This window comes from Mustela erminea, chromosome 2, assembly GCF_009829155.1.
Source record: "Mustela erminea isolate mMusErm1 chromosome 2, mMusErm1.Pri, whole genome shotgun sequence".
Taxonomy (NCBI): domain Eukaryota; kingdom Metazoa; phylum Chordata; class Mammalia; order Carnivora; family Mustelidae; genus Mustela; species Mustela erminea.
The window spans coordinates 117,427,296-117,494,628 of NC_045615.1; the positions used below are offsets into that span (position 1 = coordinate 117,427,296).

The 67,333-nt window shown below is 38.1% G+C and overlaps 2 protein-coding genes across 6 annotated transcripts; both read left to right on the forward strand.

Moving 5' to 3' along the window:
• Positions 1 to 29,039: 29,039 nt before the first annotated feature.
• On the forward strand, positions 29,040 to 29,580 carry LOC116584943 (nucleoside diphosphate kinase A-like). Its single transcript, XM_032334010.1, has one exon. It carries the CDS (start codon positions 29,047 to 29,049, stop codon positions 29,440 to 29,442), a length of 396 nt encoding a protein of 131 aa, XP_032189901.1. The 5' UTR covers positions 29,040 to 29,046; the 3' UTR covers positions 29,443 to 29,580.
• A 460-nt stretch (positions 29,581 to 30,040) lies between these two features.
• Positions 30,041 to 60,189, forward strand: PI4K2B (phosphatidylinositol 4-kinase type 2 beta). Of its 5 annotated transcripts, none has more exons than XM_032334006.1 (12): positions 30,438 to 30,496; positions 32,775 to 32,869; positions 36,067 to 36,238; positions 40,240 to 40,376; positions 42,006 to 42,206; positions 42,815 to 42,946; positions 44,749 to 44,902; positions 46,641 to 46,702; positions 48,335 to 48,434; positions 52,216 to 52,349; positions 52,918 to 52,977; positions 57,744 to 60,189. In XM_032334006.1, exons 3-12 carry the CDS (start codon positions 36,103 to 36,105, stop codon positions 57,915 to 57,917), a joined length of 1,290 nt encoding a protein of 429 aa, XP_032189897.1. In that variant the 5' UTR covers positions 30,438 to 30,496; positions 32,775 to 32,869; positions 36,067 to 36,102; the 3' UTR covers positions 57,918 to 60,189. The 5 variants fall into 5 exon arrangements, with proteins under 5 accessions (XP_032189896.1, XP_032189900.1, XP_032189897.1 ...); XM_032334007.1 differs by lacking the exon at positions 30,438 to 30,496 and adding an exon at positions 30,570 to 31,318; XM_032334008.1 differs by lacking the exon at positions 32,775 to 32,869 and having other exon boundaries at positions 30,475 to 30,496.
• Positions 60,190 to 67,333: the final 7,144 nt, after the last annotated feature.

Below are 67,333 nucleotides of genomic sequence, written 5' to 3' on the forward strand. Positions count from 1 at the left end.
GTAATTATCAAATGGTTTTCCAGAGCAACTTTGTCACTTTATATCTCATCTACAATGTATGAGGATTTTGATTTCCCTAGGTCCACATCAACACCTATTATTATCTGTCTTTTACTATAGCTATACTAGCAGATGAAGTGAGCTATCTCATTGTGATTTTGATTTGCTGTTCCCTAATGATGAATGAAGTGCTCATGTACTCATCAGTCATTTGTATATCTTCTTTTAAAAAATCCCTATTCAGATCCTGTGTCCATTTATCAAACAGATAGAGTTAGGTGTTCCTTATATATTCTGAGAACTAATTCCTTATTAAATATATGACTTGAAAACATTTTTCCCATTCTATGTATTGTCTTTTCCCTTTCTCAATAGTGTTCTTTGAAGCACAAAAGTTTTAAATCTTAATGAAATGCAATTAATTTATGTTTTCTTTGTTTGCTCTGCTACAGGTTTCACATCTTAAGAAACCATTGCTCAGTCCAAGGACAAGAGCATCTATCCCATGGGTCTTATAGCTTAAACTCTTACATTTAGGTTTTTGATTCATTTTGGGTTGTTTTTGTATACAGTAGAAGGTAGGGATCTAACTTTATTCTTTTGCATGTGGATATCCAGTTATTTCAGTACTATTTGTTGAAAAGACTGATCTTTCACCCCACCAAATTGTTCTTGGCACCTTTGTCAAAAACGAATTGACCATAAATTGATTTATTTCTGAACTCTCAATTTTATTCTATTGATCTATATTCTATCCTATGACAGTACTATATAGTCTTAATTACAATAGTTTTGTAGTAATTTTTGAAATCAGAGTATGTCCTTCAGTTATTTTCTTTTTGTTTTTTAGGATTGTTTTGTATATTCTGGGTCCCTGGCATTTCCATATGTATTTTATTCCATTAATTTGTGAAGTTCTTTCTATGTCGATAGTAACCTTTTATTAAACATACTATTTTTTACTTGTTTATTTTTTTTCTTTTTAGTAATTTTAGTATTTAATTCATCTAATCTATTAACCTGTCACTCATTGTTTCAGGATTTGTCTATAGCTAACTTTTTGGAACATTACTAGTGTTTGCTCTGCTAAACATAAGCTAGCCCTTTAATCCTCCCATCCTTGATCACTATGAACTCAGACTCTACCTGAGTCATGATCTTGTTAGCTTCTTCTTATGTAAATAGTGCAAAAGATAAAAATGGCCAAAAATTATTTACCACTCCTCCCATCAAGAGATAGGGTCTACATGCCCTCGCCTTCAATTTAGGTGGGTTCTGTATCTGTTTTCATCAATAAAATATGGCAAAAGCTCACTCTGTAACTTGGTGTAGGCATTAAAAGACAGGAAGCATTTATTCCTCGTCCTTGGAACATTCTCTGAGAGCCTTAAGCCACCATATTAGAAATATGATTGCCCTGAGATCACCATGCTCTGTGTTTCGGAAGCCCCCAGCAGTGGGGGTGAGGGGGTGTCCCAGCCAGTCATCTTCCAAGAAACCAGATGAGTGAAGACTTTCAAATCAGTCATCCATAAGCTAAAGCCACCAGGTGACCCCAGCTGACCATCAGATATAGAAGAATCATCCAACTTAGCGTGCCTGAATTCATAACCCACATATTCATGACATATAATTAAATGGTAGTTGTTTTGAGTTTGTCAGTAATTTGTTACACAGCATAAAGGACCAGCAGTTAGCCCGAGGTATTATCCCCCCACATACTGGTAAGATAGATGGAGGGGAAAAAAAATGAAGCATGTAATCCTTTAAAGAAAACACTTCCCTTTTAAAAAGAGGAGGAAAAGTAATGGGTGCAAATCAAACATGGAAACTCCGTTAAGCTCTTGTCCTCTTTGCAGATTCTGAACAAGAGATTAAGCTATATGGGAGGTGGAGAGGTATAAAAAAGGTGAGGTTTTGAGGAAGTCAAATTAAGGTGGTGGATTCCTCCCTTCCTTTGGTTAATCTCCCTGAATACTCCTCCCCTAGATATAATCTAGGAAGAAGATGGTTTTTAATCTCCATATTTCTAGAAGTGAAGAGATCTTAGGAAGAGTAGACTTGGGCTAAATTCTATGCTTGCTTTCAAAGCAGAAACTACTCTAAAACTGCTTTGGCTGTTGGTGGAAATATAAAGATGTAGTTGCTATGGAAAACAGTATGGTGGGTCCTCAAAAAGTCAAGTGTGGAATTATTTTATGATGCAGCAATTCTACTTCTGAGTGTATATACCAAAGAAATGAAAGCAGGGTCTCAAGGAGGTATTTGTATACGCACACTCAGCAACTTTCTTCACAACAGTCAAAAGGTGGAAACAACCCAGGTGTCCACGGATAAACAAAATATGTTACATACACAGGATGGGAAATTATTCAGCTTTAAAAGGGAAGGAGACTCGGGCACATGCAACAACATGGATGAGCCTTAAGGCATTATGCTAAGTGAAATAAGTCTGTCACGAAAGACAAATTTCATTTAATTCCAATTATATGAGGTAGGTAGATTACCAAATTAATAGAAACAGAGAGAAAAATGGTGGTTTCCAGGAGCCAGGATGAGGGGTATATCGAGAATTATTGTTTAATGGGCACAAATATTCGGTTTTGCATAAAAAAAAAGTTCTGGAGATTGGTTACACAACAAGGAGTATATGTTTAACACTACTAAACTGAACACTTAAAAATGGTTAAAATGGCAGATTTTATGGGGCACCTGGGTGGCTCTGTCAGTTAAGCATCCGACTCTTGATTTCCCCTCAGGTCATGATCTCAGGGTAGTGAGACAGAGCCCCACACTGGGCTCTGCACTGAGCGTGGAGTCTGCTTGTGATTCTCTCTCACTCACTCCCTCTGCCCCTCCCCCCAACACACGTGGTCTCTCTAAAAAGAAAAAAAAGAAAAAGGCAAAGTATGTGGTATGTGTATTTTTCCCACAATTAAAAAAAAAAATGCTCCAGATTTTTTTCTAGGTGGAGGTTGGGGGCTATAGATTTTGGAAAAACAGCTGCTCTGTTGGGAAGGCTAAATTGTCAGCAATTCCAAAGATCAATTGTCTTCATTGTACAAAGAACTTAAAAGGGACTTGTTATTTATGGAATATCATTCAGAAATTATACATTTTTAGCTCCCAAGATTTAAATAATGGACACTAGTAGGAAGTTTTCTTGTAATTTAAAGCTGATCTGTAAGTATGCTTATGTTTCAAAAGTGTTTATGTTATAGCACTAATTTGTAGTAGCAAATATTAGTGTGGCCCTGTGCCATGCTACATCCATTAGGATGGGTTAGGTTACACTGTGACAACAACCAATCCTAAAATAAGTGCAATCTTACTTAAAATTAATTAGACTTTATTTCTCACTCATGCTACACAGGGTGGCTGGAGACTGTGTTTCAGCATATTTTCTTTATCCTAAGAGCCAGGCTGATAGAGCTGCCAATATCTGTAACATTGTCAGCATCCTATTTAAAAAATAATAATAATTTTTTAAAAAGCATATACCCAAAGGTAACCAAACTGAAAAATTGGAGGGCACAGTCCCCAAGATTGTCCTCACTTCTGACACCAACGGCAAGTTCAGAGTTTCCCACAAATACCTTCAGTTTCAATAATTCACTACAAGGACTCAGAGAAGTCACTGAAAGCTTTTATGCTCACAGTTACAGTTTGCTACGGGGAGAGGATACCGATAAAAATCAGCTAAGGGAAGAGACACATAGGATAGAAACTGGGAAGTTTCCAAACATAAAGCTCTGCTGTTCTCAGGATGCATTACCCTCCCGGCATCGATGTGTGACGATACACTCAGAATATTCCTGACCAAGGCAGCTCACCTGAGCTTCTGTTTCCAGAGTTGTTATTGAGGTTAGAGAGGCACAATTAACTGAATGATGTAATGATTGATTGAATCATTGACTGATAACATGTGACCCAAAGTCCCCACCCTAAATCACATGCTTGGTCTTTCTGGGATGGCCAACCCCTGCCCTCACCAAAGACACTCCTATCAAGTAGGACATTGAGCCCCTCCTCAAAGCTGAGGGCAAAGGCCAGTCCTTTATTCAGGAAAGGCTAAATTCTGTGTTATCCAGCATATGTCAAAACACACATGCCTTTAAAGCTTCCACTCAGAAGGAACACATGGCACTTCTTTCATGTTCTTTTGGCTAAATCAAATCACAAGACCAAGCCCACAACTTAAAAGGGGACAGGGAGATACATTCTTCCCCTAGATGATTAGATATAGGTGATTTGAGATCCAGTCTATCTGTATTTTTTTATTTTTATTTTTTTTTAATTTTCAAATTTTTTAAAAAAACATAAAATGTATTATTAGTCCCAGGGGTACAGGTCTGTGAATCGCCAGGTTTACACACTTCACAGCACTCACCATAGCACATGCCCTTCCCAATGTCCATAACCCCACCACCCTCTCTATAACCCCCTCCCCCCAGCAACCCTCAGTTTGTTTTGTGAGATTAAGAGTCTCTTATGGTTTGTCTCCCTCCCGATCCCATCTTATTTCATTTATTCTTTTCCGACCCCCCAAACCCCCCACATTGCATCTACACTTCCCCATATCAGGGAGATCATATGATAGTTGTCTTTCTCTGATTGATTTATTTCGCTAAGCATAATACCCTCTAGTTCCATTCACATTGTGGCAAATGGCAAGATTCCATTTCTTTTGATGGCTGCATAGTATTCCATTGTATATATACACACCACATCTTCTTTATCCATTCATCTGTTGATGGACATCTAGGTTCTTTCCATAGTTTGGCTATTGTGGACATTGCTGCTATAAACATTTGGGTGCACATGCCCCTTCGGATCACTACATTTGTATCTTTAGGGTAAATACCCAGTAGTGCAATTGCTGGGTTGTAAGGTAGCTCTATTTTCAACTTTTTGAGGAACCTCCATGCTCTTTTCCAGAGTGGTTTTACCAGCTTGCATTCCCACCAACACTGTAGGAGGGTTCCCCTTTCTCCGAATCCTCGCCAGCATCTGTCGTTTCCTGACTTGATAATTTTAGGCATTCTGACTGTTGTGAGGTGGTATCTCATTGTGGTTTTGATTTGTATTTCCCTGATGCCGAGTGATGTGGAGCACTTTTTCATGTGTCTGTTGGCCATCTGGATGTCTTCTTTACAGAAATGTCTGTCTATGTCCTCTGCCCATTTCTTGTTTGGATTATTTGTTCTTTGGGTGTTGAGTTTGATAAGCTCTTTATATCTGTAAGTATTTTTATGTGCATTATTCACTTAATTCTCTCAACAATTCCTATTATTACCTCCATTTTTCAAATAAAGAAACTGAGTCATTGTGAGATTAAGTGACATGTCCCAAATCACACAGCCAGAAGGCCTGGGCTAGAAATGTCTGGTTTTCAGCTCAAGCACTCCAGTTCCATAGCTCATGTTCTTTAAGAAAACAAAAAAAGAGGGAAGGAGAAAAGTTCATGTTTAAGAAATCAGAATCAAGAGGGATGCCTGGGTGGCTCAGTCAGTTAAGCATCTGCCTTCTGCTCAGGTCATGATCCCGGGATCCTGGGATCCACTCCTGCACTGGACTCCCTGCTCAGTGGGGAACATGCTTCTGCCTCTCCTCCCCAGCTCATGCTCTGTCTCACTATCTCTGTTGCACCTCCGTCTCTCTCAAGTAAATGAATAAAATATTTAAAACTAAAAATATTTAAGAAATGAGAATAAACCTGAGGAAGGCAAGTGAGGCTCACAGAGGATGATAGTAATGTCCCAGGCACCAACTGCCACCAAAATTATCATCACGTCTCATAGGCTGCAATTTTTAGAAAAGCATGAATAGCGACAGAAGGAGGAATTGGCCACCAGGAGCATGGAGAGATACCAGCATAATAACTATCTTATCTCTCTACTAAAAAGATTTAGTACTAGAAAGCTGAAGTGAAGTCTCATATCCTTAAAATTCATTACAGCCATAAAAAGCACCACCATATTTTCATGAGCTATTAAAACAAACAGTTAAAAAATAAAACCCAAAGAGAAAAAAAATAAAGCTCATTTGGTACCCAATAGCCTTCACAAGATCATATTTTTTCATGTATTTGTGAAGCAACAAAATTTGGCCAACTGTAATACATCTCCTTGTAACTGATTCTGCTTTCCACATTCTCTTTTGCATCCTAAAAAAAGAAGCTACAATTTCCCTAACCATATAATTTCCAAATTACACAGACTTGTATCACCACATGAAATGCATCCTCTTCCTTTCTCCTCTTCACCTCTCCCAACTGATCTTTCATTTTAACAATTCTTGATGAAATCCCCCACAAACATAGAGTAACCTAGGCATGGGCATAAGAACAGTATAAAGGGAGAGTATTAACATTTATTTTGGCACCTACTGTTTGCCCATCATATCACATGATCTTTTATTTCACTTAATAATGGCCTTAACTTTTAAAGGAGGTGTTATTGCCCCCATATTTCTGATAGGAAAGCCTCGGAGACATCAAGTCATTGACCCAAGGTTGAACAGCTGTACAATAGCTATAGCAGATATTGTTGATTGCTCATCAACCACTATTCCCCCCCCTTTTTTTTTGCACGTTGAACATGCTTCTCATTTAAAAAGTTGAAAATTCTGAATATACTTTATTTCAAACTTCTTTGCTTCTAGGGCATGAGTATATGACAATCTAGCCAATAGGGCCCGAAGGAGAGTCTGCTGGGGATTTGAGGAAAGTTTTTTCCCTGATTAAAAAGTAAAATTCAGGGGCACCTGGGTGGCTCAGTCATTAAGTGTCTATCTTTGGCTCAGGGCAGATCCTGGGATAGAGCCCTGCATTGGGCTCCCTGCTGGACGGGTAGCCTGTTTCTCCCTCTGCCACTCCCCTTGCTTGTGTCCCCTCTCTCGCTGTGTCTCTGTCTGTCAAATAAATAAATAAAATCTTTAAAAACAAAAAAAAATCATAAGTAAAATAAAATTCACAGAGATGCCTGGGTAGTTCAGTCTGTTAAATACCTGCCTTTGACTCAGGTCATGATATTGGGGTCCTGGAATGCAGCCCCATGTTGGGTTCCCTGCTCAGTGGGGAGTCTGCTTCTCTCTCTCCCCTACCCTCCACTCGTGCTCTCTCTTTCAAATAAATACATAAAATCTTTTTTAAAAAATAATAAAATTCACAAAAATAACAAATAATAAATAAAATAAAGTTCATACACACAAGAAGGACCCTCCTTCTCTCTACTCGTTGTTTATGGATGAGCACTTATAATGATGTGATACCTGAGCTACAGCAGCCTTCTTGAAACTGAAGGTATAAACCTGATGTTGAGTACTCTAAAACCCTCTAAGGATGGTGGAAAGGAAGAGTGGCTTTTAACGACATCTTTGAAGCTCTTATTTAACTAACCCTGGCACCTCTCTACCTTAGGATTTAGAACAGTGCCTGATGCCTATTAGGCATTTAATAAACCTCTATTGAATGAATAAATGAATGGTTTTAACTTCTCAAATTTGCCTTCAAAGAAGATAAAAGAAATATCCACCTGAACTAATCTTCATCTACCCTGTAACTCAGCAATTCTAGGTATATATCCAAAAGAAATGAGTGGTATATGTCTATAAAAGACATGTGGAAAAGTGTTCATAATACCTTCAAACTGGAAACAATTCAAATGTCTATCCACAGGAGAATGGGAAAGTAAATGTTGGAATATTCATTCTTTGGAATATTATACAACAATATAAAAGAAGAAGCTATTAATACAATAGCATGAATGAATCTCACAGACATAATATGGGGTAAGAGCCACTGTACACACAAGAGTACATACTACATGATTCCATTAAATAAAGTTCAAGTGAACCCATGGTGATAGAAGTCAGTGGTTACCTCTGGGAGGTAGGAATGGTTATTGAGCGGTGCAGAACATGAAAGAATCCTCTATGGTGATAGAAATTGTTCTACATCTTGATCCGAATTGTGATTACAGAAGTTTATACACATGTAAAACATCATCAAGCTGTCCGTTTCACAGGTGTGCCTCTTACTGTATATGCAATGCCTAAATTTTTCTTAAGGATAAAAATAGTTGTTTGTTTTTTTAAAGGAGGTATAGGACATTTTTAAAAAATATTTTATTTATTTATTTCAGACAGAGAAAGGGATGCCCAGCTAGCTCAGTCAGTAGAGCATGAGACTCTCATTTCAGACAGAGAGAGAGGGAGACAGAGCAAGCGCACAAGGAGAGGAGGGGTGGGAGTGGGGAGAGGCAGAGAGAGAAGCAGGCTCCTGGCTGAGTGGCGACCCCGATGTAGGGCTTAATCCCAGGACCCTGGGACCATGACCTGAGCTGAAGACAGATGCTTAACTGACTGAGGCACCTAGGTACCCATAGGAAACATTTTTTACTCAGTATTTGTTTAAGGATTTTATTACTTTAAATGCCTTACAAAATAACTTTCATAGTAACACTATCAAGTTAGCATTGCTATCTATATACTACAGATGCAGATATGAGACTCAGAGAACTTAAGTTACTTTCCAAGGTCACACAGCTAATTAGTGTCAAGGCTGGTATTTGAATACAAGTTCCCAAATCCTGTGATCCTTTCTCTGTGTTTACTATAAAATGTGCAGGCACCTGCATAGCCAACTTGCCAAGGTCATGGAAAGAATAATCGCTGTGACCCAGGAATACTCTTCCAGAATGTGGATTTTCCTATAGAAATTGCCTAAATAGAACAGAAAAGCCTTTATGTACAAAGATAGTCATTGCAGAATTTATAATAGTGCAAAACTGGAAACAACCTAATTATTCAACAGCATATAATTAAGCAAATGATAATACATATATGCAGTAGACTATTATGCAGCCATTAGAAATCATGCTCAAGAAAGCTTATGATGTAATTTTCAATGGGGTGAAATGGAATAGAAATTGAATTTGCTTTAAGAACACAACCATGAAAAGCAAAAAATTTTTCACTTACGCCTGTAGAAAGAAAAAACCTGAAAGTGTTTGCATTTAAAGAACATTAACAATGTCTGCCTCTGAAGAATGTGATTTGGCAAGTTGGTTGTAGGATTTGGGGTGGGCGGGGGGTTAGGAAGAGGACAGGGACTTTTTTTTTTTTTGCCTTATAAACTCTGCATTTGATTTTTTACAATGAATATGCAGAATTTTATGATAAAATTATGACTCATTCAAAACAGCTGGAAGGAAATTTGTAAAATATTAACAATGTTGTCTTTGGATAATGGGATTTGAGAGATGTTTAATGCCTTTTTTCACTTTTCTATACTTTATACAAGTCCTCTGATGAGCGTATGTTTGCTTATATCCTAAAAAAATAAATTTATTTCAATGAGATGATGCATTTGAAAGCACTCTGTAATCTGCAAAGCAATTCAATTATAGGTGATTTTATAACTACCATAAGGCCTATTAAATGCCGGCAATGCCTTTTGTAAGAGCGAAGGGCAGGTCCTCTATCCTACTGCCCAGGCATTCAAGCATTGCCGCAGCTGCCTCCTTCAGAAGGTGGAGGGAAGCTGAGCAAACCACCACTCTCCCACTCGGGACAGTTGTAATGCTCAAGAGTCATTCTGGCAAAACCGCAGGCTTTAGTTTGGAAGAACATTTCTTGGGGCTGCGCTTTCCACCCAGGCTGCATATTAGAATCACTTAGAGGTGATTTTTAATTGTTTTAAATGTCCTATCCCCAGGGGCTGCAATGCAATGGTTTGGGGTGAGAGACCCAGGTATAGGTATTTCTAAGATGTATTTCTGTTATGCCCCAATAATGGGTCCGTGATTAAAGGAGCGAGACTGATACAAAGCGAAGGTCAAGCAAAGCTTTATTTCGCGCCAAGCATCAAGAATCTAACCGAACGTTCGGGGCCGCACCTCTTACAAGAGAGGGCGACCCTTCTCTGTTTCACAGGCTAGCTTTTAAGGGCAAAGGCCATGCGGTCGGGCCTGGCCATGCATAGGTGGCCAATGACATTGTAACACACACAGGATGCTAGGTGACCAACTGAGTTACAATTTACCCTAGTAGACATTTGAACCAGCCTATTACACCTTGATTGGGATTGGCGCCAAAAGGGCTCCCAAAGGGCGGGGTCCATACTCCTTGGTAACCAGGGAGACAGCAAACATGCCCCCCAGTGATCGGATGTCTCCACCTGGCCTGACCCACCTTTGTATCTGGGCTTTGTTACCTGTAAATCCCCTGGGGGAAGGGGAGCAGGGACAGTTTCTAAATAGGTCCTTACAATTTCAGGTAATGCTAATAAGCAGAGGGGAGAGGGATGCCGTCCAGAAATGCTGTGGATACATTTCCTACCCAAGTGCAGAAAAGAGTTCTAAAACTCCTCTGGGAATGTTTAACTCTCTAACCAAAATACCAGAAAAGCATTGCTTTCTTCAAACCAACCTGAGTTTGATTTTTTTTTAAGTAATAATTTTAATCCCTACTACTACTTTGACAGTTTATAAAGGGCAATCAAAGAGTTAATCTCATTTGATGATCTCATTGAATTACAATAATGTATGTAAGCTGCTAACAGGTGTAAGTAACTGCCTCCACAATTCTAGGAGGTAAGAGAGGCAGAAGCCATTATTTACATTTTGTCCAGGAGGGAATGGAGCAGGAAGTGTTTAGAAGTTTCCCAAGTTCTAATAACAGATTTGGACTCACGTACCCCTTCCTCCAACTACAACACGCTGGTTTTGATCTGCCAGTGACATTACACTGGAACAAAAGATTGGAAAAAGCCTTGCCTGCCTCCTCTCTCACTGCATCCTTAGAACCTCGAAAGCAAAGTGAATGTATTGTGTGAGTGTATTTCTCGTGGGATTGTGACACCCAATAACAGTGGTGAGAACAGAACCTGGACACATGAGAAAGTGCATACTGAATGAAAGAATAAATGACTCTAACTTCCAAGATAACACTATGCCCATCTGTCTTAGTCCTTTCAGAATGCTATTGCAAAATACTGTGGACTGAGTGGCTTGTAAAGAGTAAGCATTTCTTTCTCACAATTCTGGAGGCTAGGAAGTCCAAGATCAAAGCTCTGGCAGATTCAGTGTCTGATGAAGGCTCACTTCCTGGTTCATAGATGGCAGTCTTCTTCATGTAGCTTCATATGGCAGAAGGGGTGACGGAGTTCTCTGGGGTCTCATTTATGAGGACACTGATCCTATTTATGAGGGCTCTACCCCCATGACTTAATCACCTCCCAAAGGCCCCACCTCTTAATACCATCACTTTGGTGGTTAGGACTCAACACATGTAGCTTGGAGGCACACAAACATTCAGTCTACAGCACCATTTTACAGAGGAGGTAACTTGAGACTCCAAGGGGAAAGGTAACATGCCTGAGGTATCAGGACTTAAATGAGACTGACATGGAAGGAAAGAGAACTAAGGACAGTCAATCTTGGACTCTTTTTTTTTTTTTTTTAAGATTTTATATATTTATTTGTTAGAGAGAGAGAGAGAGAACACAAACAGAGGGAAAGGCAGGCAGAGGGAGAAGCAGGCTCCCCACAGAGCAGGGAGCCCAATGAGGACTAGATCCCAGGACCCAGGGTTCATGACCTGTGCTGAAGGCAGATGCTTAACCCACTGAGCCACGCAGTCATCCGCCAACTTTGTTCTTTTACCCACTATACTCAATTACCAACTGGTTATAGTTTTAAACAACAAGCCCTAAGGATCACAGCATTAAAGATAATTTAATGGCAACTCTACTCCAGATATTATAAACAGATATTATAACAGGAGGAATATTAAACAGGAGTTGGCAGCAGTGATTTGCTATTATAGTGTTTTATTGAAAACAATTCATTTTACTTAAGATTTACCTCCAGAATCCTTAGTCTGACTAATGACAATATTCTGAAATGATTAAAAAAAAAGATTTTGCTTCCTGAAAAATTCACATAATATAGTATTTGACAGATCACCAGAGTCATATATTTATATCCACAATTACTAGATACGAATAAAAGAGCGCTGGAGAAAGGATTTCATATATGCTTTTAATCAGGAAAGAAAAAGACCTCTCTAATCAATGTCTTGCAAAACCTCCCTAATCAATGTCTTGCAAAATTAGCCAAAATCCTAAACTGAAGCTCAAAGAATTGAAAAATGAAATGATCCATCTACTCATGACAAGGAGACTGAAATCTTATAAAAAATGTTGAACGTATATATGGATGAAAAGGACTGACACTGCCATTTGGTAATTGGCTAAATAACAGTCATAAACAAATGGAAGAAATAAATAAGTTGAGAGCAGAAGTCACAATGTTCCCAATCATTGTCAAAAGGCCACAACACATTCATCCAGAATTTTGATGCAGCATAGAGCTGACAATGGTAAAAGGTTTTATAATTCATCCATCCATTGTCTGTCTAGCCATCCAATCATCCATCTAATAGGTTTAACCACATCAAGTTGCCATTATTTGATCTTTTTTTTTTGCTTAAAAAGAGACAATTTCATGTGGTTCAACATAAAATATTCAATTAATACTTGTTGAATATACTACTACTATATTCAATGCATTCTGCAATGTTTGGGGAGTAACGGTTGAATGAGAAATACACTCCATCCCTGCAAAACCCCAGTGGGAGAAATACATACCAACTACTATTCATAAGAGACTTATGAATGTACGAAGTACTATGAGATTATACTGATATATATGCGTAGGAAGAACATAGAGCAAATTGTCAGTAGGGACATGGTTGGTGGGAGTTTATAAAATTATTTTTCCATTTCCTTATTTCCATTTTAAAACTTTTTATGCAATGAACATGCATTATTTTGTTCATTGAAAGTTCTTGAAAATGTACCATGAAGGTTGCAGAATTGATGGCTATTAATAAATATGTAAAAACTAAAGGATTTAAAAGTTAAAACAAATGAAGCAACCCAAGTAAAACAAATGAATGAGAGACTGATTATATATAAACAACGACCAAACCATATATAAAAACAGACTCTGACCCACAACCTGCAGCAATCAGCCTGGGAAACCAACCTATTATCTGTAGTAACTAGGCCAGGAAGCTAACCTTCAGACCACTATTTTTATCAAGCAGCCATTAAACTAGACAATAATCTTTGTAACAATTGACCCCAAACAGCCAGGACTTGATTAGTAAGTGAACTTCTTTAATTTTTTAACTTTGGACCAGCCAAAGATAGCCCAATACATAGAATGCCCCTAACCAGTCACATAGAACACCCCCTTCTAGTCAGCCCACCTCCAGCTTCCCCAAGCCAACACCCTCTAATTAGGACACACCTGAAGCCTTCCCTTTGTTTCGCTATAAAACTTTCCTGCTCCTCTGCCTGCCTTTCGGTCTCTGCCAAAATGCAAGTGATGATGGCTGACTCCCTTGCTGTTGTAGGATCTAAATAAAGATACCTTGCCTGTTCTCATTTGGTTTGTCTTCATTTATTCTGCAGAATAAAAAGAAAAAATAAACTCAGGAATGAGCTTAGCACAAAATTCAAATGGCAAAGGTAACAAAAGCATATGCATGTATGAGAAATGAGCATTATAGTAAATCTTCATACCCCACTAATCATAGGGACTAGCTGGGTTCTGATTAAGCCCCAAGAACATGGAGACATTTTACTTCTTTATATTTCCTTCTTCATACCCTCTTCCAGCATGGTTTACCTCTAACCCCTTAACCTGGAAAGGAAAATCCAAAGCCACAAAATGTCGCTGCAATTGTTCGATCTTTGAAGGCTGAATCAGAATCAGAAAGACCTAGGAACCGAATTTAAACACTAAAATATCAACTCCATGAGGGAAGGGAACATGTCCATTCAGCTCAGTTGAACAACTGAAATAAACATGTGGATGCCACCAGAGCCTAAGCACCACAAGGAACCTGCAAGAAGACAACTCACATGACTAGGTCATTTCAAAAACCTATCTTACTTCCCTGAAGTCTCCAAACCAAGATATAGTCAGAGAAAACCAATGATCCAACACACCAAATGTAGCCCAAACCGACTAGCCACACAAGAACCAAAGATTGGGGTCATCACTCCCTAGTAATTTGTCCTATGATGCTCACTGCTTAGTTGGATACAGCTGCATTTCTAAACTCTATCTTTCTCTCATGCTCACTGGATAGTAAACATGAATCGCTATTAATAATAATTTTCCACTGCACGTCCGGAATAATCCATCCAGAGAAAATTGGAACTTCTTCTTTGCTGAGGTCCAGTCCCATCAATTTAAGGCTCATTTTATAGAAAGGCCATTGAGCAAAATTAATGTACCCAAACAAATAGAGTTTGTCCTTGTAACTGATTCAGAGTATGACAGGAAACAAAAGGGCTGCCTTAATGGCCTCCTCTGGGAAATTTATTTTCAGAACATTGAGTTATTTCCTTCTACTCTACCAGATTACATTAAAATCTTTATAAAAAAAGAAGAAGAAGAAGAAGAGGAAAGGAAGAAAAATAAAACGTAGTTGTCTGTTTTCATAGAAATCACTTTAAGATCTAGCTTCATTTATATTCACTTGTTATTGTCCAAGTCAAGTAATGTTATAATCTCAGGATTATTTTATTTCTTTCCATTTTCCATTTTTTTCTCATTTTCTTCACACTGCCCACAGATGTTTTACTCCCAGCCTCTTAACCCAAAAATGCATTTACCACCATGTTCCAGAAATGAGGGCAGCTGAGCCACTTTAAAATTCTACCATATTTTGCCATGAGGTAGTACTTTGGACCATTACCTGAAAACTCTGGTCATCTCTTTTCTGCTGTATTGGAAAGGTCAGTGAAGGTATCTGCCTTACTCTCGGTCACTGGGAAAGAAAAAAAAAAATGCCCCATTGTAGTCTCTGGAATGTTCTAAGCTATGTGATCTGTTTGCCTCCAGACTTCCTCCATTACAACCTACAGGACCTAAAAGCAGCCCATTCATGGGCTAACCTTTGAAGTGATGAAGCATGAAAACCTATCCAAACAGGAAAGATAGTAACAAAAGAAGCCAACCAGAGTGACCTGTTGGAAACTAGATTTAGAAAATACAAAGAGAGAGTTGGCTGGGTGGCAGGAAGAGACTCTGAAAACTTGCAAGGAGAAAGCATGAGTGAGCCCATTGTACTCATAAGCAGTGGCCATGAGGTCAGGAAAGCAGGACCAGATGAGCAGTCAGTGGTTAGCAGGAAAAGGACAGATGAGATGGGGCAGTACTGAATTAGAATGATGGCAGAGAATTGGTGACCCCTTGTTGCTGGGGGTTGTAGTTGGGGGGTAAGAGAGAGGCTACTTCCTGGCCAGGTTTCTCTCAAGTTCAGCTGGACGGTAGCTTCTGTCACATGAGCTTTCTAGTATCATGTGTAGACTTTTTTAAAATCCCACAAAACCCTATTGCAGAAACCTGAGTGAGTATGCATCTCTTTTTTAATACAAAAGGGCTGGACACACTCACTTCTGTAAATACAAAACTTTCACTTCTGTAAATATAAATACAAAACAGTACAATGGTAAAGTCACACATTGTGGACCTTAACCTCCCCACACAAAGAGGAGGAGAACATGCATGAAATTGTAGGCAGGCGGTCTAATCTAGCTCTGTTACTGATTGGTGGGGTAATCCTGAATAAGGTGTTTTTTACCTCTAAACTTATTATTTCAACCATAAAATGGAGTTGGACCAGATATTTTCCCTTGGTAGCTATTATTGAGCACCTGCTATGTGGCAAGTTCTGCACTAACTGATGGGGCAAGACAGTGAACTAAGCACAGTTTTTGTTCTTTAGGCCTATGTTCTAGTTAGTAAATAGATAAACAGCTTATTAGAAAATTGGTTAGTAGTGCTAATTAGAGAGTTTATTTGGATTGGGGAAGGAGGGCCCCAAAGAAGTTTTCCCAGGGAAATTGAGACCTGGAAGAGGGAGTGGGTATGTTTTAGCTAGATGGGAGGAGAAGAATGGTCATTGTGTCCACCTGGTTAGACTGTAGTGCCCAGTTATTTAATCAAGCACTAGTCTAGGCATGGCTGTGAAGGTATTTGGGAGATATGGTTCACATCTATAATCAGCTCATTTTAAATGAAAGAGATCACTCTCCATAATGTGGGTGAGTCTCATCCAATCAGTTGAAAGGAAATTCAAGACTACAGCATCATCAACTCCTCTCTGAGTTTCCAATATACTGGCCTGACCTACAAAATTTTGAACTTGCCAGCCTCCACAATCACATGAGCCAGTTCCTCAAAATAAATCTTTTGTATCCCATTGGTTCTGTTTCTTTGGAGAACCTTGACTGATACAATCCATGTGCAGCCATAGGCACAAGCCCTGAGAGAGGAAACCAGAAGGATGGATTACAGAAAGTAGGGAGGGGAAATGTCCAGAGCTTGCAAAGCTTTGTCAACTCAAACAAGGTTTTTGGATCACATTCTAAAGTATCTAATTACATTCCAAGTGAAGCCACTGAAGCTTTCTGCAGAGGAGGAACATAATTACAAATGCAAGTTGAGAAGATAACTCTGCCAGTTCTACAGAAGAGAGACATGGAGTGGAAGTCCTGGCGGACACTTTCTGCGGCTGATATCTTTTCCTCCCTTACCTCTTACCACCAGAATTATAATTTAGTCTGGTGTCCATCTCTTCAAGGTGACTCAGGAAAAGTGGAATCACATTCCCAACTCCAAGGTTAAATTGATTGTCCAAGTCAGTACAATGGTCTCATTCTCCTTGTCAGTGATTGGTTCCACTGTTGGCATGTGGACCAGTTCTCAGCAAGGAGTTTTGAGGGGAGGTCTATCACAGGAGACTTATGGGAAAGGTATTTTCACTTGTAAGATTGCACTAGGGGACAATCTCTTCCTGTAGATATGGCCATGTCTGTGTATGAACATGCCTACAACACTGTCTAGCCATGTTCACCCATAAGGGTAGCAGCCTGAGAGTAAAGCCAGCAAACTAAGCATGAGTTGAAATGGTAAAGAACCTGGGTCTCTGGTGACAGTGATGAGCCCCTGAGTCAACCAGCTCCCAAACTTGCTCACTTGCTGGCCTTCCTCCTTTGCAAGATAATGAATTTCTTTTAAACCAGTTTACTTTGGGATATCTGTTTTTGCTTTCCATGACACCTTAAATATTTTGGGGGTTAGAGCAGAAATAAGAGTCTAGTTAAGAAACTATTGGAGTGGTCAAGACAGAGATGATGATGCTTTGGATGGGGCTGGGAGTGACGAAAGGAAAGAAGTTGATGACTTAGGAGATATTCCAAAAGTAGAATCAATGGGGTGAAGAGTGGGTGGATGGAGGGATGGATAGATTAAATCCTTAGGAAAGGGCCGTCCATGTTAAGAATGACTGTCTTAGTCCATTTGGTGTGCTCTAACAGAAATATTACATGCTGGGTGGCTTATAAACAATAGAAATTTATTTCTCATATTTGAGGAGGCTGGGAAGTCCAATTAATGGCACCAGAAGATTTGGTGAGTGGTGAAAGCCTGCTTCCTGATTCATAGGCAGCCAACTTTTTGCTGGGTCCTCATGTGGTGAAAGGGGACACCAGAGCTTTGGGGGATTTTTTTTTAATAAGGATACTAAATCCTTTAATGAGAGCTCCAACCTCATGACCTAATTACCTCTCAAAGACTGCACCTCCAAATACCATCCCAATAGGAATTAGATATCACTGTATAAATTTTTGCAGGACACATTTAGCCTATGCTAATTTCTAAATAGCTTAATATGACATTTGAAAATTTTTTGTGGGCCAGAAATGATTGCACTTTAACTTCTGAGGTTCTCTTGCATCTACTTCATTGGCCAAAAATACTAACTCTGAGATAAAAGTTAAAAATAGTATCAGGACATACATTTCTTTGTTAATCTACGTCAGTGTCCAGAAGTCTAACTGGGAGTAGAAAGGACTGTGCAACCACTCTCAAGTGTTTCCTCAGAGCCAAGAGTGACCATTTCCAAAGAGCCAGAGTTTCTCGAACAAATAAACTTATCTTTTATTCTGAGGCCAACTTAAAGAGAAGCCTAGTAGAGGAGCTCCTTCTAGAAGTTGGTGGCTGGAGGTCATTTAGTGTAGGTGGGGCATCTTCATGGATGGCTTGGACAGGTTCGGGTATGTTTACAAGCATATGGATCCTGGCCCCTTCTTAGCCTTTGATTATATCTGGATCCTGGCAGGTGGGCCTGTCATATACTCAGTGAGGAGGGTACCACCTGAGGAAGCTCAGAGCACATTTGACATGTCCCCCAAAATGAATGGAACCACATTCAGCTTGTGGTGTTTCATAGGCAGGTTTTCTGGCAGGTTTCCTGCAACAAAACGTTTTCATTGTGAAGTTTAGAATAATGATCTTCTCATCTAAGGAAAAAAGAAAAAGCACAAATCTGGTCACAGGCAGGAAGCAGTTTTGTTTTGGCTCACTCTGTCTTGTGACTACTTTTTAGGTTGGTTAATGTTTTCCTTTTTTGTAAAGCTGTACTAATATACATACCAAGGCTTTGATGGGGGAACCTTCCATCTGATAAATAACAGGTGCAAGTTACTGTGATGGCATTTTACAGCGGAATGCATAGCTCCCTCGACCCTTTCACCCCCAAAATTTGTGTCCACTCAAAACCTCAGAATGCGACCTTATTTGGAAATAGGGTCTTTGCAGATAATAATTAGTTGAGATAAGGTCATACTGGATAGTCAAGGTTCTAAATCTAATGACTGGTGTTCTTTTAAGAGGAGAAGACACAGAGAGAAGGCTGAGTGACTTTGGAGCAAAAATTAGAGCAATGGGTATACAGGCCAAGGATGTTGGGAGTTACTGGAAGCTGGAGGAGGCAAGGAAGAGTCTTTAGAGGGAGTGTGGCCCTACCAAAGCCTTGATTTCCAAGTTTAGGCCCTCACTGTTAGAGAATGACTATTGTTTAAACCACCAAGTTTGGGAAAATTTGTAAAGACAGACCCAGGAAATGAATACAGGCTTCAAAGTCTGAGCCTCAGACTCTCTGGAGGCCTGCACCTGTCACTTATTTCTTTCTCTCTGTTCAGGACTTAAGGATTTGACCTATTTTCCTTTGCTTTCCGCACCTGTTGTCACCCACTCACCTGCTCTCCCCCAAGCCTAGCAGCAGGAGTGGGCGGGATACTCAGTTTGCCCAGCTCCCTATTTTCCTGCTGACAAGTTCATAGCCCTCTCCTTGTTTTCAGTGTTTTTAATTCTTTACTTCAGACAAACAGGCAACCACAGAATTAAAAATCCCGGGGAAATGACAATGTTTATAAAACTTGTTAAACCACAGCCCTGCTCTCTTGTTCCTGGATTTATCTAGCACCTGCAATTAAACTGGCATTTGGGGATTATAGCTTTCTATTTGAAATAAAGACAAAATTTGAGTTTTATACATCTATATAGTTGTCAAGTATTTTAAAATTTTCCTAATATAAGCTGCACAAACTGGAAATACCAGTTTAAACTGGAAGTTCATTTTAATGAACTACATGCATTTTTAACCACTACCACAGGTTTGCATCCCGTGAACCCATCCCCCTCCTTATCTCAAACCAGGATTTTGGAAAAGCAAATCTGACAACTCTTTTCTTTTCTTTTTTTTTAAGGATTTTATTTATTTATTTTACAGAGATCACAAGTAGGCAGAGAGACAGGCAGAGAGATAGGGGGAAGCAGGCTCCCCACTGAGCAGGGAGCCCGATGCAGGGCTTGATCCCAGGACCCTGAGATCCTGACCTGAGCCAAAGGGAGAGGGTTTAACCCACTGAGCCACCCAGGTGCCCCGCAAATCTGACAACTCTTTTCTTAACTGCCTTCTGAGTTAGTCTCTGAGGAAGTAGGCTTATGTCTTTTTTATTCATTCTGGAGCATGGGGCTGACCAACTCCCTCCCTCTTTTCTTGCTGAGATGTATCCTTCACTTCAGGAGCTCCTCTTCTCATTTGGCAGTTGTGATCATCACTGAAAAGGTCATGATGGCCCTTGGCTGACATCTGAGAACTTGATTTTAGGAGAGTTCCCACCATTCCTGGTAAAAGCGATTCACTGTATCCAAACTGCTTGCAGAAACAATATGGTTTATGCTGAACTCTTTCTTTGCTTTTAGGGATCTGGAGTTTTGATGGATGCTAGGCAGAAGTTACCTATATGAACAGCCCCAATAAAAACCCTGGGTCTGAGTCTCTCATGGGGTTTCCTCATAGATAATATTTCACGAATGTTGTCATGACTTATAGTTTAGAGAAGGTGTGAGGATCCTGTGTGATTCCACTGGGAGAGAGCTCTTGGAAGTGAGTGCCTGGTTTCCTCCACACTTCATCCCATGTACCTTTTTCCTTTCTTAATTCTGCTTTGTATCCTTTCACTATTATAAGTCACGATGAATATGATTATATACTGAGCCCTGTGAGTCCTTCTAGTGAATCATCAAACCGGGGGGTGCTCTTGGGAACCTCCAACACAAATTATCCTTGTGATATTTGGAGAGCAGATATCAGTGCCATCAAAGAGGAGTTGGGGGTGATGGCTTCTACTACAAAATCCATTTACAGAATTCTTTTCAATACAATTTTGCTCATTCATTCATTTGTTCATTAATTTCTGTAACTTTTGTCAAACACACTCTATGTTCTGGTCACTCTCCTAGTGGGAACTAGAGGAGGAGAGAGAGAACGATGGAGAAGAGAACAACACATTTCTCCTTGAAAGGGCTCACATCTTCATGGAACCTTCAAATAGGGAAATAACCCAACTTCAACAGGAGAGGATTCCATCAGAGTTCAGAGCAAGGGTTTGGGGAGAATGCAAGGCAGAGACATAATGATCTCTGTTTAGGAAACTAGGAATAGTATTCCAAAGGAATTGACATTAAACTAGAATTTAGATGCCAGGTAGATGTTAACCCAGTGAAGAAGAGGGTAAGGATATTCTGACAGCAAGGACAGACACAGAGACATGAAATATTCTAAATTCTAGAAAGAGGGAGAAGTTCAGGATGGCTCTAAGTGGGACGAGGTAAAAGATAAGGCTTAAGTCAGAGGCTAGAGCCCAGTCTTTGGGAGGAATTACATGCCATAGTAAATTATTAGTTTGTGTTTTGACAAGCAATGGGGATAGCATTAGAGATTAGTGACAATGATCAAAACTGTGATTCCAAAAGAACTTTCCATTGGTATCCCAAGTGAAGGGAGGCTGCGTAATAGAGTGGCTTAAGAAGATGAAGCCAGACCACCTGTCTTCGGTGTTAACTCTGCCACTTATGTGTGGGTGATGTGGGACAGAGTACTTAACCTTTATATGCCTTAGTTTTTCCATGGGCAGAGAGGGGATAATAAGAATCCTTGCCTCTGTAAGTTGCCGTGAGGGTGCATATGTTAATAAACTCAAAGTACCTGGAACAGCAGCTGACTTTCAGTAAACTGTAGCCTTCATTAATATTGCATTAAACCAGCATTTTATTTATACATAAGTTTTTGAGGACAGATTCTGCTTAAAGCAAGATCCAATATTAGTGTAAGATAAATTTTGAAAATGAAGGAAACTGGGAATTCAGTTTTCCTTAAATATACCTGTATTCTAATTACAACATGCACATGTAAATGTTGAAGTAGAGCAGAATACAAATCGAAGGGCTTATCTAGAAGATCTCTGTGTTTTCTCAATTTAACAATAGATTCCCCATGAAGCAGAAGTCCACTGCAGCTAGATCAACAAAGCCAAAAACAGATTATCAACCTGTGGCTATTATCAAATTGACTCCAACAGTAGTGTTCTCTGTTTTCTGCATTTACTGATTGCATAGCAGTTGAACCACAACCTTTAGAATCACATCTAATTAAAACTTTTGTCCTAGTCAAATAGTTCTTGTTTTTTTTTCCCCATTGCTGTAGAAACTTTGTATGCCCTAAAATCATTTTGAACCTAATTTTTTGGTTAAAAAAATTCAAATGGTGTGAAAGGTATACAGAAGTCGAAGCTCCAGAATTGCTTCTTTTTTTTTCCCCCCCCTCAAAATTTCCATATAGAAAGAATTAGTATATTTGGGAGATTCTCCCAAGAGCCTAATAGCTATCACTATCACGCTCAATTCTATCAAGATTCTTCTGGTGTGCTTGACTATTGTACTTGTTTCTTCTGGCTGTTGGCATTCCTTGGCTTCCCTGACTTGTGGCCACATCACTCCAGTCTGTGTCTCATCTTCACATCTGTTCCCTTTTGTCTTCTCTCTCAAACCTCCCTCTGTCTGTCATTGCATTTAAAGCCAACCAAGATAATCTAGGATAATCTAGGATAATCTCATCCCAAGATTCTTAACTTAATCACATTTGCAAAGACCTTTTTTTCAAATAAAATAATGTTCACAGGTTCCAGGGATTTGATGTGGGCATATCTTTTGGGGGAACCACCATTCAACCCACTAAAACTACCTTATTATGTAAGATAGCACATACCCATTCACACCACCATCATTCTGTATTCCTCACCCTGCATTGTCCTTTTTCCTTACATGTGTTATCATTTTATGTGCTAAATCCTCTTCATTATCTGTTATTGTTTATCTCCCCCATGAGAATGGAAGCTTCTTGAGAACAGAGATGTGTTCACTCCTCTCACTCTAGCACTAGGAGAACACCTGTCACATAGTAGGGGAGTAAGTTTTGTTGAATGAATGAATGGAGAAACTAGGACATTTTGAACTGTATTTGCTTAGTAAGTATGGTTTTCAACTGAGATTGGGGAGCCTTGAAGGAAAGAGGGTTGCTGATGGAGCCCAACCAGTAACAACAAGCCACTCATGGTCCTGACACTTGTATAGAGAGAAAAGTAGATCTCCTGCCCACCCCAATCTCTAATTTCTCATTCCTTTTCCAGAGGCAAACATGGTTATCACTTCTTTGTGTACATTTATAAAAACATTCAATGCATGTATGTATACATGCTTAAGATTAATCTTCAACAGTATTTTAGAGTTATGTATTCTGTTCACTTATTAGAAGAATCAAACTTCTGTTTAAAATCCTTTAAGCTATTCTTAAAATACCTTTAAGCAGGAGCCTGTGTGGCTCAGTTGGTTAAGCGACCTTTGGCTCAGGTCATGGTCCCAGGGTCCTGGGATCCAGGCCCGCATCACGCTCGCTGCTCATGGAGAGCCTGCTTCTCCCTTTGCTTGCCACTCTGCTTACTTATACTCTCTCTTTCTCTGTCAAATAAATTAATTAATTTAAAACATACCTTTAAGCAAAAGCTGTTATCCTTTTTGAGAGAGCTATGGACTCAATGAATTTCCAATTCAATCCAAGCTCTCCTCAGACCCACAAAGTCCAGCTTCATAAATGCCCTAAGTCTCTAATCTCATCTTTTGCTATTCTCCACCCTGGGTTCTAGCCAGAGAACGGAGGGGCAGTCAGAACCTTCAGCAAAAGGGTGAAAATCTCAGCATGAGATTTGTGATGAAAGGCAACACAATAAAGACCTAGACTACCTTTTGAACACAGTGTCTTATTTCTCTCTCTCACCACCACCACTCACTCTATTCTCTCTTTGGCACCTAAATCACAACAGGCACTCCTCAGCGTCTTTGCTCAAGTTGCCTCTTATGCCAGGATTTCTCTTTCCCTCATTCTTTTCATAAACAGCTATTTCTCAGCCTCCAAGTCTCCTTCTAAATGTCATTTGTCCTTGGGGCACCGAGATGGCTCAATCAGTTGAGCATCTGCTTTCAGCTCAGGTTGTGATCCTGGGATTGAGCATCACATAGAGCTCAGTGAAGATTCTGCTTCTTCCTCTGCCCCTCTCCCTCACTCATGCACTCTCTCTCTCTCAAGTAAACTTTAAAAACCTTAAAAAAAAAACAAACAAACTAAATGTCATCTGCCCTGAGGGCCTTCCCTTTCATCCATTTGCCCAGCAAAAGAAAACAGCTGGATTGCTGAAGGAAATGTCAGAAATTTCAGGACGAATTTTACTCCAGCCAAGTCTCTCCCCTACTCCTAGATTCTCTTTCTTAACATCCTTTCCTGATCTTTGCCCCTCTTACATGAATTCATAGTAGTCTTCACATGGTACTTAGTGTACTGTATTGTAATTGCTTGTTTATCTGCCCGTAAGTTCCATGTCCTTGTAATCTCCATGAGGGAAAGAACTTCGACCTCTTTGCGGAGTTCTGTGTGTTATTCTACATATTGCAGAATCTGAGGGAGTCATGGGATCCCCCCCAAATTTGTAGACAGTTGGTCATAAATGCAAGTGGCCTGGGGGCCCCCTGAAATACGCCTGGCTTCTGAAGTGAAAGCAGGTTTACATAGGACTGACCCCTTAACTTATGGGTTCTGTGCTAACACTGGATGATTAGTGCCAGAATTGAACTGTAGTATGCCAGTTGGTGTAGGAGTATCTCTCCTGAATCATCTAAATGCTCCTTGCTTCAGGGTGTAAAAAACCTGAGGCTCCTAGCAAAGATTAGAAATACAGATTTTGGAAAAGTCTCCTTAGACAAAGGCCCATGAGATAGCAGCAATTATTCCTGCATTTTCTTATTAAAGGAGCATTATTTTAAAAGTAATGGCCACATTAGACATGGTGCATTTAGTCCTGTGTTAAGATGCCCTGAATACATAGATATTGTAGAATAAGTTTGTGGGAGTGGTGGCAAGTTTCATTTAAAGATCTTGCCTCTTCTAGACCCTGACTACTGATAAGAACAGACACTACACTTGATCTTAGCCAAAAGGCCGAGGGAATATTCCATGGAAACAAAACAAATATCTGTGAGAAACACTGAAGGTAGCAGAGCCCTCAAAACTGAGATGTTGACACAGGAACATATTTTACCATATTCATGTGAATTTTTAAAAGTCTGTTTTGACTTATTGATTTGATAATGCAGCCTGGCTTTACCAGTTAATTTTTAAGTTAGCTGTTTCACATATATTGAATGAGTCAACCTATAGTTCCAAGGTTTTGATAAGATAAAAGTCATTTAGCAAATAGTATCATATTATTTAGCAGATAGTATCATATTATATTTATATTTAGCAAAATATATTTATTATATATAATGTATAAGTTTATCTTTATATCTAGCAAAATATATTTGCTACATATATAAATATATAAATATATTTATATTTAGCAAATAGTATCATATTATGAGTTAAAAGATAAGGTGCCTTGAAGTGAAAGAGTTACAGTGCAATTATTAATAATTGGATATGTTTTTAAAAGGCTTTTTGATACATTTTCCAGAAATTGAGAAAGTAAAAAACTCAAAGGAGAACCTGAATTAGGTATGTGATGATTAATCACAAAAATAATTTTTGGTAATCAGATAAAATACTCTGTGATCTTTGGTACATATTTTGAAAGAAAGATCAAAGATTTGAGTGACATTGTTATTATAAAATGTTTCCCATATTCATCTATTTATTTCAACAGATTTTCTCAGCATTTATGTCTTTGAAAACTAAAACTGCAAATAGAACTGATACTGAATCCTGCCTTATCAAGCAATAAGTAAGAGTCCAGTACTAACATGTAAACTACTGACAAAAATATAGTACCATTTATCTCATTAAAGGATACATTTCCAATAAAATATGTCAAAGGAGGTTGTATTAGACTAACCCATTTACAGATAAAAATGCTAAACTTTAGGGAAAATACAAAAACAATTATTTGAAGATACTGGAAAGCAACCAAAAGCAGGCAGGCAGTAATTGAAAGGATGGCTGTTCTTCGAAAAATTGGAATACAATAAGTATGATTTATGCTCATACATCTTTTCATGGGGGTGGGGGAGGATTACTCAGTCTGTACTGTGAACAGCACCTGGAAGTCAATCAGAAAGCCACAGTCCTAATGGCTTAAGGTTAGAGTCTGGAGCTACCAGAACACCTAGAAATGGAGGAGGAAAATCCTGAAAAGGAAGGACTAACAGAAGGAGAGAACTCCAAAATCTACACACACAACCTACCCAAATCCTTGGTTGACTCCTGAACTCAGTGCATGAGGGAGACTCCAAGGAGCCCAGGAAAAAACAACATCAAGATTGTTGAAAGAAATGATCAAAAATTTCAGGTGGAATTTGACTCTGGATTACTTTACTACATACTAGAATATATCAACACTCATCAGAGGAAGAAAATTGAATCTAGAGGTTCCACAATATATCATCCACAAAATCTAATATACAATTTAAAAAATAACAAATACATTAAAAAGGGAAAATTTGACCCATAGGCAAGAAAAAAAGTAATCAATAGAAATTGACTCTAAGATAACTCAGATACAAGAATTAGCAAAGATTTTCAAACACTTTATATATACTCAAGGATTTAAAAATATATATAGTCATAATAAATTAACAGATGGAAAATGTTAACAGATACATAGAAACTCTTAAAAAGAGTCAAATGGAAATTCTAGAATTGAAAAGCACAAAATTTGAAAATACACCCCCTGGGTGGGTTTAACAGTCAATTAGAAGTGTCTGAAGACTTGGCAAATTTAAAAACAGATTAAGAGAAATTATATAATCTGTAAAACAGAGATAAACTTCTTGAAAAAACTAATACAGCCCTATTGATCTTTATGACATTATCAAATAGTCTAACATATATATAATGAGAATCCCAGAATGTGACAGGAAAAAGTTTGAAAAAATAATGGCTGAAATTTTTCCAAATTTGTTGGAATACGTACACCTACAGATCCAAGAAACCCAAGCAAAACTCAAGCAGGATATATATATATATATAGAGAGAGAGAGAGAGAAATTTATATCAAGAGAATCATGGTGAAATTATTGAAAAAGCAAGGATAAAGAAGAAATCTTAAAAGCATCTATAAAAAAATGACATAGTACAACCTGGGTGGGTGGGTGGAGGGACACAATTCAGAAAAAATGAAGGGTAGAGGACAATGAAATTACATTTTTAGACTTGAACTTGGAGGGGGAGCAAAGGGAAAACATAATCCAGAATTCTTTATCTAGAGAAAGTTTATTTTTAAAGTGATGGTGAAGTAAAAATAACTTCAGATAATTGAAAACTTAAAATATATCACCAGCTGATGTCTATTACAAGAAATGCTTTTAAAAAAATTCTTCAGAGGAAATTTATACTAGTTGGAAACTTGGGTCCTCAGAAAGGAATGAAGAGCACTTGGGGGGGAAAAAAAGAGCATTGAAAATGGCAAAATATAGGTAAATACAAAACAGTATAGGTTGTTTTCTTAATTTCTTTATAAGACATGTAATTGTTCAAGACAAAAATTATTGACTATATTTAAATATATATGGATCTAATATATATGACAATAATAACATTAAGGATGGGAGATAAGTAGAACAACACTTTCTCAAGGTTTTCACATTTTACATCAGGTACTACGATATAAACTCTATGCACACTGAGATAATTTAAGGATGTATACAGTAAGTGCTAGAATAAGCACTCAAATTAATGTAAAGAGGTTTAGCAGAAGGCCAATAGAGGACTTAAGATGAAGTATGAAGAAATAATGATTAACCCAAAAGAAAGCAAGAAGGGACATACAGAAGAACAAAAAAAAGGATTAAACATATAGAATATGGTTGCAAATGGCAGTAAATCTAAGTACAACTACAATATTACATTAAAAATAAGTAGACTAAAATCTCCAAATGAAAGCCAGAAATTATCAGACTAAATGTAAATAATAAAATCAAGATTTTATTACCAACTATAAGCTATTACAGGAGATGCATATTTACAAACACGCACACATAAAGATACAAATTGATTGAAAAGGGTGGAAAAAGATTTATCAGGCAAACAGTAAGCCTAAGAAAAGTGGAGTGGCTATATTACTATCAGACAATATGGACTTCAAGGCACAAGTATTACAAGAGATAAGGAGGGACAGTCCATTACAAAAGGAAGGAAGGAGGGAAGAACGAAAGGAAGGTAGGTAGGAAAGAAGGAAAGAAAGGAAAGGATCAAATAAAATCATCAGGTAGAAATAAAAACCCAACTGAAGACATAAAGATCCTGTGTATGCACCTAATAACACAACTTCAAAATATATAAAGCAAAACTTCAAGAAACTAAAAGAAGAAATAGACAAATCTACAATCATAGAATGTAACCCTCATCTCAATGAGTGATGGAACAACTAAATATAAAAATCCATAAGGATAGGAGGGCCTGGGTGGCTCAATCAGTCAAGCATCTGACTCTTGATTTTGGGTCGGTTTATGATCTCAGAGTCCGGGGATTGAGCCCCACGTGGGACTTGCGCTCAGCCTGAAGTCTGCCTGTCCCTCTCCCTCTGCTTCTCCCCCTGCTTTCCTCTCTCTCTCAAATAAATAAGTAAATTTTTAAAAAAATAAATATTTTTTAAAAACCCATAAAGGTATAACTGATGGGAATGACACTATCAATACTGAACTGATATTTATAGAAACAATAGTCAGTTACAGAGTCACTCACCTGCAGAATACACATTCTTCTTAAAGAGCACATAGACTGTTTACTAAGGCAGGTAACATGCTAGGGTATGAAATGTCTCAATAAATTTCAAAAAAGTTTGAAATCTTGATTTATCTTCTCTGGCCACAACAGAATTAAATTAGCAAAGCACCTAAATATTTGGAAATTACACACACATTTCAAAGAAATGAGTCTAAGAAGAAACCATAAGGGAAATAAAAAAATATTTTGAAATGATGAAAATGAAAATACAAAATAACAAAAATTGTGAATGCAGATAAAGCAGGGCATAGAGGGAAAGGCATAGCTTTAAATACTTCTATTTTTAAAAAATGGAAAGGTCCGGAATCAATAATACACTCTTCTACTCGAGCAGTTGGCAAAACAAGAGGAATCAAATTCAAATTAAGTAGCAAGAAGGAAATAATAAAGCTCAAAAATCAATGAACTAGAAAACAAAAAATCAGTGGAACCAAAAGACGGCTTTTTAAAAAGATTTTTTTAAATGATAAACTTCTCACTAGGCAGCCAGACCAGCTGGAGGGGACCATGGCCAACAGTGAACGCACCTTCATTGCCATCAAGCCTGATGGGTTGCAGTGCAGCCTTGTGGGAGAAATCATCAAGCGTTTTGAGCAAAAGGGATTCCGCCTCATTGCTATGAAATTAATTCAGACTTCTGAAGACCTTCTCAAGGAGCACTACATCGACCTGAAGGATCGTCCCTTCTTGGCCGGCTTGCTCAAGTACATGCAGTCATGGCCCGCGGTTGTCATGGTCTGGGAGGGCCTGAACGTGGTGAAGACAGACCGAGTGATGCTTGGGGAGACCAACCCTCCAGACTCCAAGCCTGGGACCATTCGTGGGGACTTCTGCATCCAAGTTGGCAGGAACATTATCCACGGCAAAGACTCCGTGGAGAGTGCGGAGAAGGAGATTGGCTAATGGCTCCAGCCTGAAGAGCTGGTGTATTACAAGAGGTGTGCTCAGAGCTGGATCTACAAGTGACAGGAGAGGAGACCTCCATGCTTTGTTCATTCCGTTCCCTCTCCCTCCCCTGAGCAGGGGGCCGGGCTCTCACAAATCCACTTACTTTTGAGAACTTCCTTCTAACCTGGAGGGGATCTCTCCTGGAACTGGGTGTGCTCACTGTACAGTATTATGTGCTGCCGTTAGATTAAAATATTTCATCCCCTCTCCCCAAAAAACTTCCAGCTAAATTAGTTGTGGGGAGGGGGGAGAGACAAAATACAAATAACCGAAGTCCAGAATGTCTGAACAAAAGACAAGGTCCCCACTCTCGTGGGCTTGTAGTAGGTGTAACAAATGTTAGTCACTGAAATAAAGGTGTAGGTATGGATTGTAGTAAGTTCTACGAAAGAATTCTGCAGTGTAGGATAGACTGACCTAGGTTGGATGGGGGAGCCTCGGCGGACGTAAATTAACGCCAACCCCAGCGCTCCTCAAGCGCACCCACCCCCACCTCGCAACTTCCCTCTCCAGCCGCTGCAGGTGACAGCCGCCTCACGCCCCGCCCACTACGCCCCCGCCCTTCCGCGCAGGCGCAGGGTTGGCGCGAGGTGGGGCGCGGCTGGCGACTGCGCGGGGACAACCGCCTGGCGGGCAGGGAGTCTGTGAGGTGTCCTGGACCCGCCACAGCGGCTGCAGTTCTCCGCGATGCCGAGGCCAGAGCCGGGCAGCTCGCCACTCTGAGCCGGTCTCAACACGGAAGGCACAGAGGGAGGCCATGGCGGAGTCCTCCGAGTCCGGGCGGCTGGCGTCGGAGGACGGCGGCGGGAGCTTGGAAGCGGAGGACGACGAGGAGCGGGAGCCGCTGCTGCCGCGGACCGCCTGGGCCCAGCCACCTAAGGGCGCCCCCGGGATCGCCGTCAGGCTCGTGGAGGCTGCCGGCCAGGAGGGCGCGGCCTCTCCTCGCGAGGCTGGAGACAAGGAACTGCTACTCCGGTCTTGGGACGCGTCCAGCCGGCCCTCCCGGAGCGTGAGTGTCAGCCGGAGCTCGCCCACCCACCCCACCCGGAAACGCCCCCGAGGTGCAGGTGCGACCCGGCCCTTACACCACCCCGCAGCCCCCCTCCCGGTCCCCTGCCGTGAGCGCGTCGCCGCCCGGCCCCTGCAGGGTCCCATCTCTGTCCCACACCAGCACTTGCCTGGGAGGAAAGGCGGTCATTCAGGCAACCCTCCCATCCGGAGCACGGACCAGGGGGCCCGCCGGCAGCCGAAGCTTGGACCCTTGCCTTTCTCTCCGCTCCCCGGTGTCCTCGCATCTTTCCCAGGGGGCATAGGCCACTTCACCTAAGGCCTGTAGTTGTCACTCTGATCCTTGGGGCCTCCCGCAAGAGTAAGCCTAAACTTTTTGAAATCAGACACTGAGAAAAACTTAGCACGGTGAAATGACGTAAGTTGTTTGCTCAAGTTTGGACTTGAGGTTTGGCTTAAGAACCGTGAACTGTCAGGAAGGTTCCCCGAGTTGTGAATTTGCCAGGCAGATGGATGACAGCAGAGAGATGAACAGCAAGAAAATCTAGATGCCATCCGGACACATTTCAAAACTTTCTGGTTAATGTTATTGTGACGTTAGTCAGAGGGGGCAGAGGCAGTTGAATTTCTCTAGCTGTGATTTCTCTTGCAAAGTTTTCTTTCTGGAGCCCTTTCTGTTCTTACACTTCGAGGGGGAGGGGGGCACTTTTTCACTATTAAGTGGACCGGTAGCCTCAGATAGAAAAGAGGGTAATTGGTACGATGTTGAAGACCAGTAAAAAGTGTAGGCATGCTCTTGCAAGCATGGATATTCCTTGATAAAGTAAGTTTTTTGGCAAGTTGAGTCGAGTTAGGCTACTTTGATAGTAAAATAGGGTACATTTGTATGAATCATAGCTGAAGATGAGATGGGCTCGTTTGTAAAATTATGGTTACATCTATTTGTTGGCGGTTGGGATGGTTTAAGTGAGATGAGGTGTGTACTGTGCCTGTAGTAGAAGTCTGTATGTGATGGCTTAAAGAAAAGCTACAGGAAATGCAGCTTTAATTAATACTGCTTGCTTATCCCTGAGTTTTTAGATTTTACATGTACCACTACATTTTACTGCTACCACTACAATAATGGGGCTCCTACAATTTAAGGAATTTGGGATAGAATAGGTTATTCAAGTTGAAGTTGAGCTTACATTCAAACATCCTCTCAGGTAAATCGGAGAGGCCCCGGAGAACCAAACTTTCCCCTTCAGGTCTTTCATGAATAAAGCTTTAGCTAATTGCTCTGACATGCCAAGTCTGCTGTCATTACGTTAGCTAACAGGTGCATTGATCGTACAACACTGAACAGAACAAACATGATGATCACAAAGGGACCCACATTCACCTAGCTATGTAATTTGTTTCTGTATTACCTAGAATCCTTCTGTAAAGTAACTAAAATCTGTGTGGCTAGTTTGCTTTTTTTCCCTACCCTAAAGCTACCTGGGTAGCTAGATTTTAATGGAGCCTAAAAGAGTGTGGTTATTCTGTGTGGTTTTTCTTGAGTGTGGTTATTCTATGAAAATGAGGCTTTGTTTAAAAAAAAAAAAAGAAGAAAAGGTATTAAGTCTAGAAAAAGTAACAGTAGAATAGACTGTAGTACTCTGAATAAAGATTGGTAGCTAAAGAGAATTCCTCCCGTTTTAAATGGTAATAATTTATATCACAGTTTACAGTTGGCTAAGATTTCTTTTTGTGTAGTTCATTAATTCTCACAACAGCACAACAAGTTGTTATTCACCCTCACCCATGTTATGAGGATTGAAAATGAATAATACTGTGATGACTAGTAGTAGGTCATAGAACTTTAGCGGTAAGCCGAAGTCAAGTATACAGGAAGTGGTAAAGCCAGAACTGAGCCTAGTTCTTTTTATGCCCTGCACTTTTTCCATTTTGCTGTAGATCCCGAGTATTATAAAGTAATTGTTACTTGTGGTTATTAATGGAAGTCTTATTTTTAATGGACTAAAAAATAGTTTTGAGTTGTAAAAAGTATTTTAAAAATTTCATACTAGTCTCCTAAAAAGTTTATGATTGAGTAATATAACTAGATTTTTAAGTTATTTTTTAATGAGTTATTTTAATAAGTTAATGGTAACTTCCTTTGCCCTTTACCACCCAACTTCCATGAAGCCACCTCTTTAGTTCTAAGCAATTCTTACCTTTAGGTTGATATTAACATGATTTATCTTGTGCTTAAAGCATATACATTTATGCTTATCTATTTTTTTTAATGTAAATAGGAATTTTATGTACTTCAGCCAGTGGAAGAATGTCTGTAACCTTCACTTGAGCAAGACACTGACAGAGTCTGGAACCAGCATAAAAACAGTGTTGGGTCAGTGTCAAAGTAGAAAGATTAGTGGCATTCCTTGTTGTAGTTGTCATTTTAATCAGTGAGTTGGAGAGTAATAAAGATGATAATAGTTAATACCTAGGTAGCAGTACGTGTAGGGCATAGTTCTATGTACTTCAGTTCCATTAATTCATACTAACCCCATGAAGTGTCTACTATATGTTAGTCTCATTTTAAGGAAGCACAGGGAGATGAAGTGACTTCTCAAGGTCCCAGTTAATACAAACCAGGAGCACTTAACAGTTTTTTTAGAGAGTCTACAATTAGGGAATGGTGTTAGAACACAAAGAACTACCAAAGGAAAAGGAAGTGTATATTTATAAGCCTTTTAACAATTCATGGTGCTTTATAAATGTTTGAACAAAATAGCATCATTTAAAGTAAGGAAGAGGGGCGCCTGGGTGGCTCAGTGGTTTAAGCCTCTGCCTTCAGCTCGGGTCGTGATCTCAGGGTCCTGGGGTTGAGCCCCGCGTCAGGCTCTCTGCTTGGCGGGGAGCCTGCTTCCCCCTCTCTCTCTGCCTGCCTCTCTGCCTGCTTGTGATTTCTCTCTCTCTGTCAAATAACTAAAAAAAAAAAAAAAAAAAAAAAAATCTTAAAGTAAGGAAGAAAGACGTGGGTGGGAAGTAAGGAAATGGAGGCTGGCATAAGAGTACACAAAATGCACATTGGATGCTTGGTGCAGGCAGCCCACAAATCTGATCTCTAAAGTTCCTGAGGAGCCAACTTGAGAGGAGCACAGTCAATGTGCCCATAAAGTTAAACCAGTTATTTGAGTCAAAACAGACCTGACAAAGGAAAATCTGTCATGTATCTTTTGGAGAAGAGACTACATGATGAATAGTATCTTTGTAATAAAAGTGATGAGTTTCGTAGGGGTATTTCTTAGAACGTCCCTGAAGCCCATTGTAATAGAAGAATTTCTAATGGATGGTGCTGTAAGTATTGCTGGATCTGTATTCTAAATGCTGATCATCTGGCTGAATTTAGAGGAAGGTGTTAGAAGAGTAGATGCCCTGTGTGTCTTGACAGTCCTCCATAACTGACCTTTTGAAAGGTACTGATTGAGAAGCCACTTCTCTCTCTCAAGAGATTATTCTTCAACTAGTAATATGAAGACACCTATTTTTTGTTTTCCATTTATTGCTGAGATAAATCATTCTCAAATGCTTGAGTGCCTGCTGGGTGCCCGTGGGAACTGAGGCCTTGGGGAAACAGTGGTGACCAGATATCAGATGCGTGTTCAATTAGGAGCCTTGTCCCCACATAGCTTTTTAGCCTAATGGTGGAAACAGTCAATTAAAACAATTTCAACAGCCAGTGTATTTGAATGGGGAAAACTGAGGGTTCCTTGAACTGTGTCCTGGATTTAGGGGCCAGGGAACACTTAGCAGAAGAAACAGTATCCAATTTGAGACCTGAAAAATGGCCCTGGAACTCCCAAGAGCAGGGTTCAGATCACCAAACCAGTAAGCTAACTACTTATCTTTTTAGAAACTATTCCGGTCATTGGGTAAGATAGAATCCCAACCCCTGAAGTGAGGAGGGGCTCATTTTGGTTTATTTATTAAAATGAGACCTTGATAATTACTACATGTAATTATATAAAAGGTTTATAAAATGAATTCTCTTATTCTGTTTTCAGTTTTGGTTACTACGAGGCCAGTGATAACTCTTAAGTGTGTTCAAAGGGATAGTTTGTTAATAAATAATTGTGAGATTTATCAAGGGCCTGCTAGGTACCAGGCACTGTTTTTAAGTGGTTAGAGTATACCAGAGAGCAAAACAACAGTCTCTGCCCTTCTGGAACTTAGGTCATTTTGTCCTAGTGCTGCAAGTGAAGAGATGGAGTTCAAGGATCAGTAAGAATTAGCCGTGGGAAGGAAGCTTGGAATATACATGGGGAATAGCATAGGCAAATGTTGAGAGGATGTGCTGGATATCTTTTGAAAAGTGAGGAGCTCAAATAGGACTGGAACTTGAATAGAAGATTGACACATCTTAGAGGAAACCAGAAGGGAGTACACAGAGGTAGAAGTGATATTTTCCTCAGAAAATTCTTTGATACACCAACAAATCAAAGCCTTATAGTTTATTTCTTCAGAGGGATAACAGTAATTTTACCTGAAAAAAAATTTTTCTTTTTTTTTTTTTTTAAAGATTTTATTTATTTGACAGAGATCACAAGTAGGCAGAGAAGCAGGCAGAGAGAGGTGAGGGGAAGCAGGCTCCCTGCTGAGCAGAGAGCCCGATGAGGTGCTCCATCCCAGGACCCTGAGATCATGACCTGAACTGAAAGCAGAGGCTTAACCCACTGAGCCACGCAGGTGCCCCCCAAAAATTTCTTTTAATTAAAGAAAATGTGGCTAACCATGCCCCTCTACTATTAAAAATCAAAACAATGACTACAAACCTTCAAACCAAATCTCCCATAGCATGTACAACTTGAGGCAGCATAACTTTTGGAAGCATCCTCCAAGTTAAACTAATTGCCAGATGTACATTTCAGTAAGTAAAATGAAGAAAGCTTTATAATGTAATTGTGAGTTATGACTTAAAGAAAAATTATCTCCTAAAAAACAGTTTCTTTGATTTTAGAACAGTTGATATGTGGTCATTTTTTCTGGCTGATCATTTAGATGGTAAGACCAGTTGTCTTTTAAGTGTCATTCTAACAAGTGATGGTAAATCCAGGCCATCTTCAAAGAATGCCCATTTTCATGTGGGGAGATTATCTCATTTATCCAAAAGACGAGTGCTCAGTAAGGGACAAATTAAAGAGAAAGGGATTAAGAATATGCTGGCTGATTTTATAGGAATGGTTCTACTTGATCTGATTTTGTTTGAAACTGAATTCTTAACTGTTCAGAGCATGCGCATGGGATCCATAAAAGCAACAAAGGTAGGTTTTATGATGAACTCATAAAGCTTAGCCCATAAAACAATTTGATAACATTTAATAGCAATATGTCCAAGTCTGCACATAGTTTCCACAAGAACTGCTCAGGTATGGCATGGGACAGACCAAGAGTGGTCTAAGAGTTTAGCTAGCTCAGTATGTGTTAGTGGTATGACCAGATTCCTAAACAACTAATGTAATACTAGAATGCTTCTCATTTTGGTATACTGCTGAACACTGACAGGCATCTCTATTCTCTGCAATGGGTTTCTGGATTCTGAAGACAATATTTTAATGGGGCACATTGAACAACTGAGGCATGAAACAAGAGGGCAACTCACATGCTGGAAAGCCTGAAAACACTTACATCTGGAAGGAGATGGAGAATAGAGGAGACTTAGGAGAGCATGAAATTATCTTCAGCTATTTGAAGGGCTACCCCTGGGAAGAAAGGAGTAAGTGGACTTTTGTTTTGCTCCAGATAGTAGGTCTAGGACATTCGGAGAAACCACAGGAGACTTACTTCGAGAAAAAGGGGGAGCTTATATTTTTTTCCATATAAGAGGAGCAAGTAAAAAGCAGTGATGTCTCCTTGAAAGTGTTGAAACAGTTGCCCAAAGAGCCCCCTTCTAGTGATATATTAAAAGAGTATACTGGTTGGGGCGCCTGGGTGGCTCAGTGGGTTAAAGCCTCTGCCTTTGGCTCTGGTAGTGGTCCCAGGGTCCTGGGATGGAGCCCCGCATCGGACTCTCTGCTCAGCAAGCTTCCTCCTCTCTCTCTGCCTGCCTCTCTGCCTACTTGTGATCTCTCTCTCTGTCAAATAAATAAAAATCTTTAAAAAAAAAAAAGGTATACTGGTGCTAGGAGCAGGGTTGAAATAAATAACTTTTCAAATTCTTTCTTATTAAGAGTCTTGGCCTAGAAGAAATACCATTTGACTAATGATAATTATTACTGGCATCTTCTAGCACATAAATAATACTTCATTTATTCCATTAAATATTTATTAACTACTCAGTAAATGCTGATCCCTTATCCAGGTACCAGGGATATACAGTGATTAAAGAGAAAGTTCCTCCATTCTTAATTATTTTCATGAGGTAAATGAGGATGATTATGAATTAGCATATCAATTGTATTGACATGACTAAAATACTTGGATTATTTATTCTTCTTTTAAGTAAGTTAAATATGTCCAATTGCCTTTTTTGTGGCATTTTTCTTACCACATACTTTTTAAAATAAATAAATAACAGTTTTATTTCTGCCTAAATTAAGGCAAATTTTAAGTTAAGGTAAGTTTATGTTTTGAATTTTCATAATGTTGAATGCATGTAATAGCATTTAAATACCTTCCAAAGTAAAGTATGAATAATTTTTGCCTTGTCTGTTGCTTTAAATGATAAATTGTTAATTCATTCTGCAAGTGTGTATTGAGTGCCTATTATGTTCCAGGAACTATAGAAGTATAGTGAAAGAAATCCTTGTCTTTTTATAGCTCACAAAATAAATAAATAATTTGTTATGTATTATATATTATCCCAAGTCATAAGTGCTAAACAGGTCATTAAAGTGGAAGTTAGGGAGGATTGTATAGGGCCTTGGGGCCATTATAAGGATTGGACTTTTAGTGAGATAGGAAACCATTGGGCTGTTTTGTACAAAAGTAACATAATCTGACATCTTTTTTTAAAAAATATTTATTTATTTATTTGAGAGAGCATGAGCACGAGCTGGGTGTGTGTGTGTGGGGGGGGTTAGGACATAGGGAGAGGGAGAAGCAGACTCTCCATTGAGCAGGGGGCCCAACTGGGGCTTGATCTCAGGACCTTGAGATCATGACCTGAGCCAGAGGCAGGCGCTTAACCAACTGAGCCACCCAGGTTCCCCAGATCTGACATGATTTGAAAGAATTACTGCTATAGTTTCTCTGTCGAGTATAGAGAAGGCATGGGTGAAGACGGAGAGTGGTTAGGAGACTCATAATAATCCAGGTTAAGAGTTGATAGTCACTTGGATCACATTGAGGGGATGGAGATGGTTGGATTCTGGGTGTTTATGTAAGATAGAGTCATGCAAAGTGCTGATGGTTTAAATGTTGATGGTAAGAGTTTTAAGATGATAGATGATTCCAAGGTTTCTGGTCTGAGCAGCTGAAAGATTTGGAGTTGCCAGCAACTGAAATAGGGAAACTTGGGAGGAAAGCAGTCAGGAAGGGTGACAAAGATAAGAATTGAGTTTGGCGGAGTAAAGTTTGAGCTGTCCATTAAACATCCAAGTAGAGATATTGAGTATAGTAGTTTGGAGTTCAGGGCAGAAGTCCAGGCCCAAATATAAATTTGGGAGTTAATCAGTGCTGATGAAGAAGAGAAAAGGACCATGAACTGAATCTGAGGCATTGCAAAGTCAGTCTGTCAGGGAGATAAAAATGAGCCAGCAAAGAGACAAAAAGAGAAGCCAATGAAGTGGAAAAACCTGGTGAAGGGGAATCCTGGAAGACAAGTGAAGGAGGAGGGAGTGACCAACAGGGTCAAATGTTGGAGTTGGGCAAGGAAGATGAGTTTTGAGGTTAGATTTAGCAATATGGATGACTGCATACCCCAACAAAAGCTTTATGAATGGAGTGGTTGGGACAGAAGCCTGATTTAAATGGGTTCAAGAGAAAATCGGGGAAGAAAAATTGGAGATGGAAAATATAAATAACTATAGAGACCATCAAGAAATGCAGAACATTGGGACGCCTGGGTGGCTCAGTTGGTTAAGCAGCTGCCTTCGGCTCAGGTCATGATCCCAGCGTCCTGGGATCGAGTCCCACATCGGGCTCCTTGCTCTGCAGGGAGCCTGCTTCTCCCTCTGCCTCTGCCTGCCATTCTGTCTGCCTGTGCTCGCTCTCTCCCTCTCTCTCTGATAAATAAATGGAATCTTAAAAAAAAAAAAAAAGAAAGAAATGCAGAACATCTAGGAGTAATGTGGGAGTTAGATTTAGGATGAGAAAAATTATAGCATGCTTTGTATGGTGATGGAAATGATCCAATAAAGAGGGAAATATTGATGCAGGGAAGAAATGCTGAAGAAATGCTCTGGACTCATCAGGAAGAGATAGGGTCCAGTACACAAAGTGGATGCTTAGACAGTTCATCTATAGTAACAGGTGGAAGGCAGAGGGTATCAGAACAGATGTGGTGCAGAGGGCTGATGATAGTTTTTTCTGACTGCATCTCTTAAGGCTCATCTGAGGGAGAGGAAGTGTTGAAAATTTGAGAAGAGAGGAGGGTTTGAGAGTTGTCCAGAACAGTGGGAGAGACTGTGTACCTGGAGATGTGTTAGTTCAGGATGCTAGAACAAAATACCATAGACCGAGTGGTTTAAACAACAGACATTTATTTCTAACAGTTCTGGAGAATGGGAAGTCCAAGATGAGAGGGCTGTCTTCCTGGCTTGCAGAGAGCCACCTTCTCACTGTGTCCTCATGTGACACAGGGAGAGAGAGAGCATGCCCTTGGCACTAATCCTGCCCTGGCGGTCTTACTCTCATCACCTCACCTAAGTATAATTACCCCCCAAAGACTCTATCTTCCAATATAATTCCATTGGGAGTTAGGGCTTCAACATATTTTGAGAGGACAGTCAGTCCATAACAGGAATGTAATATGCTTCCCAAGCATTATGAAGGGCCCTCCTGAAGTTTCTGGTGATGAATTTAAATTCAAGTGAGCTATCAGGCATTGTGTTTGTGTTTGTCTAGTTGAGTTTAGCTGTCTGGGCCTAGGCATACTCAGCAGACAGTTCAGTTTAACCAGGACTGGGATTTTTCCAGGTGGCCATGATGAGGGGAGGGAGGAAAGGAAGAGTGGTTATGTGATGACTGACCATAATTTAAGCTGGCCAAGAAGGGAAATAAGGACACAAAGATTAGTGACAACATGGTAGATCAGTGTTTTGTATACCCTAGGGGGTTGGAAGAATTTTGGGGATTCAGGGTACCAGAGGGAATGAACTAGGAAGAGAGAAGTTACTTGAAATTGAAAGGTATGGAAAGATTGCAGGTATTAGTAATGACAGATCTGAGGTGTGACTTTGCGGTTGGAAGCTGAGGTAGGCTAGAGAACGAAATCACTGGAAGAGAGGAATTCAGAGTAATGAGGTATTGGTGTGATTATTTCAACAAATAGGGATTTTCTTTTTCATGTGTCATTACTTGAAGTTTAAAGAGAAGTGGGGTTAGGGAGGAAAGAAGGAAGAATCCAAGAAACCCATATGATGCTTGATTACATTTTTTTCTGTACCTTAATGTCCTAATGCTAATAACCTAACCCAGTATTACAGGTCCCCATCATGAGCATTCTCATAGCTGAACTTTTTTTTCTTCATAGTCTGTATTAACATTAGTCGTTTTTTGTTTGTTTGCTTGTTTGTTTGTTTGTTTGTTTTAATGTGGTAATTGTTGGTTCTTCAGTATTGAATACATTCTTGGATGATCCTGAATTTGCTGATACTGTGTTGAAAGCAGAGCAAGCAGTAGAATTTGGAGTTTTTCCAGAAAGAATCTCTCAAGGTTCAAGTGGAAGTTACTTTGTGAAGGATCCTAAGAGGGTGAGAATTTCATAGATCTAGTATACATAACAGAAGTTTTGGAAAACACTAATTTAAATGTGAAATCATTGTGAGGTTCTGAAGATATTTTCCTAATCTGATTGCACCCTTTTCAAAAATAAAGGTTAGGTTTTTTGTTGTTTTTAACTAAAGCACTCTATTATTTAGAAATAGAGCTCTTCATTTTAAGTCATAGTTTGCTGTCCTATTATTTTAATACATGATCTCAAGCATTTATGGAATACTCATATTCACAGCAAAAGATTTGTTGAGTTTATATTCATAAGTCCTAACTTTACAGTAACTATATTAGCCAAGCAGAGTAGAAATTTAAACTTTAAAAACATATTCAATGTAATTTCCAGATCTTTTTCAAAGACTTATTTTGCCCTAGGAATTTTTTTCCCAGAGGAGCCTGGGCAATCTGAAAATTGAAGGCATTGGAATGTGACATAGTGAAATGAACCAAAGTATAATTCGAGGGCAGAAAAGAGAAGTTGATATGGGACTTTGTTCCACTTAGTCTAGAATTTTTCAGAAATCTATGTTATTATCTCTAAAAGCTTTCTAAATGATACATAGCCAGCAGTTCTTTTTTCAGGACTAAGAAAGATTATGATTTCATCCTAATATTTTTTACAAAGATCAAAGTTGTATTTTAAAACATAGTCTTTTTTGAATTTTAAATGTATATGTAAGTCATGTCAATCTATCAACCTTTATTCTGAGTTTGATTTTGTAATTTGTTCTTGTTGACTTTTTTACTAGTGATTTAGACTTTATTGCATTATAAAGCAATTATATACTTAAAATTATAGTAAGGCTTTTAAATCTTGTCTAAGGATAATTCACCCTCTAATTTAATATGAATATATTTTATTAGACTGGTAATAAAGATTATAGACTTTAGACATCCACGAGCAATTTTTTTTAAAGGAGAGAATTTATTTAAAATTGATTCATTAAAAAAAATTGGAAAATGATTAGGGTAGGAGAATCTCACAGCATAGAGGTTCACATACAACTATCATTACCTTTGGATTTAGAGACTACTTTTTGTCATTGGATTTATTAGTTCATTTAACAAATGCTTGAATGCCTACTGCATACTGGGCACTGTTCTGAGTACTTGGAATATAGCCCTAACAAGCAGTCTCTGCCGTTATAGAAGGTACATCTAATGAGAAAGTAGATGATAAATAAACATATAATTTTGATAATTAATAGATGCTGAAAGATAAAATCATTTCACCTAGAGTAGTGGTTTTCAAATATTGTAAAATTGCTATAACCCTTCCATAACTTGGAAGTCCAGTAATAAAACAGATAAAGTCAGAGTTGATCCAGTTAAGTGGCATGGGGTCTTAGAACCATACCCTCATCTCTACTCTCACCTTCCCTAGTATTTCTCAGAGCACAGTTTGAAAACTACTAGCCCAAGGGATTATTGATTTTAGATTGTTGAATGAGAATGAATATAAAAATATAATTAAAACTGAACCTCTTAATATGTAAGAGTAATGCCCAAATCTGGTGGGAAGAAATACAAAAAGATTTCTCAAAATGCATTTTGTGGATTATTGTCTCTCTATATCAGAAGTCTAACAAAATTTCTACTTTTTTATATAGAAAACTATAGGTGTGTTTAAACCCAAATCAGAAGAGCCTTATGGTCAACTGAATCCAAAATGGACCAAATATGTTCATAAGGTCTGCTGCCCTTGCTGCTTTGGTAGAGGCTGCCTGCTTCCTAATCAGGGATACCTTTCTGAAGCTGGTGCCTCCCTTGTAGATGAAAAGCTTCATCTGGGCATTGTACCTAAAACAAAGGTAAAGGAGAAATTGTTTTTAATTATGTACTTCTAATTTATAGCCTATTTCTCTGTGAACACTTTAGTAATATTTCTAATGACAGCCTAAAGTTGAGCCTTTGGTTTGGTATCCAGAGTCATGAGAAACTAATTGATTCTAGTGGAAATCCACAAAGTGTCCAAGGGGAATATCCCACACTCATACAAGCTTAGATGGTGCTGACAAGGGGAAAAAGAACTAACAGTTTGAAAGCAGAAAAATATTGAGGTTCTAGAAATTCTCCTGAAGGTAGAGTTAACTAATGCGCTCGAAAGACTGCTATTTTTTTTTTTTTAGCCTTTATAAACTTTTACTTGAAGACTTCCTCACAATATTTGTTCCTAAATCTGCGGATGATTACTTTTTGCTTCCACTAGCCAGTTTTTGACTGTCTCTCCCAGAAATACATGCCGTTTAACTGAGTTTGCAAAATCCCTAAGCCTTTCTCTTTTAGATTCTCTGAGGCATTTACTATAGGGTTAAACTCTGCTAATTAATGGTTTTAAAGTACATTTCACGTAGTATATGAGTAGAAATATTATAATGCCAATTCTAATAACCATTTTTCTAAAACTGTGTGTTTCTAGGTGGTTTGGCTTGTCAGTGAGACATTTAACTACAGTGCAATTGACCGTGCAAAATCTAGAGGCAAAAAGTATGCTTTAGAGAAAGTGCCTAAAGTAGGTAGAAAATTCCATCGGATAGGACTCCCTCCTAAGGTAAATGGGTAAATGATTGTGCTAAGTTTTATTTGGGTGGCAATTCAGCATGTATTAACTGAGCACTGTGTGCTGTAGGCTGCAGATATAATAGGAAGGAAAATGGGTTTTTCATCCTCAAAGAGCTTATAGTGAACAAACCATCTCAGTGCAATATGATAAGAGAGGATAAAGGATGGGTGTCTAACTTAGTTTGGACAGGGAGTGTTTCCAGGAGCTTGCACCTACAGCTTTATAAAGAACCAGGCCTGGGTTTTCCTCCCAGCTTCTCCCCCAGTTAGCTCTGAGACCTAACTGTCCAAGTCCTACTTTCTAAGCCCTAGGCTCTATAAAATGGAGGTGAGAAAAACTTCCTCCTGGGGCTGTGAGATTAAATGAAGAAATTCATGTCAAGTACTTGGTACGTTGCCCAGCACACAGTGTAGTAAGTTGTAGTAACTATGTGTACTGGCTACATACTAGATACCTTCTTTCTTACCACTGTAAAATAAAACGTCAGGAATGATTAGCAGCTAGCTAAGCAAGAGTGGGGACAGTAAATGGGAAAGCATTCTACAAGAACTTTGGGCTGTTTTTTGTTGGTTTTTTTTTTTTTAATTGTGATTTTGTTTTGTGGTTGCAGTGCATTTGTCTAGATAAAAGAATCTGAAAAAAATTAATGGTTAACTTAAATTGTTTTTAAAATTGTACTCCAGGTATGCAGGAAGTTTGAAAATCTTTATAAGGCCTGTTATTCCTTGGATATGCTGAAGTTAAGTGTAATTGAAGAAGGCTATTGTTTCCATATTTATGACAACTAGGACTTAATTATAAGTGTTTTAAAGAAAACCTTTTAGAAGTAGTTAAAATTTCATGCCAACAAGAAGAATATAATTTTAGGATAAGAAATAGATTTTCTTTATGGAAGTTTATATTTATGAGGCCAGCTAGGTGACCTGTAGGTCCTGTGCTGGAAATACATGTAGTAATTTTAGTGACAGAAATGGATTTTATTTTATTTTATTTTTTTAAGATTTTATTTATTTGACAGAGAGAGAAATCACAAGTAGGCAGAGAGGCAGGCAGAGAAAGAGAGAGGAGGAAGTAGGCTCCCCGCGGAGCAGAGAGCCAGATGTGGGGCTTGATCCCACTACCCTGGGATCACGACCTGAGCCAAAGGCAGAGGCTTTAACGCACTGAGCCACCCAGGCGCCCCCAGAAATGCATTTTAAAGTGGACATATTTTCAAGGAAAGGGTTTTCTTAAAAACCACTCTAGAGTTTATGACTGATTGATAAGTTCTTTAAAATTTATGACAGGATCTGTAATCTGCAAAGTCAAAGAATGCATTCTTTTTTAAAAATAAATCTATATTCTGTATTTTGTAAAAAAAAAAAAAAAAAATCCTGAAGTATTTCATTAGTAAGATAAAATTGCACTGTTATTAAATGACCAGGATAGGTGTACTATTTGGCTTCCATAATTAAAGTCATTTTAAGGAATATTTTTAGAAAACAGCGTTCTGAGTTGAGATTATCACCTTGAGAGGCATTTTTTAAAAAATTATCCTAAAATAGTTTCTGTGCTCCTTAAAAACCTAGGGTTGAGCACTTTTAATTTGCTATGTATTCTTTGTATAATTATTTAAAATTAGTGTATAAAAATAGTTTTGATAAGTGTGGTTATATAAATTAGGGTTAACTTTTTTGTTTTTCTTACTATGTTTATAATAAAACATTTTATGATAATACTGCTGAGAAGTTAAAAAAGTAATCCCTTTGTTCTTGTACTTTCTTTTCTAACTATAGTTCTTAAAATTATAGATTGGTTCCTTTCAGTTATTTGTTGAAGATTACAAGGAGGCTGATTATTGGCTTAGGAAATTTGAAGCTGACCCTTTGCCTGAGAATATTAGAAAAGAATTTCAGTCACAATTTGAAAGATTAGTTATTTTGGATTACATCATCAGAAATACAGGTACTGAAGCTCTCTTATTTGTTCACTCAGATCTTGTTAGCTTGCAAATTATTCAACTCTTTATTTTTTTTTAAGATTTTATTTATTTATTTGAGAGAGAGAGAAAGAGTACAAGCAGGGGGAGAGGGAGGAGCAGACTCCCACTGAGCAGGGAGCTCCATGTGGAACTCAATCCCAGGACACTTAAAATCATGACCTGAGCCAAAGGCAACCACCCAACCAACTGAGCCACCCAGGTGCCCCTATATATTCAACTCTTGATGCAGAAGTCTTGAGGCCACTTTTTATCTACCTGCCTTGGAAAATGGAGATGTAGTACTGACTCCCCTGGGCAAAGTTAATCCTGTACTTGAGATCCTAACTCTTAGAAGGCTCCTGCTGAGGTGATAGAGGTCAGTTCCTGTCCCTACTGTGGAATTTCTGGGCAGTAGGACAAAGCCAGAAATGTTATCTGCATAATATGAATAATTAAAATTATTTGTGTAAATTACTTGAGATGCTTATTTTGACATTAGATAACTGTTAGTATAGTCTATAAATACATTAAACTCTAATTTTTTCTCTTCTAGAAGGGAGCCATGATGTAGATAATCTAAAACAGTGGTTTCCAAATGTGGTTCCCTGTACCTTATGGGTCAGCATTATATGGGGACTGATTATACATGCATCTTCTCAGAGGAGTGCACCCCAGCCCTACTAAAGCAGAAAAATCTGCAAATGGAGGCCATCCGTCTGTTTTAACATGTCCTTCAGATAATCTGATGCACTCTGAAGTTTGAGAACCCCTGATTCAAAATGTTTACTTATTTATTTTAGTTTCTGGAAAAGCATGATTATACTTTTCCAGAGTTACCTTCTTAATTAATGTGGTCCTGGATTAATGTTAAAATTGATGTAGAGACTAGAGTACTTCTATGTAGACATTAGGTGAGAAACTACCCAGAAATTTGCCTGGCAATAGAGGTAGATTTTTTTTCTTACTTAGGTAGAGAAATTATTCTGGATTTTAACAACCTTGATTTAATAGTTTTTCGGGGGGGAGTTTAAGATTTTTTTTATTTATTTGAGAGAGAGGGAGAGAGCGGGCACTGAGCAGGGGGAGGAGCAGAGGCAGAGGGAGAAGCAGACTCTACACTAAGCTGAGAGCCTGAAGTGGGGCTTGATCTCAGGACCATGAGATCATGACCTGAGCAGAAAGCAGACACTTAACTGACTGAGCCTCATAGGTGCCCCAATTTAATAGTTCTTAATAATAATTATATATATATCTCACAGAGTGGTTATAAGGATTTAATGAATTAGTACATGTCACATACTTAAAACAATCCCTGACACATAGTAAACTCTCAAAAAATGTTAGCTAACATTTGTAAGTATTTTTTAGTTTGTGTGTGTTAAATTGGAGCTCTTAATATGTAAACATATGCCACAGATAACCAGTCGAGGTCTTGAAAACCAAAAGGCAACTAGATTATTCCCTTTGATATTAAGCTATGATACCCATAAAAAATGAAGTAACAGGGATGATAGGGTGGCTCAGTGGGCTAAGCCTCTGCCTTCCGCTCAGGTCATGATCTCAGGGTCCTGGGATTGAGCCCCACATTGGACTCTCTGCTTGGCAGGGAGCCTGCTTCCTCCTCTCTTTCTGCCTGCCCCTCTGCCTACTTGTGATCTCTCTCTGTCAAATAAATAAATCTTTAAAAAAAAAAAAAGTAACAAATTTGTTTTCTTTTGAAAGACAGGGGAAATGATAATTGGTTAATCAAATATGAAAAGCAGAAACAGGGAAAGGAAATTAAGGTAAGGAAATTTTAAAATTATACACATACACACAAAATTTCTATAAAAGATTCCTTAAATTTATGTTATCCTTCATTTCTTCATTTCCTTCACTTAGATCCTTGGTTTTATCTCCTTTTTCTGTCTTTCTCATCTTTTTTCTTTCTTTCCTCTGTTTACATTGTATTTTTAAAATTCTATTTTTCTAAATCTCTGTAGCTTTTTTTTTTTTTTTTTTTTTTTTAATGTTGTATTGGAATGGAAGAATGATACCAGCTGGGTACTTATTTTTTAGAACTTGGGAAATTTGTTGTAGAACCACTACATTTATTTTGCCTTTATGTAATAAAAATAAAGGCATCTGATATTTTTTGGTCAACATGTTTATATTTTAGTAATTCACTTCTTTTTGAGTCTTATGACTCAATAATGTGGATGAATCTCAAAATCCTGCAGAGTGAAAGAAGCTACACCCAAAGGGAACACACTGTCTGATTCCACTTACATGAAAACCTATAAAGTGCAAACTAATCCCTGGTGACAGAAAGCAGACCTGGTTGCCTGTGGGTGGGGCCGAGGGAGTGAGGGAGGGAGAGACTGCAAAGGACACCAGGAAACTTGGTGAAGGTTTCACATCTGCAAATGCTTATCAAATTGTACACTTTAGTATGTTAAGTTTATTGTGTGTAAATTATACCTCAGAAAGTTGTAAATAGAAAAAAAGAAAAAGAAAGGGCAATTGTAACAGAAATGGGTTTAAAATACACACATAAATATATATATTCATAATAGTTTCTAAATATATTTTATTGGTATATCTTAAGCAAGTAGATTTTCTTGAAAACTTCATTCTTCTACTCTTAAGTATTTTGTGCACTTTCATTGAGTTAAGATACTTGATATAAACTAAAAGAAACAAACCAGACATATATCAAACAGACCTTCATGCTAATACTTTTAATTTTAAAGTTATCTTTTTCAACTTTTTGTTTTTATGCAGGCCACTTAATAATGGCAGCTGTTTATGTTTACGTAATGAGTATTCCTTAACATGAAAACCCTCTTGCTCTCAAGGTCTTTGTTTCAGCTATGGAAGACGGTAGAAGTTAGGAATGGCCTGCATTCTGTAATTAATAGTATCTTGAAGATTCCTTTTGCTAGACCTTAATTTATTTGGTTTTTGGGGAATTGTATTTAGAAACATTTTGTATTTGGACTAATTATTTCTAGGGGACCCTAGAAAAGATTAAGTTTTTAGTAAGGTAACGTTGTTAAGTTCTCTTAAAAATATCAATATTTTGCGAATGTCATACATTTAAGCAGTGCACCTAGCAATAAATTGTCTGAAACAACATACTTGTAAACCTTAATAGTTCTAGGTCCTCTTCCCCAAAGAGAAAAAAAAGAAACCATTACTACCTAAATTATAATAACATTTAAAAGACAATGATTATAAAATCCTTACTGATTTATAAGACAGTTTCTCCCCTTTGAGGGTAAAAATTTTTATTTTCTGGCAACTTATTTTTTATTTTTATAGGCTCTTCAAATAAAATGTCATAAACCTCAGTAATTTTTTTAAATTAATTTAATGCTTGACCTTTTGGAAATGTTCAAAAAAACTTATCAGCAGACCATCTTTTTCATCTTTAGGAAACGGATTGGATTGATGATAAAGAATCACTTATTAAAATAGCTGCAATTGATAATGGTCTGGCATTTCCCTTTAAGCATCCTGATGAATGGAGAGCATGTGAGTATTTAGAACCACCTATGGATTCTATAACTACCCTATTCCAGAATAGGAAGGCAGCAAAACTTATTGATATCAAAAAAGGAGAAGAAAACCTGGGTGAAGGATAACCATTGATTGGGGCTCTCTGTTCTAGAGGCTGGGGATGGAGAGACGTGTACTGCAAGGGTCTCGCCTTGTATTGTTTACTTAGCTTTGAATGACTGGGTCTGGTTTTGGTTTTTTGGCTTATGTTAGTCTTATAGAATAACTTTTTACATGTTTACAACCTGAGCATCATCTTTTTTAATATTTGGATGGACTTTAACTTTAGTGTTTTGGGTAGCATTCACTTACAAAACAGTTTAGGCCTACCTCCCTGCCTTCTGCCTTCCGAGTAAGTGACTATTATTTTACCTACCTGACCAGTCTCTTTTGTGGTTAAAGGGCTGGTTTGCTACATCTTCTTGAGCTAGTTTAAGACATTTTTATTTTCCTTAAAATTGTTCATGACATCTTGAGATCTAGATTTATGAGTTCAAAGTTTTTTATAGAATTCTCTTACAATTAAAAATAAAATCCCCTCTATGCATGTGAAGTATTAAGGGGTGAAAGGAAATGATATCTAATTTACCTTAAAATATTTAGGGGGAGGGAGAACAGGGATAAGTAAAACATGTTTTGTAAAAATTTAAGAATAATTAGATTATTCAAAATATAGGAATTGTACTAGTTTTTAAATTTTTTTGTTATTTGAAATATATGTAATGTATTTTTAAAATAACCTCATATTAGAGCACTTGGGTGGCTGGGTTGATTAAACATCCAACTCTTGATCTCAGCTCAGGTTTTGATACTAGCATTGTGAGTTTGAGCCCTGCACTGGGCTCCACTTTGGGTGTGGAGCTTACTTTAAAAATAAATAATAGGTAATCTCTGTATCTATGACTATGCTTTTTTAAATACCTACTGTTTATTAGTGGGCTTTTTTTTTTTTTAATCATTAAGCTTGTCACAGACTTGTCTATTATAAAGCATTGGCCTTTTTACCTTTATTTATTATTATTTATTTATATATATAATAATATATTTATATAAATATATTATTATTTATTTATTATTACCTTTATTTTTTGCTTTTTTTTTTTTTGAAGATAATTGGTTTGTGTTGGTCAGTTTTTCATTATGTTTCTTTGCTTTTTTTCTCATTGATTTGTGTTTTCCATCATTATTCTTTTCTTCTATTGTATTCATCCCATTTTGCTTGCCTATATATTTTTCTCTAGGCATCCTTTTGATTAAGCCACAGATTAGATAGGGGCTGTTCTGTTGTTTTGCTCTGTATATTCTTGCTATCAGATTTACCCTTTGACGTGAGTAACTTAGGATGATTTTGTTTGGTTTTAAATTTTCTATACCAGTTGATTTAAAAAAATGAACTACCCGTTGTCATCGAGTTTTATTGCTTTGTGATCTGTGAATGTGGCTGCGTGAATTCTGTTTGAAATTTGTTCGTAATTCCTTTATAATCTTGTAGATGGTCAGTTTGAAGGTACTTGAAAAGAATGCATTTGGACAAGTTCTGCATCTGTCTATTAATTAAAGTTTATTAGTTGTTAGCCAAGTCATAATTTTTTTTGATCTGTTAATTTTTGAGAGTTAAAGTTGAAGTTCACTGTGATTGATTCTGGCAATTTCTTACTGCATTCTATACCCTTTTTGCAGTGTATTTCATGTACATAAAGGCTTAGCATTTTATCTTGGTGGTGGCTTGTTTTATGGGTGTGAAATATATCCCACTTTATCCCTCTCAGTGTTTCTTACTTTTCTTATTTTACCTGTTGTAACATTGCTATACCTCATTTCTTTTTATTAGCATTTACCTGGTATTATTTTATACTTCTATGTTTTGCTTCCATCATTTTGTTTTAAGTATATGATTTATAAACAACACTTAACTGGATTTTTTTTTTTTTTTTTTTACCAATCTGAGATTCTTTTAATAGGTACATTTAACTCTAGTTAAAGTCTCAATAAATTACTGATGAGTTTGAACTTTTCCTGCCATCTTATTTTTTTTCTATTGGCTGTAAATTCCACTTGTTTGGTTTTTTTTTTCCTTTCCTATCCTTTGTTGAACTGACTTAAGATGTCTTTGTTTCATTGTTTTTTTTCCCCTCTAATAGTTTGGAATTTATATGCAAATTTATCTTAAAGTGTTAAGTTTAAGGTTCCTATGATACACTTGGGAAACTCTGCTAAATATACTGATGAGAATTAAGAATCTGAAATTTGAAAGAGGAATTTGTGTTGAGGATATAGGTTTTAAACTGTCACCTTGGTAGCAGAAGCCATGGTGTGGTTATTGTCCAGGGAAATCATGGTAAACAAATACCATCACTAGGACAATGCGAGATACACAAATACTCAGTAAATGTTTCATGGATGTTTAGCAAATGAAGGAGAGAAAGGGGGGAGTGGTGGCATTGAACACAAGAGGAAAAGCCAGCAAATCAGAGAAGTAGCTTAAAAGATAGAAGGTACGCTTTGTGAGAGCAGTGTTTCCAAAGCCACACAGGAGAGGATTTTATGGAAGGAGATGATCAAGAATAGCACTACTTGCTATGGAGACATTAAGTAGCATGAGCACAAATGGGCCTTTGGAGAGACTCTTATGAAATGACTGGTGGTCTTAGGGGAGAGGTTTTTTGTTTGTTTTTTTATTTAGGTAAAGAGTGTACTTAGCTGGAGAGGCAGAGGGAGAGGGAGAAAGAATCTCCAGCAGACTCTGCACTGAGTGCGGAGATGTAGGATTCAATCCCCCAGCCCTGAGATCATGAACTGCGCTGCATTTGAGAGTCAGATGCTCAGTGGACTAAGCCACCCAGTTACCCCTAGGTGAGAGAGTTTGAACTGAGGGATAGGGATTGGAAGTAAAGGCAGGCATGGAATAAGGACTTTTGTGTGGATTGGTCAGGAAAAAGTGAAAAGGAAATTAGATACAGCTTCAGGGAGATGTGGGCTAGAGGAAAGGCTTTCTTTGGAATGGATAGTGTACTTCCCACGGTGCACAAGGAAAGAGTAAAAAAGAAGTTAAGAAGGAATGACTCTAGATAGATTTTTTTTCTTAGGGCTTTCTAAATGGTAGGAGCCATCAAAGCTGGAGGTTGTCATTGGATGAAACCATAGTGGTTCTGTGGGCGATCATATTGTCATAAGCCTTACACTTTCTTTCAGGAATCTGAATATGCCCCTACTTTAGAAGATTCTACTACTTTACAAATCTTTCTGATCCTAGTACTATGTAGATTGAATGATCTTCTTAGAGAGAACTAGAATTAGCCTGGAATATTAGATCTTTGATCCCTTAAAGCCAGTTACCTGATTACCTACTAATGATTTAAAATTTTGGAACATCGTATGTTTATGCACATGGTCAATTCCTGATGATTTGTTACGAAGAGGTCAGGGAAACGTCAGCGATGGCATTTGGTCTGGGGCTGTGAACAAATTATGTGTGTCCCGTAATTTCCAAACTCAGGAACCAGAGATTCAGATATAGTTCTTGATATAGGGCTGTTTGAGATAGGCTCATTATTGAAATTCCTACTCTTTACTATTTAAAAGTCAGGAACCTGATTCGTTCCAGTAATACCTTCCTGTGCTTTACATCTGCACTTGATCTTAGCTGAAAGGCCAAGAAGAGATTGTGCTTTACCATCTAAATTGACTGTCCAGACTTGGAATTGGGATGATCATTCTCTGATAACTTCTTCCTCTCTTTCTTTCTCTCTTTTGTTAGATCCATTTCACTGGGCTTGGCTCCCTCAGGCAAAAGTTCCTTTTTCTGAAGAAACAAGAAACTTAATTCTACCATATATTTCTGACATGAACTTTGTGCAAGATTTATGTGAAGATCTTCATGAACTTTTTAAGGTAAATGAATTTTTAGTCACTTATTGCAGAAAATGAAATCTTATAATAGAAGAGAATTTCTTAATAGACCTAATTTGCAGTTTAGTGCTTCTGGTATCACTACTTGCAATAGAACCTAACTTAAGAAGGAATTAACAGTTTTACTTTACAGGAGCATAAATTTGTGACGCTAACACTGATTTTGAGGGTTCTCTGAGACTATATTAAAACTTGACAAGTTCTCTTCAAAAGTTGAGGTTTTACAAAAGTATTATTTATAATAAACGCTTAGTGAGCTGCTATGATTTAATCGCTCAAAAAAGCCTAAACCCATTGGCTGGAAGGTCATTTTAAATCCTTTTGGATCCAGTTGGGGTATAAATAAACTATTATTGTCATTCTAGAGGCATCCAAAAATAAATCAAGTAAAAACACTCTTTAAACGTTGTCTTAACTATTAAGAAGTCTTCGAAATGGCCTTACATGCTAAGTTGAAGAGTTCATTTGTTTTCCAATATATGTTTCAAAGATCTTGATTTTTGAAATTATAATAACATGGGTTGTTTTTTTTCTTCCTATTCCATGAAAGATTGACAGAAAATTTAACAAAGCCACTTTTGAAAGTCAGATGTCTGTGATGAGAGGTCAGGTAAGTTAATATTATTGTGATCTTTTTCATTAAGAAAAAAATCTTTCTTTGAAACAGTTGTTAACTTTTTTCTCCATGGTGACCCAAAGATGCAACCAAAATAGCGCATATGATTAAAAATGAAATGGATTTCAATAGTGGCTTTCCTCTTGTTCTAAATTAATTATTTTTGAACTTTTTGTATATCGTTTGTTAGCCAGTTTCCCTCTCCTTTGAATTCTTTGTCCTCATTTTGATAACTCTTTTCCTGAGTGTTACTGTATTTTTCCTCCTCAAATCTACTTGCTTGGATGTTTCAGTACCAGGTTCTGTCGCATGTTGATTTTTCTCACAGAATGTGTTTGGCCTTTCCTGGAGCAGTCAGTGAATCACCATGTCACCAAAGCTGAGCAGTGACTGAGGCATAGAAGTACTAATTGTAACTCAGTCCTGTCATCCTTTATATCTTCTTTACTTAGAGATACAAGGTGTTAGGTCTGCTGGTGTGGACCTGCAGGCTGGCTGACCTACCGACAATGTCTGGTCTTTCCACACTCTTTTAGTACTATTTAGATTCCAAAAGGAAGACTTGACATTAAAATAAATTATTGTAAATAATTTTGTAAATATTACAAACAAATTATTGTAAACATTGTCTTTTTCTTCCTAAAGTATGCAGTTAATTTCAGGTAGCTATATGCTGCATACCTGGGGCAAAGAAGTCTAGTTTTTGTACTGATTTATATATTATATAACTTTAACAAATACATATAATTAAATTAGATAAGCGTTGATTCACCAAATATTTATTGCCAGAAAGTGTTCTAGTGATAGAAATAAAACCATGAGCAAAACCCAGTTCCTTCTTTCCTAGAGCATGAGCTATGAGGAGGAGGCCAGGAGTCATGGAAAAGAGATGGATTATTATACCTCTCTGTGCTCCATTGTATTTATGTGGTCCTTTGCTGGAATCACAAGTTTTAAATAGTAAGCGAAATGGCTGGAGAAATAGACCACAGCTAGATCTTGGAGGCCGTCAGTGCCAGAATACAGATTCCATGTGGAAGGGTTTGGAGCCCTGAGAAATTACCATTCAGAAACGTTGTGATGAGACTAATATTTCTGGAGAGGGCACCTCCTGGGTTGCTTTTGTGAACTCCCTGAACTTGTGCTAAATTCTGTTTATATGTGCATTTTGGGGTGGGGGTAGGCAGTAGGATTTATGTATCAGCAAAAGGAGTCTCCAACCCAAACAAAGATTAAGGATGACTGCAAAAGGTGAGGCTGGACAGTGAGGTGCAGATTTGCTCAGCAGATGAGGCGGCTGAAGCCGGGGAGCTTTGGAGGGAGGTGCAGTAGGTAATGCAGGCATGTATGAAGGGCTCTGGTGATCAGTGACTATAATTATATTGAAGAGTGTTACCATCCCAAACTATAGTTGAACTAAATTTTCTGGCATAGATAATTATGCCCTAAGTTAACCCTTTTGCTTGAAACAAAATTGATTTATTAGTATGCTCCATCTTCAAGAATTCTCTTATCCCTAAAGATATATCTTATCATAGGAATTCTTTTTAAGGGAAAGCTGTAAATAATTGTGTCAGTTTTAATTGTAGATTAAAGTTAGTACCTGAGGGATTTAAATATAAATTTTAAAATATTTTTCTGGAAAGATACGGAGACATTCCAGTTCTGAGGTCTGTCACAAAGTTAGACCAGAGGCTATCTGCTATTTTAGGTTTACTTACTCAGATCCTGTCTCATTCACAAATGCAATAAGATAAAAAATGACAAACTCTAGATCTGGGGGAAGAAAAAGATAAATGATGCCTCGATTATATGTTTTAATTTGATTTTGCTTTTTTAAAAAATTTTAATTTGGTTTTGTCTTTCTGATAGCCAAAAAGAATAAGGTATCCTGACCATGTACATGATTACATATGTATGTATATATGTATATTTATTTATATATGCATATGTATGTGTGTGTGTGTGTATCTTTCTTTTTGGTTTTAGCGGTTTTTTTTAAAAAGGATGTCTGAAAAGTTAGATACTACTTTATGTCCTAAAGTAAATTAGTAAAGTTTGAGGACCAGTGAACTAGTCTAAGAGAGAACAAAGTCTGTATGTGGAAGTTTGTGAGTGTATATGACCTGCCTTTGGCCTAACCACCGCATCCCTACCCAGTTCTCAAATGGGCATCCGTGGAGACTAGAGTGTTTCTCCTTGCCTGCAGTGTTTAGGCTATTTCTAAAAATAGTCTTCTCTGATTTAAATACACAACAATAGATTTGTTTGTTCTCTCAAATGAAAAAATGGGTGATATGTAAGGGAGGGAATCAGATTTTAAGTCAGTATAGGGTCCTTTGTTGTTCATCACTTTTCATTCCAGTTATTTGTTCATATGGCTGTTTCTAGAATATGTGTAATGTGTGTTTCTAGAATATGTATACTTCAGTGTTTTTTTTTTCTCCTGTTTAGTCTTCTCTCTGCCCCAACACAGTACATGCTCTGTAGATGTTTCTTTAATAAATAAATGCAAGATCATCAAGTGTCTTCTCAACTTTCAAAGAATCATTAATATTTAGGATAGCTTTAGGATTGAGTGATTTTTGCTATTATGTGTTTAAAGATTGTTAAGCTTGTAGAATGGCTTTCATTTTCTTTATACCATTCTGTTTTCCAGATGCTCTATAACAATCAGGTCTTCAGAGTCAGGAAAATACTAGATACTACTTAAATTAGTGTATTTAGGGGCACCTGGGTGGCTCAGTTGGTTAGGCGGCTGCCTTCAGCTCAGGTCATGATCCTGGAGTGTCAGGATCGAGTCCCACATCCGGCTCCCAGCTCCTTGGGGAGTCTGCTTCTCCCTCTGACCTTCTCCCCTCTCATGCTCTCTCTCTCTCAAATAAATAATAAATAAAATCTTTAAAAAAAAATAGTGTATTTAGACTAACATTTTTAGAATTCAATTTTTAAAAAACCAGAAGAAGAAATTAACCAGAACATTTCATTCCTCAGCCATGCTGGTTTTTATTTTCGTGATAAAGACAATGCTTATAAGTGTGAATTTTGTGAATTCACACTTTTTGTGAATTATCCAAGTATAGCCAGCCTAGAAGATTTTAAGGCAAGAACTTAAAAGGGATCCTAAAACATAAATACAATGAGTAACTACTGTAGATAGTAAAGATTTATTTTCCTGAGTTGTTAAATACTTCAGATTTTCTAGAATCTAAACCATCCAGTTTTATTCTAGTCCAAGTATTTGAATTTTATTTATTAGTATGGCTTTATGTTGAAACCTTTATGCTATCACCATTAAATAATCTTTACAAGAACCACTAAAATGTATACTATCCATATATTAGATATTTTCAAATACCCGAAGGAGCATCTTTGTTTCTAAAGTACATAACAAAGGGGAGTTTTTTATCTGATATGCAGAAAAAAAGAAAATGAATTATTAAAATTTTATTTTATCTGAACAGAGTAGAATAGGCTGTAAGCTATGCATTAAGTTTTATAACCTTATTTATGTGCTCAAGTAGCAATTCTGAGAGTATGTTTAAACATGGAATGTAATATATTTTAATCTTCCTAGTTTAATTTTTTCTATATAAGAGTATAAACTCTTAAATGAAACTTTATTTTAAATGGCTACCTTCCCTAAATTTTTAACTCCCTTGGCTTTCATCATGCTTTCCCATCGCACTTTTACCCTGTAATGCTTGGAATAATTTAGTGATTTGTGCTTATTGACTCCTCTCCCTGCTAAAATGTAAGCTCTATGGAAGCAGGAGTTTTGTTTGTTTTTTACTGATATGGCCCCAGCACTTAAAGCCTAGCACGTAGTAGGCATGCAATAATTTTTTTGTTTCTAAATGAGTTTATGAAGGCAAGTATGTAGTTAAAAGCAGACTTTTTTAAAGTTTTTATTAAATTCCACTTAACATACAGTGTAATATTAGTTTTAGGTGTACAGCTGAGTGATTCGGCACTTCCATATAACACATCATAAGTTCACTCCTTAATCCCATCACCTGTTTCCCTCATCACCCTCCACTTCCCCTCTGGTAACTATCAGTTTGTTCTCTATAGTTAAGAGTCTGTTTCTTGGTTTGCCTCTCTCCTTTTCGCCTATGATCACTTATTTCTTAAATTCTACATACGAGTGAAATTTCTTACATTCTACTTTTGAGTGAAATTACATGTTATTTGTCTTTCTCTGACTTATTTCACTTAGCATAATGCTCTCTAGCTCCATCCACATCTTTGCAAGTGGCAAGATTCCATTTTTTCTTATGGCTGAGTAATACTCTTCTGTATGTATATATTCCACGTCTTCTTTACCCATTCATCAGTGGTGGCCATACACTACTGGTGGGAATGCAAACCAGTGCAGCCACTCTGGAAAACAGTATGGAGGATCCTTAAAAAGTTAAAAATAGAACTATGCTATGATCCAGCAATTGCACTCCTAGGTATTTACACAAAGAATACAAAAATGCATGACTTGAAGGGTTTGAAGGGTTACATGCACCCTGATGTTTATAGCAGCACGATCAACAATAGCCTAATTGTGGAAAAAGGAGACAACTTGGACCAGTCTACGTTTAGCTTCTATGTCATATGGAGAATGTGAAACCATGTACTTTATTCAGTCTGTTGGGCTGAAATATGGGATGGAATAAAAACTCTAGTTATGAATAAATGGTTAAAATAATGTCAGTGAACTGAATGAAGGTTTTTGTCTTATGAACTAGTGAAAATATTTCTTTCCACAGATCTTAAATCTTACTCAGGCACTGAAGGACGGGAAGAGTCCTGTTCAGCTCGTACAAATGCCCTGTGTGAATGTGGAGCGCAGTCAAGGTAGAAATCAGGGTCGGATCGTCCATTCGAGCAGTTCTTTCACCCAGACTGTCCACTGCAGGAAGCCATTCTTTTCCTCCTGGTAGCAGATGTAAGAGTAAAAGAAGCAAACCGTTCGGCATTATTATGTTGTTAAAACGATACAGTAATGCAAATCTGTTAAGAGCTCCCATTGCCAAAACCTCAAATAATGTAAGTCTTTAAAAGGTTATCTTTTGAATGTAATCAAAAGTTTACAGCTTTTTTGTCCAAATATTAAATTTCTATTTCAGGGAAGAAGTGATAGATCGCCTATGTTGTATTTTTGTAGAAAAATTGTATTTTATGTTGTTGATGTTAGTTTAAAAGGTAATTTCTTGGTTTACATATTCTGAAATGACTGTAATTACTTTAGAATCCAAGTAGAAAAGTAAGGTATTTGTTGACTTTGAATAACTTTTTATATTCTTTTTAAACATTGAGAAGGATGTTCATGTTCACTCTTCTTACATTATAAAAGGCCTGTGAGGATGAAACTGCTCTTGTGAGTTTTAATAAGTGGTTAATAGAAAAAACAGGTAAGAATAGAGCAATGTTGCCTTAATTGAAAAAGCTGCTATTTTAGAACTTGAATAAGTGTCCCTAAAGTGACCATTGCTATTAGGGACCAGAAAGTTATATTTTGGTTGAGTAGAAGGTGACCATTTTATTTTCTGTACTTCAGAATATTTTTGGTCAATTATTTTGTAATAGTAAGGAAACAAATCTAAAGATATTCTCCCTTTAGAAAAAAAATGGAAACACTCAGCTGAGACTGGAGGGGACTAATAGGAAATTAAGGCAGATCTCTAATATTTTGAAATTCCAAAATAGCATTAGAAGTCCCTTTTGTTTCTTGCATGGGATCAATTACTTAATCTATTAGTACTTTAGAGTACTGATCTTACTCAGTTTAGTAGTTCAGTTAGTATTAACTTTACCGAAAAGTAAACCAAACCCCAAAGTATATATTGGATTGCATTTTGGGGTCCTAGGGCATAAGTCCTTAAAAATAACAGTCATATTGTAGAGTACTTGAAATCACCATGTTAATATAATTAACGGTCAACTTTAGAATATCAGCCCTAACTAAAGGGGAACGTGACAGAGATAACCATGAAGTCATTTATAATTTGATTTTGAAAATTAATATGCCAGACATCCTAGGACTTTGTAGGACTTTGTAGCACCTTTAACTCACCAAGTGATTTAAATTGAGACAAGCCGAGTATGAAGATGTGATTTCAAGGAACTAGAAGCTTCATTCTTTCCTTTAGGCCCAAACAAGTAACATCACCACTCAGACTAACCTGGCATTTGTGGTCTGGGCCTTTTGGTTTTTTAGCTCTCTGTCTTGTAATTTTTTCTTTTTTAATTAAGTATTTTTGGTAAAAAGTATTTCATGAAGGTTAAATTAGGACAGAAGACAGGTCTGCAGATCCCTCTTCCTTCACCTTTCTCCCGGTCTCCATGGATGCGGCGAGTGAGAACACTGCCGTCCTCAGTACAGCCCCACTGGACACCTGTGTTCTGCCTCCCCCGAACTTCCGCCATCTTCATGCTGAGAGCATGGGAAATTGACTGGAAATTCAAAATGCAGCTACCATCTTTAGATAAATACTTGTAATTAAAATGTGCCTTTTGAAGATGTGTTCTAAAAGAAATAAGTTGTTATGATGTGGGTACTGCTTTTGTAAAACAGTTTTTTTTGGTATTTTGAGAATTGCTCTATTAATTTTTATAATGGAAAACTTAGTAAATTCCTACTGTTTTATATCCTGAAGTTAAAAATAGTGTGGAACTATTTTTTAAATGGCTTGACCCAGGCTAGAAGAGTAAAGTTGAAATATTTAAGATATGATCATAAGTCAGAATATATTGGTTATATTTTGTAAATTTTTATGAAATTGATTCTTATTTAAATACTGTGTTAAATTTTTCAGTGAGTATATTTATAGTGTCAAACTTGGTAGACTAAAAGTAATAAAAATCATTGTCTTAAGGTCACGGTTCTCCTAAAGTATATATATTGAATATTTAGAATGTTTGTGAACACATTTATGTTTATAAATGACATCAAACCATCATTTCCCCTGTATATTAGTGGTATAGTTTAATTCTTTAAAATTTCAAAAGCCTTATTTAAGTGGAACCTTTATAATTGGAGACATTTTACTTTTGTTTAATTATATGCTTTCTTATTCTCTCCCAAATTTGTCAGCAATTGGCAGCTGTGGAAAACCTGTGGTAGGTTTTTTGCAGACTTGAAAACAGTTTGAGTCACAATTTTTTTTTTATTTAAAGTTCTGTACTGATGGAATTAAAACCTTATTAAAAACAGCAAGTGTTCTTTTATCACATTACATCTGAAATCCTTTTACAGACGCATGAAGAGATAAGGTCTTACGTTTTACAGTCTGTTTTTTCTCCCAGAGTTGCTTGGGCAATGGTACAGAGTTGTGGTCGCTCTACCTCTGCCAGCCTCTGTCGTGGCTCGTCTGGGGCCATGTGACTGAGTGCTGGCCAGTGAGATGTGGGGACAAGTGATTGATGTGACTTCCGGACCTGGCAATAAAACTCACTGCCCTCCCCTGCAGTGGTCATGATTGACCACTCTCTTCTCTTCTTGTTTGCGTGTATACAAAGAATTGGCAGAATGAGGCAGCCGAGGCCTGTTGGTCACAACTTGGGAGACTTCCAGGGGAGCACGCTGTGTGGACTGTGATGTGAGCAAGGAATAAGTGTTTCTTTTGTGTCTCCAAAGTCTGGAATTTATGTATTGTTGTGGCATTGTCGCCTATCCTGGGCATTATAATATAAATAGAAAAATACAAATCATTTTAAAATAAAAAATCAGTTTTAGGAGATACGATGGTAGCAGCAGCGAGTGGTTTTTTTCCTCTCCCCGAACCCCCAGGTGTGCTATCTTATAGCAAAAAAATAAATAAATAAAAATAACCATCTTTGCTAAAATTAGATGGTTGAGTAGTAACCCTGTGAATCCCAGAATCTGAGCAGTTTGGGCTGAAACCATCAGTCACAGTAAGATCACTTGGGAAGAACGGCTTTTGAGGAGTAAGCAGAAGCAAAGCAAGGGGACTTTTAGTGTCTGCCTCCAAAACCACAGTCAGAACAGGGCTATTCAGCATTCAGTTGGCAGCTAGGAACAGGAGCCCATAGAAAGGTCTGAGGGTGCTAGGGCAACCCACTCTGCAGAGGTCCCAGCAGTAGCACAGAAGAGCACATGCAACTGCCCTGAGGGAAATGATCAGGTGTAGAGCACAGATTGGCAAGGGAGGGAAATTGGGGGGGTGTGTATAGGAGAGAAGGTTCTGACACTGGAAGAGGGGACGCAGTGAGACCGAATATGGAAAGTACTAACGCGGTACACAGAAAACCGTGTCCTCCCTCTGCACAGTAACTGCAGGGAGAACCCTCAGACCACAAAATTAGGAAACGATCCTGCCCCACCTCACCTCCTACACAGGAATCTTCTAAAAAGACAGGGAAATCCTTCTTAAACACAACCACATCTTACACCGTGCTCTAAAAAAGAAGGATAACGGTCTGTATAGCATACGCATGGAGAGCGAAGATCCCAAACATTCGTAAAGCAGAGGAAAACTGATCTAATATTTTTAAAAATTATGAAGGAATTGAGGAATGATAGAAGCTCAAGAAAGAAGACGAACATCAATGTTGGGAAAGCTCAGTTTAGATAAGCAAGCAACGGGAGGAAATAAGATGAGAGCTGACAGGGCTCAGAGCAAATATTAGAGTTAAAAATACACGTCAGACATAAACTGGAAGGACTACAAGAGCAAACAGACAACATATCCACAGAAACCTTACAGCAAACATCATACTGTTGAAAAGTCTCAGAGATCTGTATTAGTTTCCTATTGCTGCTGTAATAAATTACCATGAACTTTAGTGACTCAAAACCAATACAGATCAGTTCTGCAGGTTCGAAATCTGATATGTTTCACTGGGCTAGGGCTAAAATCACGGTGTGAGCAGGACTGCGTTCCTTTCTGGAGGCTCCAGGGGAGACTCCTGTTTTCCTACCATGGCCAGTTTCTTGAGGCCTCACACATTCTTTGGCTTGTAGCCCTCTTCCTCCCATCCACAAAGGCAGCAACAAGAGGTTGAATTCTTTTCTCATCACATAGCTCTGACACTGAATTCTGCACCCCCCCTTGCATTTTTAAGGACCCTTGTGATTACATTGGATCCATGCGGATGATCTAGGTTTTTTCCCTATTTTAAGGCCTGCTGATATACAACCTTAATTCCATCTGCAGCTTTAACTCCCCTCGGCCATATAACGTGTTCACAAGTTCTGGAGAGCAGGACATGGGCATTTTGGGGGAGCTATTCTGCCTTCTATACTTTCCCTCAGAAATCGGTTACGTGACCAGGATGTGACACACACACACACACATACACACACACAAACACACAACGAACCTTCACCTTCTCCCTGTATATAGACCTCAATATAAGAGCTGAAACTTGTAGGAGAAAACCTTAGTGACCTTGCATTAATAGAAGACTTCTCAGAGCAGAAATGGCACAAACCATAAAAGAAAAAATTTGAGAAATTGGTCTTCATCAGAAACTTGTACACTTTAACACATACTTAAGAAAATGAAATTTCCGGCCACAAACTGGGAGAAAATACTTGGCAAACATATCCAATAAAAGAGCTGTATCTAGAAATCCAGAATACATAAAGAGATTATACAACTCAAGAAGTAAAATTACCCAATTAAGAAATGAACAAATGATTTAAGCAGACCCTTCACCAAAGAAGGTATATGTCAATGGCCAATGAGCACCTGAAAAGGGGCTCAGGATTATCATCAGGGAAATGCAAATAAAAACCATGGGTGTAGTTAAACATCTACCTATCATGCCACCCAGGCTTTATCCTTACTGCACAAACAAAAACAGACAGCCACATAGAAATATTCAGAGCAGCCTTTTTTGTAATACCCCAAACTGGAAATAAAAATTCACCAAAAGGTGATATGCCCAAAAAAAAAAAAAAAAAAAAAAGTCCATAAAACAAAAGGGAACAGGCTATTGGTACACACAGCACCTTGGATGAATTTCAGAATCATTATGCTAACTGAAAGAAGCTGGAAACAGAGCATACCGTAAGATTCCATTTATATAAAATTTTTCTAAAATGAAAATCAGTCTATTAAAACAGAATGGTCTTCTCTAACTTCAGAAGAGTTGTGAGGGCTAGGAGAGTCTGGAAGCAGATCTAAAGGGCACCAAACACACGTGAAGTATAAAATTTATTTCTAAATGATCTGAAGCAAATACAGACTGTCCACCTTTGTTAAAATCTGAGTGGTAGGGAATTTTTTTTAATATTCTCTATTACTTTCCATATGCTTCAATTATTTCATTTTTTTATAAAATAAGCTTTCATATGGGAGCATATTGATCTGAATGCTATGTTTGCCAACCTTTATTAATGTGCTCCAGCTACCATGACAAGACTGAGTGGCTTAACCAGTGGAAATTTATTTTCTCATAGTTCTGGAGGCTGGGAGGCCAAGATAAAGGTGCTGGCAGGATTGGAGTCTGGTGAGGCATGCCTCTGGTTATGGAAAGCCACCTTATGTCCTCACATGGCCTTTTCTCTGTGCACTCATCCTGGGGTTTCTGCTTTATTGATTTATTTGTGAGACAGCACGCACTAACAGGGGTGAGGGGGCAGGGGATGAGCAGAGGGAGAGGGAGGAGCAGACTCCCTCCTGAGAGGACCTTGAACCCAGGACCCTGGGCTCATAACCTGAGCTGAAGGCAGACACTTAACCCAAATGAGCCACCCAGGCGCTTCTCTTCTTCTTATAAGGACACCAGCCCTGTTGGATTAGGTCCACCCATATGGCCTCCTTTAACCTTAATTACTTCTTTAAAGGCTCTATCTCCAAATATATAGTCATATGCCTAATGGAAGAGGAAGATCATCATAAGATCTTCTGAAGTAAGGTTTGAAAGGCTTTTTTCTTAACATGCGAAACTTTGCAACTGGATTTATAATAATTATTTTGACTACTGAAATACCTTCTTGCTTATTGCTGGGTTCATGGTGAACAATGAGTTGTGAACCAGGACAGCTCATTTCTCAACATCGGCAGATACATGAATTTGCTCTGGCTCTTTTTCATTTCCTAAAACCCCAGCTCCTGGCTGGATAATAGTGTGTATAATAAATATAAATCACTCATTGAATTCAACAAACATTTGTCAGGTACTCTGTATGTGAAATTCTCTAAAAGCTAGTAGGACTACAAAAATCAGTAAAATATATTTTCAACTCTTGGATTCTCACTACAAGGACTGCTCAAAGAGAAAAGAAAAACCCGAAATGATAATAGGACTAAAATCAAATATTTTCTAGAGAATAACGTTCTAATCTTTGTGTGTCTTACACTTGCACTTTCCTACCTTTGCCTCTTAGCTTGTAAATTCCTTGCATACAAGGGAGGGAGAGTAAATGCTTTGCAAATTAAATGCTTAACTGCCTTTGGCTTGAGCTCTCAACATATTATTTCTAATAGAAGCAAATGTCTAGATTTCTCTTGGACTGTGGAGGTGTGGCTTTTGTTCCAGCACTTGATATATTTTTTGGAGGTGGAGAGTAGATTGTCTCCAAAGATGGTGGCCATTAGTTCCTTCCCACTTTGTAAGCATGCGCTAGTCCACCCATTAGGAAGTGCTGTTCGCCTCTCCTTTTCAGTCTGAGCTGGCCTTGCAACTGCTTTGAACATCAAAATGGAGTGAAAGTAAAGCTCTACCAGTATGGGGCTTGGCCTCCACCCTCATCCTGGGAAGTCACCCATGTAAGACGTCCAACTCCCCAGAGTCCACCACGTTAATTACGTGGAGAGACCATACTGAAGGAGAAAGAGAGTAAGGCTATACTATTTACCACAACACCAAATCAACAAGTGTCTGTTGTCTCTTATACCAACAACATTCAAATATCTTCAATTATTTGCCAAATACAAAATTCTACAGCTAAATTTCCTTGAGTTGGGATCCAGTCAAGTTTTATTCATTGCCTTTGTTTGTCCCATCTTCTAATACAGAACAGTTCCTTCACTTTCCCCACAACAGTAACTTTTGGAATATCCTCCCTTCTGAATTTATCTCATTATTTCCTCCTACTGTTTGGCTTGATCTCTCCTCTGTATTTTCTATAACCTGAAGGTGAGATCTGAAAGCTTGACTAGGTTCAGGTTAAACATTTTTGACAAGAATATTTCATAGATGACTCTGCACATTTCATATTGCATTTACATCAAGGTTTAGATAAAAGAGATTTCATTTTTATTGAAGAATTCATCATGGTGGGAGAGGAAGTCCCAAAGGATCCGGAGAGCTGTGGCAGCAGGAACTCAGTTCACAAATGAAAAAATATTCTTGTCTATGCAGACGGTGGTTAGATACCCCCCATTTCTTTGAAAACTTAATTTTTGTCCCATCTTCTTTATCAAAGACTTTTTCCAAGTTAGCTCTCCTTTTCAATGATGATGATGATAAAGGATGGATGATAATGATGAGTTGGTTTTCATCAGGCAAATGTACTAATCTATCACAATATCAAAAGAATATTGTCATGAATGATATTCATTAAGCCTAAAATCTCAAGAATAAAATTCTTAACTTACAACAAAGCTGTATTTCACTTTTGTGAGCTGTCATTCTTTGCTGTGAGCTATTTTGCTATTATTCAGTGCTTTTCATAGGAAGATCCCTAAATATTAAGTGGGCTCATGGACTGAACAGTGAAAGTATATAACAAAAATGAATTTATCTAAGCAAACTGCATTATTAATCAGAATCATTTTATTCAGTAAGTTTTTAGCCTGTTTCAAAATCCATGTAAAGAGTTCTTTGAGAAAGTAAATCCTTAAGCTTTAGAGTTTTTATTCTAACACCAAGTAATGCAATAGATTTGACTTTTGTCATTTCAAAATACTCTAAACTTACTTATGTTCTAATATCGCTTATCTTCAATAAATGGAAAGCATGCCACAATTCTCTTTTGACTAAGAATTTTAAATTGGAATAGACCTGTATCTAAGTCCTGGTTCTGCCCCTTATTAGCTCTGTGTCCTTGGATAGAACTTGAAATCTCCCCAAAACAGCCTTCTGGCCACATGTGAAATATATCAGCTAATGGTGACTTCAGAAATTTGTATACATTTTTTTGTGTGTGTGTGAAAGGTGTGGTACAAATTCTGGTAGTTAGGGGTGCCTGGGTGGTTCAGTCCTTTAAGCATCTGCCTCCAGCTCAGGTCATGATCTCTGGGTCCTGGGATGGAGCCCCACATCAGGCTCCTGGCTCAGCTGGGAGGCTGCTTCTCGAGAACCTCTCCTGCTCTTCCTGCTTGCGCGCTCTCTCTGTCAAATAAATACATAAAATATTGAAAAATAAATTCTGGTAGTTATAAATTGGGTTTCTATCCAAGCATCTGTCTGTGTATATTAACAGTATTTCTGGATTTTCTGCTTTAGATGAAATAAAACTATGTCTGTGTTTATGGGTTTGGACTATTGCATAAAGAGAGTATGTGCACATGCAAATATATGGATTTGAAAACATATTTCTGAGGGCATCAGCCACAGATATGGAATCAAAAGACTATCTTAAAGCTCTTCGTGGTGTGTGACATGGGCTTGACTTGGGGTTGAGAGGAAAACGCACCTGAGGTCACTGGATAGAAGAGATTTATCCAAAACTGATCCTCTGATAAATGAAATGACATCTCAAAAGGTATTTGTTTCTGGGGTGCCTGAATGGCTCAGTGGGTTAAAGCCTTTGCCTTTGGCTCAGGTCATGATCTCAAGGTCCTGGGATCGAGCCCCACATCGTGCTCTCTGCTTGGCGGGGAGCCTGCTTCCCGCCCCCCCCCCCCCCCGCCCTCGCTTGCCTCTCTGCCTACTTGTGATTTTGTCAAATAAATAAACAAAATCTAAAAAAAAAAAAAAGTATTTGTTTCCAATCCTGACGCCAGGTTCCAGCCCGTGAAATGCAAACATGGCCGTCCATGGCTGCTGCTTCAGCCTGTGGGTTTTTTAGCCCTAAAAATTGAAAGCATGTGAAATCAAAAAGCAGCAGCAAGGCTACTTTGTATACAAAGAGATGTGTTCATTTTTCCTTTGACTCCACGAAGCCTGTCTGCGCCTCAGCTCCATTACACAATTCCCACCTGACAGTTCAGGCTTCTGAAACTACAGAGGCTTGAGGGAAGAGCAGAAAAAGCAGGGTAACCCTGCTTCTCCCCGTTGTATAAACATTCAGGGCTGATGCCTTGGCTGCCAGGGAACTGGTTTAACCAGATTCAAAGATGCTTATGCCTGAATGCCTGTCAGGACAAATAAGACTGCCTTTTATCTCGGTGTGGCTTTGGGACCCAACCAGAAAGCTATTCTATCCTTCAAGTGTTTGTTT

Coding starts and splice junctions, on each gene's coding strand:
- LOC116584943 (XM_032334010.1), top strand. CDS start 29,047: ATGGCCAACAGTGAACGCACCTTCATTGCCATCAAGCCTGATGGGTTG.
- PI4K2B (XM_032334005.1), top strand. CDS start 30,245: ATGGCGGAGTCCTCCGAGTCCGGGCGGCTGGCGTCGGAGGACGGCGGC. Junction 30,555..40,239: donor GAAACGCCCCCGAGGTGCAG/GTGCGACCCGGC, acceptor TTGGTTCTTCAG/TATTGAATACATTCTTGGAT. Junction 44,903..46,640: donor TTACATCATCAGAAATACAG/GTACTGAAGCTC, acceptor TTCTTTTGAAAG/ACAGGGGAAATGATAATTGG.